This window comes from Pipistrellus kuhlii, unplaced genomic scaffold, assembly GCF_014108245.1.
Source record: "Pipistrellus kuhlii isolate mPipKuh1 unplaced genomic scaffold, mPipKuh1.p scaffold_m20_p_3, whole genome shotgun sequence".
NCBI classification, from domain to species: Eukaryota; Metazoa; Chordata; class Mammalia; order Chiroptera; family Vespertilionidae; genus Pipistrellus; species Pipistrellus kuhlii.
The window spans coordinates 130,390,783-130,462,871 of record NW_023425529.1 but is presented as its reverse complement, the minus strand read 5'-3'; the positions used below and the strand labels follow the sequence as shown (position 1 = coordinate 130,462,871).

At 37.4% G+C, this 72,089-nt stretch overlaps 1 long non-coding RNA gene across 1 annotated transcript; it reads left to right on the top strand.

Moving 5' to 3' along the window:
• Positions 1 to 32,932: 32,932 nt before the first annotated feature.
• Positions 32,933 to 49,334, top strand: LOC118729308. The gene is made up of 2 exons (XR_004991191.2): positions 32,933 to 33,002; positions 49,212 to 49,334. It is a non-coding gene; the product is annotated as an uncharacterized LOC118729308 (long non-coding RNA).
• Positions 49,335 to 72,089: the final 22,755 nt, after the last annotated feature.

The window sequence follows — 72,089 nt, the reverse complement described above, 5'->3', positions numbered from 1 at the left end:
GTGGTCCAGCCCAGTGTCCCTTCTGAGAGCTCACCACAGCTCTTGCCTCATACTATCAGCCCAGGGCACCAGCTTCTGTTTCACTTGCACAAACTTTCCTTTAAAACAGCATCTTTTTCAGTTACCTTAGAAGTCCAAGCTGCCTGACTGATCAGTTACTGGGCTGATGTGATGCTGCCTGCCACACTGTCTCTGCAACTTGGGCATCTTTGTGCTCCTTCTTGGCTCTTCCTCTGTCATGACTTTTGTGTGAGGAGCAATTTAAATCCATTCTGCTAAACCAATGGACTACCTCTCCCCTTGTCCTCCCACCCTCTTTTCCCACTCTGCTTTTCCCTGACCCCTCCTTGTCATGACATTACTGGTGTGTTACCATTATCACCTGGAACCTGTTTCTCACTTCAGTTCCAAGATCAGATAGATCTATATGTTCTGTTTATTCACTGGGATATATGGGTAATGGTCTCCTGCCTCAAAGGTGTTTCTGACTTAATTTGGAGTAAATAATTCTTTTAGTAATATTACTAATAACCCATTTATTGACCACATACAGTGTGCTAAGATACTGTTGTAAATTATTTAATCCTCATCATATAGAGACATAAATTCATCTAAGTTATTGCTATACTATCTTTCTGGCAGCAACAGTGGAACAAGTATACAAAATAATCATTTTAGAGTAAAATATGATGATTCCATTGTGCATCCTACATTAGCGTGGGGCAGTTCACAAAGTGCTTAGTGTTGAAAATGCACATCAGTTAGAGCTAACTGCCACAGAGACCCTTGTACTTGGAGGAAGCATATCTTAGGTAGGTGGAAAGAAACCCTTTCCCAACTTTTCTTCAGAGGCTGAGAGATATCTTTTTTATCTCTAAGTCACAAATGTGAGAATTACTGGTATGATAAAATTAGACTAAACAATTGAATAGGTTTACCTTGTGATATAATTGTCAAAGGAAAAAAAAAAAACCATTGCTTAGCATCAGGTGGATGCTTATTTGAAAGAACTGAGGGAACCAAGCAGTTTTTAATATAGTTGATGTGGGCCAGGAGTCAGCCTGTCTTGGGATTTCTGAGGCATTATAAAACCACTTTTTAGGAAATAGTATTAAATTAAAAGTATTTTTTCAAATGAAAAAATGGAATGGTATAAAAAAATACCAGCTTGTGGCCTAACTTTCAATATTAGGTATATTGTTTCTTAAAAAAATCATATAGAAAATAAAAATTTTATATGGTTAAATAGATACATCTATTCCCATTATGATTTCTACTAGAGGCCCTGTGAATGAATTTGTGCATGGATGGGGTCCAGCTGGCATATCCTGATCAGGGCCGATCAGGTCAGGCCAGCTGGGAGAAGGGGCCCCGGGCGGTTGTCTGGCTGGCCTCGCCCCCTGGTCAAACACCCAGTTGAACTCCTGGTCAAACTCCTGATTGAGGGGACAGTTTGCATATTAGCCTTTTATTATTTAAAATTTGTTGTGAGATGTTTAAAGGTGTCTCTTTTTAAAATATTGTATTAGAGCTCATTATAGTTTTCTTCTAATAACTTATAGGCTTATTCTAGAAATTCAAATATTTTATTTATCTGGAATTTGTTACTGTCTAAAGGCAGGTTGTTATCTACCATTTTATTTTATTTTATTTTATTTTATTTTATTTTATTTATCTTATTTTATTTTTTATTTTACTTTATTTTATTATTTTATTTTATTTTATTTTATTTTATTTTATTTTATTTTATTTTATTTTATTTTTATTTTATTTTATTTTACAAACTATGATAATTTGCCCCAGTGGTATTTATTGAATAGTTCAGATTTGATTTGAAATGATTCCATTATCATATGATCACTATTTACCTCCTAGAATGTGTACTGTTTCATTGATCACATTACATATTCCCATGACAGCACTGCATTGTTTTAATCATGATGGCTATATAATATACTCTATCTTCTACTACACTTTCCTCTTCCTCCTTGCTCTTGTTTTTCTCTTGATTCTCCTTTTAAAACACTGTCTTGAGTAGTCTTAATATTCTTGCATACTTATTATTTATATAACATTTAAAATCATTAAAAAATTCGTTAGGATTTTAAATGGGATGGCATTAAATTTATGTAATCATTTAAAAAAGATTAGCTTTATTAACATTGAACCTTCATATCTGTCACAAGGTTTATCTTTCCATTATTCAAGTTTTGTCTTTGTCCTTTAGTATCCTACGTAATAAAAGGCTAATATGCAAATTGACTGAATGTCGGAATGACCAATCACTATGAAGTACACTGACCACCAGAGGGCAGACCCTCAACACAGGAGCTTCCTGCTGGTGGTCAGGATGCTTCTATAGAGGGAGCACTGCTCAGCCAGAAGCCCTGAGCTGGGATCATGGCTGGCGAGTGCAGCAGCGGTGGTGGGAGCCTCTCTCACCTCCCTGGCAGTCGAACATCCCCCGAGGGCTCCTGGACTGCAAGAGGGCACCGGCCAGGCTGAGGGACACAAATTTCATGCACTGTGCCTCTAATAATTTTATAGTTTTATTATATGACATATATATTTCTTTATATATATTTTTAATAAAAACATATTAAATATATATTATGTTAATATATAACATCCTAAATATTTAAATTGATTATGAATGGGAATCTCATTTTTAAAAAATATTTTTAAATAATATTTTTATTTAGATATAAGGATTAGCAGAGGGAGAAGTAATCACATTCCACAAATAATTACAAAAGAATCTTGATTTTTAAAAATAGATTTTATTAATTTTTTAACAGAGAGGAAGGGAGAAAGATAGAGATCCAGGAACATCAATGAGAGAGAAACATCAACCAGGGGATGTGCCCGCAACCAATGTATTATACATGCCCTTGACCGGAATCAAACCTGGGACCTTTCAGTTCGCAGACCGATGCTCTTATCCACTGAGCCAAACCTGTTTTGGCACAAAAGAATGTTTTAAGTGTTTATCAATGATGGACTAAGTGAACTTTGCTAATATGTATTAGTGAGTACAATATGGCAATGAAAATAATGATATAGATCCACATTGACTGAGATAAAAAGGATGACCACAGCATATTGTTGAAAGAAAAACATATTACGGAAAAGCATTTGGCATGATATAATTAACGTAACACCATATGTACATAATTCAAATATGTATATATGTTTGAAAAAAGGTCAAAAATAATATTTTTCAAAGTATTAACAGAAATTATTCCTTAATGGCAAGTTTTTGGACCATTTTTATCTTTTTTGTACATTATTTAATTTTTCAATAGCATTTACCATATTTTATCAAAAACAGTAATGCAGTAAAATAAAAACAGAAAACACTAGAAATTTTATAAAGATTGAAAAAAACAAAACCCAACAACTTAAAATTAGTGCTTAGCATCATTTTTTCTTCCAAAGACATTCTTATGGATTTGGTATAGATGTTTTATGGGAAGTCTTGAATATAGTTTAAAATATTATTTGGTCTACTAAAATCTAGTCAGCCTGTAAAATTGTTAGTAGTTCTGTTTACTTAAGCTGCACCAATCACTCTGATAATGACACTGACAGAAACATCTTCACATCTGGACAGATTTCTACTGCTTTGCAATCACACATCAATGCTTGAGTTATTAATGCTCTGCTTCCCCAAAAGTAAAAACTAAATCATCTCATAGTTAATTGGTCATTTAAAAAATTCCGTGTGAGAACTTTAAAGTTATGAGGATTTAAATACAGCATTTTAAGTGAAAGAGATAAGTTGTGATGGCAAATTATTTTTCTACTTTTATATCTATATATATAAAAGCCTAAGCAACTGTTACGACTGGTTGCTATGACATGCACAAGGGGGCAGATGCTCAACACAGGAGCTGCCCCCGGGTGGTCAGTGCACTCCCACAGCCAATCTCCCATGGCCGGCCAACCTACTGCAGTCCCTCCAGCTGGCCCCAATGGGCCCCAATTGGGACTGGGCAAAATGGGCCCTGATCAGCCTCGATCGCTGGCCAGGCAAGGAGACCCCACCTGTGCATGATTTTGTGCACTGGGCCTCTAGTTTTCTATAATAATAAAAGCAAAATATGCTAATTAGACTGTACTTTCTTCCGGACCACCTTTAAGACTAAGATGGGGCTGCAAGGCAAGCCCGGGTCCAGGGTGCTAGAGGGAAAGCAGGTGCTGGCAGCCAGCAGAAGGAAGGCCTACTCTTTCATGAATTTCATGCATTGGGACTCTAGTGTTTTTTATATGTTAAGTGTGATAGGTCTGACAACTAAAAGTAGGAGTTAAGTTGAACTAAGCCTCACACCACACATTTAATATAATTTTATAGCTTACAATGATTTTATGAATTGATAGAAGAGTTAGTTATAAAATTGCTACATTTCCTTATAGACATCATGATCATCATCCATCTTATCACCACCAGAACACTGATTATTACTGTTTTATGGTGTGGCAAAACTAATGCTTTGCATGTTTATTACCAACTACTTATGAATTAGAGATTGCTATTAAGGGGATTTTGAGGCTCCAAGAAGCTAAGGAATCTGTTAGTTGTTACACAGGCTCAGGAGAAGCTAGGATTTGCCAAGGTCAAACTGCTTACAAAGTTCAAACACCAAGCACCATGAGCCTACTAGCAGTCTCCCAAGATTTAATGTCCAATGTTTATTTTTCCTTCTACTTTACCTTTCTTATTATATTATGTAGTTTCTTCTAATTATCCCCAAAAGAGGTGACTAAAGCAGAGTTTAGAGGTTGTGAAATCATTTCATATTATAGAGAAGGTAACCAAGGATCAGGAAAGTTAAGTGACTAACCTAGTGACTTGTCTAAATTTTGTTTCATTGGCAAAAATTTATCCAACATTCACTTCATCCCAGACATTGTTTTATGTGCTTTGTAGGTATTAACTTAATCTTGATGATAACTCTGTGAGGTAGGTATGACTATTATAATCCCCATTTAATAGGTGAGTGAACTGAGGCATTATAAAGTTGAGCACAGAGCCACTGCCACCTAGCCAGCAGGTGGTAAAGACAGGATAGGAATGCAGATAGTTGGTTGTCTTTGCCCTTAATCCTATTGCCATGTTGCCTAGAACAAGAATCCAGAGCTCTTGGTATCCATTTTTTTTTTCTCCCATATTGACCAATTATTTCAATTTTTGATCAGAAAGGAAGTTCTCTGGGATCTGGCACTGATAACTAGTTTTATACATTTTAGAAAAATAAACTTAAGGAATACCATTAAAAATAATTGCAGTCTACACGAGGAGCTGTGTATATTTTTAAAACAATACTCTGAAACTGTTTATTGTTATATGAGATTTTCTTATTGATGATGGCCTTTTCACCCAATAACTGCTGATCTTCCATAATGCTAATATATACCCAATGTTGACACTTGCTAGACTGCCTTTGCATGCATAAATACTAGACATACTGAAATTTGATTTTGGCTTGTCTTTTACTTAGAATAAAGAGATCTAAAAATCAATCCTTACAGCTGTTTTTCATTTTCTATAAATAAAGGTCAAATATATCAGGGCAAGGTTAGTATTAAAGGTAATCTATGATGTCAGGGTAAAATGGATTAGTAAGCAGTTTTTAAAAAAAAATTCTGATTTTATTTAGGATACATAAACTGTGTGTATTTTATTTTTCACCATCTTGTAACAGACCTGTGTGAAATTAATAGTAGTTTTTCCTGTGTTTAATTTCATTTCTCTTGTAAAGAGCTTGTAGTTCCAAGCTCTGAGATCAAGTTTAACACTAGCTACATGACTTTGAGCAATATATTTTTTCTACAAACTTTTCCTTATCTATACAGCAGATATCTTATTCCCAATTCATGGAGTTATGAGAATTGAATAGATAATATACTTAATCTATTTTTAAATAAAAATACAATTTATTCAAAGTGTCATCAAATGCTATTAATTCTGCCTGATTTATCCTCCAGTGGTGAGGCAGGATGTGGCAGTGGGTCACATGCTCAGTTAGGGTTTACTCTAGTGGATTCTAATCTAATTCTAACTTTTGCTGTTTGAATCAGGACAGAGACCTGGGATTCAGATTCCTGAACAATCAAAAGAGAACTTTAAGGTCCTTATCAGGTCAGAAGTTCAATGTTCATGAGGTTCTGTACCACATGTGATCTAGTGATCTGAACACAGGCTGGGATCACAAGTTGTAGAGCTGAAATTTTTGACATTGATAAGGTATAGGATGGAAATTATGTAACTTTATATCTAGTTTTTTTTTTTTTCTTTTAAAACTATAAATTGGTATAACTATGCAAAGGCTCTCATTCAAATTCAGTTTTCAATCTTTTAAAAATAAAACACCAATGGAATCTTTTTAAAAGTAAAATTATGTGTTGAGCCCAATATGTAAAATAAATACATCAGATATACAAAAGAAGTAAAAATGCCAATCTTTCTTAAAAATAAAATCTTAGCAATTGAGCTCAGTGTCTTCCCCTCTAAACCAACAATTTTTATTCCTTATTACCTAGTTGCTTAAGGCATAATACTTGTGAATTATATTGGACTTTTGTTTTTACCTATTATAATGTGCTATTGATCACCACGATAATATTAGTTTAGGAATAACTCTTGGTTTTTTTTCCCATCAATGGGAGCGAGTGGTGGCTGCTGGCCCCAATTGCCTTGAGGGTGCTGGCCTTGCTGGAGCAGGCCCCAATTGCTCCATGCTGTCAGTGGGTGCAAGTGGGGCCGGCACCAAGAGTGCATGGGAGCAGCAGTGGCGGGAGCAGGGCTGCTGGCAAATAGGGAACCCGGGGCTGTGGCAGGAGAGGCTGGAGAGGGGCATGGAGAATGGGCTGAGACTCATTCCTGTGCCCACCGCAGCCTCACGGCCCACAGTTCCTTTCAAAGTGCATGAATTCATGCACTGGGCCCCTAGTATTACAATAGTTGTCAAGTTGGTCTTCCTGCTGACTGTCCTTCACCACCTACTTCATCACATTCCTGTTAAGTGATCTTTATGATATGCAAACTTGAATGTACCCATTTCTTCTCCCTCCTAAACTGCCACAGGGACCCCTAGGTCACTTTGATAAAATATGAGGACTCTGATTAAAAAAAAAAAAAAAAAAAAGACTTGGAGTCACAGTCTTCTGCATACGTTTTATATCATTTTCATAGAGTGAAATTGGGAAGGAACATCGGAAATGCCCTCTAGGTTAAATTTCTACCATTGAGCAATCCACTTTGCAATGTTGCTTTCTTCAGATAAATTTTAGTTTGCCAATGCTTTCCCTACTCTTGAAACTGAAGTCTAAGTTTATAAATTTATGGGAGCTTATATATTTCCCAGCCATATACTAGTAATAGGTTGTGTCATTAGGTAGTCTGTTGAAGTCATATAATTACTGTAACTTTATAATAGCTTTATAAAAATACATTTAAGATCAGCCAGGGAAAATCCATGTGCAAGTTTTCTTTCTAAAAATGTTCTTGGTTATGCTGGCACATTATTTTTCCAGATGAATTTTACATTTATTCTGTCAAAAAATTCTGTTGAAGTTTTCAATGGAAAAATCTTAAATTTGTAGATTAAGAAAATTGACATTTATACAGTATTAAACCATCTCAATAATTAGCTATCGTTCTCCATTTTTCTGCATATAGATCTACATATTTTTATTTACATATATGCTTAATTTATTCCTAAACACTTTATACATTTTGATGCAATTGTAAGTGTGACTTAAAAATTGCATATTTCTAACTGAATATTGCTATTTAGAAAATATACTGTCTTTTTGTTTTGTTAATCCTCAGCTGAGGATATTTTTTCTATTAATTTTTAGAGAAAGTAGAAGGGAGAGAGGGAGGGAAAAAGAGAGAGAGAGACATTGATATGAAAGAGACACACATTGACTGGTTGCCTCCCACACACATCCCAACTGGTCTGAGGATTGAACTTGCAACTCAGATATGTGCTCTTGACTGGGAATTGAACCAGAGATTCTTTGGTTCATGGGAGGATTATCTACCACTGAGCACACTGGCCAGGGTGGAAATATACTGTCTTTAAGTGAATTCCTTTATTGGATCATTTTGTAGAATTCTATTATTAGTTCAAATACAGTGGGTCCTTGATTTTATATCAAAGCCTTGTTGATTTTTTAAAAAAATTCTCCCTCTTCAACATTAATTATAATTGTTAGACAGTGAAATATGTTTTTTTTAAGAGTTTCTTCACTCATTTTATTTTCTCAGTTAAAATCCATGAATGTATGATCATAAATATATTTTTTATGAACTTTCTGAATGTGGGACTTAACATTTAGCCCTCTTAATTTTCTCTTTTTTGAGTTTAGCGTACTCAGAGGAGAGTTTGATGCCTCTTTCATAGAGCAAAAATGCCAAATACCATGATTGTTACTATAACAGTGAATCTGATCTTTTCCTCTCAATGTTTTTCAAACTCCCAATGGATGTGGTTTATACAACATAGCTAAGCTTTTAATGTTTTGGCTGGATATTTTTAAAATATCCCCTTTCCTTAGTCATAAAGATACTTGTTCTACATACAATGAGTTGAATTTTATCATTGGTATATATCCAGTTAAATTATTTCTATAAATAGCACAATCTCAGTTATTCATCAATGTCAGGAAATAAGCTATTTGGGTAAGCAAATTTTCTGAGGACATTATTTTTTCAAGGGTCATAACTTGAAATTTATTTTAGATTGACATATTTTCAAAAGATATGCAATACTTTATATATTTTCTAATGGTGGTGGCTAGGTTCTTTAAAAACACTGTATTGGAGGAATTTAACCATTAAATGTGAAAGAGGATGAGAGAGAACTGATATTGGAACTAAATCTATTAAGGCTTTCTTATAAATATTTTTTCACAATAACTGTGTGTTTAAACAATAAGTGAACATGCTTACTAAACTAGCACAGAATAATTAAATGAGAATATCAATGATATTTTAGAAATGCTAAGTAATAATGGGTAGTTTGTACTAATTTTTACTTACTATCCCTTTGTTATTGGTCTATCCTCTCCCCTTTAATAAGAATTTAAACAACAATTAATCTTATTTTGTTGCAGATTATATGCATCCTAGGTGGCACCACTAATTTTCATAACTAGATGGTATGGGTTGAATTTTTGACCCTCCTCCCCCAAATTCAGGAAGGATTTTTGCAGAGGTAATCACGATAAAATGAGATAATTAAGGTGGGCCCTATTTCACTATAACCAGCATAATAAAAATGAGCAATGTGAAGACACACACACACACACACACACACACACACACCACAGAATGCCAAATTAACATTTAGATAGAGATTGGGGTAATGCATCTACAAGTCAAGGAATGCCAAATATTGCTAGTAAACTACCGGAAGATGTGAGAGGTATGGAATGGATTTTTCCTTACAGTTTGTCTCTTGAATATAAAAAGGGCATAGGTATGTGTTAGTATATGGCCACCCTTCTATTTCCATCTTTCATCCACCTATTTATTTATCCATCCATCCATCCATCCATCCATCCATCAATCCATCCAATATTTATTGTCTACCATGTGGCAGGCTCTGAGGAATATGTATATATATAGTAAGTAAAGCAGACATTGACTTTATCCCTGTAAAACTTACATTGCAGCAATTACATACAGTGTTCATGAAATTTTCCAGGATTACATTAGCTTAGTTCATTAAAACTTCAAACAAAAAGACACAAATCCCTCTTAAGCACATCTATAATACATGCCTTCCATCACAGCAACCTAACTGCAATTGTAATGCTTGAGTTTACTCATCATGTTTTATTTTCCTTACAGCTTTCATCATGCATGTTTGCTAAATCCTCTATTTGCTATGATTCTGTCATTGACTCTTCCTTCATTTTCTCTTGTAATATCCTATATAAAAAGATGAATATGCAAATTGATAGAACGATGGAATGACTGGTCGCTATGACATTCATTGACCACTAGGGGAAGACACTCAAAACAGGAGTTTCCCCCTGATGGTCAGTGTGCTCCCACAGGGGGAGCGCCGCTCAGCCAGAAGCCAGGCTCACAGCTGGTGAGCACAGCAATGGTGGTGGAAGCCTCTCCCACCTCCATGGCAGTGCTAAGGATGTTCAATTGCTGCCATAGGTCCAGAGGAGGCCTAAGCTGACAATTGGACATCCTCCGAGGGCTGCGAGAGGGTACAGGACTGGCTAAGGGACCCCCCTGATTGCATGAATTTCAGGCACTGGGCCTCTAATCCATAATAATGTTCTTTATAAGACATATTAGAGGCCTGGTATATAAAATTCATGCATGGATTAGAGGGCCCTTAGGCTTTTCCAGCAATCAGGGAAGATCAAGTTCCCCATCTCCCTGCCTCCTCCTTTTCTTGCCACCGATGTGCTGCCACTGCATAATTCCCTGCCTCCCCTCCTCCCTGCCTCCTGCTTCCCCTTCCCTTTCTGCCTGCATCCACCACCACCCACCCCCAGTTCCCTGTCCCAGCCCAGGGCCCAGCTCCAATCAGACAATCAGGGCCTGCTGGCTGGGGGTGGTGGTGGGGGGACTGGGAGGTTGGATCCAGCCCTTGGCCCCCCTAGTTTCCACCCATCCTCGGTTTCCCATCTTAGCCCAGGGGACTAGCCTTGATGGAGCAATTGGGCCTGTCAGTTAAGGGGAGGGACCAGAAGGTTGGCTGACAGGCCCCATCAGTAATCGGGGCCTGTGGACTGGGGGTAGCTCATGTGTTGAGTGTCTGGCCCCTGGTGGTCAGTTCGTATCATAGCAACTGGTTGTTCCAGTCATTTCATCGTAATGGGTCGCTTAGGCTTTTATATAGACTAGAAGCCCGGTGCATGAAACTTGTGCACTGGAGGGGTGTCCCTCAGCCCAGCCTGCACCCTCTCCAATCTGGGACCCTTCAGATATCCGGCAGTCAGACATCCCTCTCACAATACGGGCTGCTGGCTCCTAACTGCTCGCCTGTCTGCCTGCCTGATTGCTCCTAACCGCTTCTGCCTGCCAGCCTGATCACTTTCTACCTGCTCTCCTGCCAGCAAGATCATCCCTAACTATTCTCCCCTGATGGCCAGATCACTCCCAACTGCCTTCCCCTGCTGGCCTGATCACCCACAATTGTTCTCCCTTGCTGGCCATCTTGTGGTGGCCATCTTGTGATGATGTGAGGGTGAGATGCCACCTAGGCTTTTATTAGTATAGATGTCTTTGAAAGAAAATTACATTGATTCTAGAAAAGGACTATCAAGCTAAGGTGTAATATGCCAGTGCTAGTGGTTGAAAAGGAAATCATTCATTCATTCATTCATTCAGCAAATATTTATATATTAACCATTTCTGCTCAATGGTAGCAGTGGTGAAAATGCCCAAATAACAGATATGAAACATAGAAATGACTGAGTATTGATTTTAGCAGTGGTGCTAAAACTTAGTTTCTGGAAAAGAAAAAACCTACATTGGTCTGCCTTTAGGTCATTTGTTTCTTTCTCATAAAAAAGGTGGAGTGAAACATGTGCAGCTGCAGGACCTTTTGGGTAGCTGCCTTTCTACAAATTTAATTAATGAATCAAAGGCGAGTACTGTCTCTCTCAGGTGTTTTCTTGCCCTCAGAATCACCTCTCTCACTGCTCTCATCAGTGACCTTTGACTTACCAGCAATCCTGTATTATTGCAGCCTCAATTGACAGAATAGTGTCTCCTCTTTAGTTTGAACTAGGTGTTCTTGTAGAGAGCAAAGGAATCTCTCTTTCTTTTCCAGTGAGCTGGCTAGGCCAATATTTCCTGGACTTGCCTGGTGAGAGATGCTGGGTACCTTCATTTTTAATAAATACACCAGATGATTTCTATAACTAGGCACATTATAACTATGGCATTTTGAAGGAAGTTAGTACCTCAATTGACTTATACCTTGCTCAATACAGGCTTAAATTTTCTAAAACTTCAAAACCAAACAGACAGGTTATAAACAGGGAAAGTCACAGAGGAAAATCTAAAGAATCTAGGTATTAGTTTCTATTTGTTAGTAGGTCAGGACAAATTCCTTAACTGTTTTTGGGTCTTATTTGTAAAATGACGAGGTTGAAATAGGTTCACTCATTTGTTCATTTCGTTAGTCATTTATCAAAGAGGCCCAGTACACAAAACTCATTTTTCAGGGGTTAGGGAGGCCCGGCTGAAACCCTCTCTCAATCTGGGACCCTTGAGTAGGGTCCCTAGGCCTGGCTGACAATCAGGGCCTATCGGGGCTTGCCTTCCCCCAGCTGCCGGCAGCTGGCCCCACCCTCACCACTGCTACTGCTTGCCATCTGGGCAGCGCTGCCCCTCTCCTCCTGCCACTTATTGCCTCCCTCTGTGGTGACAGGTGTGAGATGTGATTGTTTGGTTGGCCTGGGCCTCCCTCTGTGGGGTGATTGCTGGTCAGCCCTGCATACCTGCCATAGCACCGCTGGCTGGTGGCCTGTGCCCTCTCTGTAGAACAATCATTATCGATAATGGGGTCCCCAGATCAATCGCCCCACAGAGGGAGGCCTCACCCACCTGCTGCAGCACTGAATGCCCTTATCCCGGGCCTCCCTCTGTGGGGCCATGGTGGGGCCCCCTGGCCAATCACACCTCACCCGCCTTGGCGGACCTCGTGCCAGTGCATGTCATAGTGTGGTCATCTGGAAGGTTGTCCAGACAATTGTTCTGCTGCTCAGTTGTTTAGTTGATTTGCATATTATGCTTTTATATATATAGACTAGAATCCCAGTGCACAAAATTTGTGCAAGGGGAGGTGTCCCTCATCCCCAGCCTGCACCCTCTACGATCTGGGACCCCATTAGGATCTGGCCTAAACGGGAAGTTGGACATCCCTCTTACAATCCAGGACTGCTGGCTCGTAATGCTCACCTGCCTGCCTGCCTGATTGCCCCTAACTTCTTCTGCTTGCCAGCCTGATCACCCCCTAACCACTCCCCTGTCAGCTTGATTGATGCCTAATTGCTCCCCTGCCAGCCTGGTCATCCCTAACTGCCTTGGTCTCCCCCTCCTCCCCAACTGCTCCCCCCTTTAGGATTAGGTCCTCCCCAACTGCTCTCCCCTGCAGGCCTGTTCCCCCCAGCTGCCCTTCCCTGTGGCCTGGTTGCCCCCAACTTCCCTCCTCTGATGGCCTGGTCACCCCTAACTGCCCTCCCCTGCAGGCTTGATTGCCCCCAACTGCCCTCACTTGCAGGCCTGGTCCCTCCCAACTGCCCCCGCCCCCCTGCTGGCCATCTTCTGGCGGCCATTTGTGTCCATATGAGGCAGCAATCTTGTGTCTTGGAGTGATGGTTAATTTGCATATTATTCTTTTATTAGATAGGATAGAGGTTTGGTGCATGGGTAGGGGCTTGCTGGTTTGCCCATAAAGATGTCCTAGATCAGGGTGGGGATTCCCTTGAGGTGTGGGGCTGCCTGGGCGAGAAGACTGTAGTGGTTTGCAGGCTGGCCACATCCCCGGGTGACCCAAGTGGAGGCCCTGGTATCTGGGATTTATTTATCTTATATAATTAAAACTTTTAGCCTTGAGCAGAGCCAAGTCTCCTGCTTGTTCCATGGCCACAGCCATTTTTACACTTGATCTTAGCCAAAAGGCCGAGAAGCAATCACAGCCATTTTTATTGGGATTTATATGTCTTCTATAATTGGAACTTTGTAGCCTTGAGTGGAGTCTAGGGCTGGCCAGGGTATGCAGAAAGCTTGGCTTCTTCCATTGCCAGGAAAACCCAAGCCTCCTGCTCTCTCTGTGGCTGCAGCCATCTTTGTTGGGTTAATTTGCATATGCACTCCTGATTGGCTTGTGGGCATGGTTTGTGGGTATAGCAAAGTGATGGTTAATTTGCATATTACTTTTTTATTTGATAGGATGTGTCAAGATCCTAGTATGTTAGCTATTGTTCTAGTTCGTGGAGAAATAGTAAGGAATGAGTCATTCATTGACTACCTGGTTTCAAAATTGGCTTATTTCAAATTTGTCCAATATTATCACCCATTCACATTGGGTACATGATGGAAAATATTATCATGTGCCTTTTTAAAAATCTCATGGTATATATAAGATAATTACTAAAATTTCATGGCATATCAAAATATATATTATATTTTTGCTGATCTGTCAAAAAGTAGATATAATTTGATTTACAATATTAAAAACCCACCTCAATATTAGTAATTGCCTACCCTTTTTGGATTCAAAGTGACTTTTTAAAAATCAGATGCCTATAATTATATATAAGGATTTCTGGTATCAAGAATTAACCAATCAAACCCAACCTTATTATGCAACATACCACTAAGATACAACCCTATTATGTGATCTATATATTTATAGTTCGAGACAGAGTATTCACACTGGATGTTTATTGGGTTGGCTATTGTCATTTTTTTATTTGACAATCCAAGGGACAAGAGGTGAGTGCTCCTGACTAAATAGTCAGGTATTGCATGTTATAAAAATTCTTGGGGCACTCTGGTTGAAAATTTCTGACTTATCATATAATCACTATAGTGCCTTTATTTCCCCCTAGACTCTAGGGCCTAGAGGAACCTTGGAATTTCAGTCATGTTCTGGTTGTTAAATAAAATTCTGAAATTTGTTCCATTGAAAGAAATGTTTTCCTAATGGAGCTATGACAAACTTCATCCTAAAGGTCTTCCTTAATGGACTTATTCTAATTCCAAACAACTCCTCCTTGGCTTTGAGAATGTAATGAGTTAGGAACTGAATATTAGATAACTCCATTCTGAAGCCAAGATGGGTATGCTTTTTTTTTTTTTTTTTTTTTAATTGGAAATTGTAAGATGAAGTTTCCAAATAACTTAGTCAAAGATCCTGCATTTTTTTCAAGTGAGGCCACAAAGTGCTCAGAGTTCTGAGTTCAGGGTTTTTAGGTTAAATCATTGGTAGGGTTGAAGCCAGAATTACTATTAGCTTTATTTCATTCACTTCAGTATGTGCTTCTCATTCAACATGACTTCCTACATGGAATCCCATCAAAAGTTTAGAAAATTTGTTTTCCAGATAAAATCTGCAGCAAGATCACACTAGAGTGGTCTCCAGGTCTGACTTTCCTTTGATGTCTTCTAAGGTTACAATGCAGACTTTTTGAGACATCGGACTAATTTCAGAAAGTCCGATAAATTCAAGACCCTACATTTTAAACAATTAAATTATGTACGGACTGAAAAGACCTTGAGGTGAGAGAGCAACGCTTTTCCTATAGCTTTTCCTAAGCTGTCTTTGGATCCGGATTTATTGCTATTTTGGGGGAAACTTTAAATTCATGACTCAACTGAATTATGAAGAGCAGTGGTTTTAGGTGTTTCGCTCCCACAGAGCCTTGTCTTTAAGGTCAAGAGGATAATTTAAAATTGGAATGATGATCTGTTAGGAGGGGTTGGAATCTATTTTGAGGGCTAATTATCCTTTGTTGGAATGCTGGCTTATCCTTAGGCCTTTTAGCCATATGCTGTTGTTTCATTTGCTAAAGACTAAGAGAAGCAAATCTTGAAAAATTGTAAAATGTAGCAAATAGTAAAATAAAAAATAATCCAATTTTATGTTATCTTAATAAAGGACAGATTTGTTTGAAATAAAATGAAAAACTTGCTGCCACAAGTGAACAGCTTGATTGAGAACTCCCTGGATGTGAGATTCTTACTCAAAGTCCTGAGAGAAGAGAGAAAGCACCTTGAACTTTATGGTGAGCTCAGGTAGAAATCAAGCACTTTCTCATCCTGCCGTCCTTCAACATTCCAGCTGCAATCAGAGCTACCATACCAGGAGAAGAAAAGCATTTTTCTAAAATATATTATCTTTCAAAAGTCACTTTACTACTCTGATCCTTATTTTGTTATCCACTAAAGGAAGATAATGACACACACAACATTAAGATTGAATGGGTGGTTATAAGAGAATGGTCTTGCACAATCCTGGCACAGAGTAGGTGGTCAAATAATATTTCCTGAATCTATGGCCATATACAATAGAACCTATAAGGGCATATTTCTTAAACACAGAAAATAAGGTTTGAATTTACAGGTTATTTAGACTTAAAATGTGTCTTGTTAGGACCAAAAAAAATATTGCTGAAAATATGTTGGGTCCATCTTTGACAATACAGAAGTATATCAACTGAGCCTTGGCAGGCTTGGATTAGAGGTACTCAGAGGCTAGTCTATGGAATGATTTGAGGTTCCCACCTGTAGAAATGAAAATGCATAAATGTCATAACTCTTCTTGTATGTTACTGGGCAGGCAACTCCTGTTCCATACCTCACTCTGCCTCCTGCTATCTGATATGTTGTCACCTTCTCAATTATCTAATCCTTTGCTTTGATTCATTCCTTTACAGTGTGTTTGTCCTCTTGTAAAAGCTACCTGTCTCTAACAGGGTTGGTGATAGACCTCATATCAGATTTCGAGGACTGCAAGATTTGATTCCTCCTTCTCCTCAGTATTTTATAATGATTTGACATTGGTGAAAAAACAGGCAGCTGCTGTTTTATTACAGATGTTACTGCACTGCAATAGGTCTCTGAGGTTAACACAGCAAACAATTGTCCTTTTGTCTTAGCAGTGTTTCCATTTTCATACTTTTTTTTGTACTAAAGATCACAAAAAAAAAAATCAGGAGAAATTACTGAAGAGTGAATCATAAGGCTAGTTATGGTTTTTAGTAATTTTTCTTGCCCCCTCACTATGTTGCAACTATACAAGGTAAATCTATGAAGGTAAATAATTGATGTTAAAAGCAAGAAGTTGGCCCTAGCAGTTTTGGTTCAGTGATAGAGTATAGGTCTTCGGACTGAAGGGCCCCAGGTTTGATTCTGGTCAAGGGTATGTACCTTGGTTGTTGGCACATCCCCTGTTGGGAGTGTGCAGGAGGCAGCTGATTGATTTTTCTCTCTCATTGGTGTTTCTAATTCTCTATCCCTCTCCTTTCCTCTCTGAAATTAATAAAGATATATATATATATATATATATATATATATATATATATATATATTTTTTTTTTTTTTTTTTAAGCAAGAAGTTGAAGTAGCTCAGTGGTTGAGCATCAACCTATTAACCAGGAGGTCACAATTAGATTCCCTGTCAAAGCTCATGTCCAGGTCATGGGCTCAATCCCCAGTTGAGCCCAGCTGGAGGAGGCAGCTGATCAATGATTTTCTCTCATCATTGATATTTTATCTCTTTTCCTTCCTATCTGAAATAAATAAAAATATATTAAAAGAGAAGTTGAAGTAAATTTTTCTTTTCATATCAAATTAAGAATTTTATATTTTAGAGTTCTTGATAATTTATATACTTCTATCAAATTTTAAAATTACTTATTTTCTGTTTCCTGTAAAATTGATATAATAAAAGTTTGTACTTCATCAGGTTTTTCTAAAGCTTAAAGAAATTAATGCATATATCGCTGAAACCGGTTTGGCTCAGTGGTAGAGTGTCGGTCTGCGGACTGAAGGGTCCCAGGTTCTATTCCGGTCAGGGGCATGTGCATTGTTTGCGGGCACATCCCCAGTAGGGGGTGTGCAAGAGGCAGCTGGTCGGTCTTTCTCTCTCATCGACTTTTCTAGCTCTCTATCTCTCTCCCTTCCTCTCTGTAAAAAATCAATAAAAATATATTAAAAAAAGAAATTAATGCATATATAATACTTAAAACCTGTCACAAGAACTTCAGTAAATGCTAGATATTTCTATTTAAACAAAAGAGAGATGAACAGATATATGCACACAGGTATTGTGTGTTTTGAGCTCTTTATTTGGCCAATGAAAAGTGTTGAAAGACCAGTGAACAGTCATCCCGAACTTCTTGTCTTTGTATTAAATATTCATGGTATTATTATTTTGGTAGTGTCACTACAATTTAGTTCCTGAAACTCAAAAGGTATCATGAAATGTAAAATAAGTTTATGTGGCTAGGATAACTGTTATTTTTAGGTTTTAAGTTTGGATTTTTGTTTATTGAACAAAGAGAAAAAAACTCACAGCATCAGAGATATGTATAATTATTTAGAAAGTAAATCAATTGTTCCCAACAGGACTGAACTCACAGCAGTGTTGGTAAGATCTTTACTTTATTTCAGTGATCTTCAAATCTTTTGGATCATGCATCCTAATCAATAAAATTATAATTTATGCCTGTACAACACTTAAACAAACACACAAAACATACACACACACACACACACACACACACACACACAACACACACAACACACATACACACACACGCTTATTTATTAGATTCATGTATGAGTGTGCGATCTCCTTTCATCCTAATTGGATCATCTGGTATAACTCCTGCATGAGTGCCTTGTTTTACAGACTACCTCTCTGACTAATGGTTCTGGTTTATCTAGATGAAGCATATTTTCCACTTTTTGTGTGTGTCTTTACTTCTTTCTTCTTAAACAGCAACATGTTGTGGCCCATTGACAGATGTTCTATAGGTAATTAGAGCCAACATTAGTAGTCAGATATAATGGTCCTGACTTCAGGAGGGAGGTCTGGTCTGAAGACTGATGGAGAATGGTGATAGGTACTAGCTAAAAACATGGAAATCATGACTTGCCCCAAAGAAAGGTGTGTACAGTGAAAATATATCTTTCAGGAACTTAAATTTAAAGGTAGATAAATAAGCAGAGCCCATAAAAAAGTCTTAGAGATAGGAGAAGACATACAAGGAAATTTGCATGTGTGTCAAAGCCAAGGAAATAAAGTTTTCAAGTGAAAGCATATACAAAAATGCATGAATGATGCAGTACAATGAGGGTGGCAAAGCATTCATTTGATTTGGCATCTAAGAAATCACTTATCTTTTAAGTGAGGGGAAGCAGGGCAGTGGAGTGGTAGGCTGAGAATAAAGTGAGAAGGCAGCAAACATAGGCTGGTAGTTCAAGAAATTTGCAAGAGATCAGAAGAGATGGGAGGAGGGGGGAGAGAAAAAGGAATTGAGAGAGAGGGAGAGAAAGGCATAGAAGATTCTATCATCTATTATCTATCTATCTATCTATCTATCTATCTATCTATCTATCTATCTATCATCTACCTATCTATCTATCCAGCTATCATCATCATATATCTATGTTTCTATCTTAAGGACTGGTTGAGTCTGTGTGTTTACTCTATTACTTGCTCTGTATGAATAGTCTTTCTCTTCCTGGTAATATTTGGCAGGGTCCATCCCTGATATCTTCTCCTTAGGAGGTATTAACTTCACCTGAGTACCTACAGCCCTTTTTGTGAATACATACACACAGATCTACTATACAACTTAGCACTTTGCAACTTATTTTTGTGTCTGTCTCTCTGAATAGATTTGGAATTTAAGTAAAGACACCATGTCTTCTTCACCTTTAAATACCTAGTGCCTACCAGAGTTCCTGGCAAGCATTCAATTGCTCAGACTTGCTCCTTAAATGTGTGAATGAACATAAGAAAGGCAGATGGATAAGCAAGGAGTTCTGTGGGAAGATTAGTCTTGCAGAAGCACTGGGGTGGTGCAGGGGGTGGTCAGGATAAGGCTGGAGGCAGGATAAGCCTGAGGGTACTGGGACAACCCAGTCAAAAGGGCTTGGTCCCCTAAATCAGAGAATAAAAGGAGTTATTTTAAGAAACACTTTAATGGGAGTCAGGCCAAAGTTTAGATAAAAAAGAAAAAGTGAAAGATAACAGATGTCTAATCTTTAAAACAAGAAGAATAATGAGGAAAACAAAATCTCGATTGTGGTGTTTGGGGAAAGGAAAGAGCACAGTGATGGGAGGTGAGTGTGAGTTTGGGTTGGTTGGGTGGTCTCTTGAGACGTCTTTTATTTTTGTCTCTAAGTCCTGTTCTTGGATCTTCCCCAGAAGCATGCTGTCTCCTGTTTTTGTGTGTATTTGTGTCAAGCAGCCACCTCTCTTCTAGTCATTTCCTTTTGAAAGAAAAAGAAAAACAACAACAACAAAGCAAAAGAACATCTCTTCCATAAAGACTCTCAGGAATGATCCTCCATTCACATCAAAAACATGTCAGAACAAAGCAGAACTTCCAGCAACCAAGATTTAACAAGCATGTACAACTTGACCGAACTGGGAACATCTGCCTTAGGAATACTTAGTGTTTCTAAGAACATACCATTTGTTGGTCAGAAATGATAAATTATGTGGAGCATCAAATGTAAGAGTCTTTGTTTATATATTTATTTTTAAACAAATATCCGCACTTGGGTCTTTATAAACATTTCTCTGTAGTAGAAGACAAATTCTTAGGTGAGGTTAATTTCATTTTTTTTTATTAGCACTTGGATTTACAGATATCTTTTGATAAGTGTTAGAAAGTATTCTGAGGCCTCTATTAATCTTAAAAATAAAAAAAGATGGAAAAAAAGGCACGATGAAGACAAGAGCAGCTGATTATTTGGAAGGACATGTTAGCTATTGTTCAGCATTCATCACCATCCATTTTTTGAACCTATCCCCTGTCTGAATCTTTTGAAGGCCACCTTCACTTTTTTTTTCTTCCCTGACTACAACAATAAAATCAGTCATCCCCTCAGCAATAAGCATGTGAAATGACTTCTTTTGTAGAACCAATCCTTTGTGTGTAAATAATTTGTTAGCCCCCTCCTCTCTCCAAGCATTGTGTTGGAAAAAAAAAATCCAACATAAATTGATTGTATAGATAGGCTGATTGTAAAGCAAGATTAAAACGAAAACACAAGGAGTCTGCAATAAAACCTACTAACTTAAATCATTCACATTTGTGTACAAGCATTCATATTTAGCAACAGTCCCAAGGCTGAGATTAAAGCTGTTTGGTAGGTTACTTCAAGGCCTTTTTATTGCTAAATCTTATTATGTCTCTAAAATGTAGAAATTAATCACTTGTCATCAAAGCTGCAGTGGATTATTGACTTCTAAATGTCTCTACAAATTGATTCATGACAGAATGAAACAGGAGACTGAACCAGCACTGAAATTCTTTTCCATGTGATAAAAAAGGTCTATTAAAAGCATTTCAACAAATGCTGCCTATTAGGTAATCATCACAAAGTACTTTCCTATCAAAATGAGGTGCTTCTGGAATAGTTTTGATGAGATACATTTTTCCCCCCCAACACTGATATAGTAACATAAAATTATTCTGAAACCCCAGGAAGCTGAATTGGAAAGCCATTTAGTTTTTATATAATGCACAACTGATTTGCGTACTAACACAATGTAAAAATGGTTAGGAAAAATCCACTTCATTTGTGTGTGTGCATGTGTGTCAAACAAACTCTAAAGATTATTCAGGTTAAGAATTTTGGAGGACATTTATAATCTACAATAGTGAAATGAAAATAATTTTTCGCATAAATATCCCTTTCATGATCTCACTAAATCATTCTGCCTCTTTATCCTTGTTAGCATAAATCAGTGGTCCTGAAGGGCATCAGTTTTACTCCTCATGTGACCTTAGACAATATTTGGAGACATTTTTGTTTGTTACGACTGATGTGTATTTGGGGGAGCTACTGGCATGCAGTGGAAAGAGGCTAGGGATGCTGCTCAATGTCCTATTGATGGCCAGGACAACTCCCTCCCCCCCCCACCCCCACCTCCCAGCAAAGAATTATCCAGCCACAAATGTCAATAGTGCCAAAGTTGAGAAACCTCCACTTAAAATAGGAATATTTCAAGAAAACATTCCTTGAATGGGGGCAAGGAGAGGTTTTAAGTAGAAATCAGAACAGCTTTCTTTAACTAAGTTTGTCTTCCTTAGTCCACTAGTCTTTTCTTCTTGGTAAGCATTTAACTGCTAATGATGGTTTCCTTTTGCTTCAGAATTTTCTCACAGGGAGCGTCTTCCTACAGCCCACTCCTTGCCATGTCTGCACTCTACACACCTGTCTCCCCTCCAGCTCTATTCAGCTCTTTATCATTTTAGCTCTGTAGAGACTCAAAGGTCAATAGAAGGAACAGTCATTGAGCTAATCGCTGACCAAAATGCATTTTGATTTTCAATTAACACTCAAGGATAGGGATTACTATTTGTGATGACTATCACTATTTTTGATTAAGAGGAGAGAAAACAGTGTGGAGTAGAAGACTTCTATTTTGGGTTTCTGCCTCAGAAGACTTAACTCAAATACTCAAAACAATTTAAAAACTTTTCATGAAACTAAATAACTAGTGCTGCTATTTGAAAATAATGTTTTGGACAGCATGCAAGTTCAAAAAATGGTCCCTCCACCAGACCATGAGTTCCACGAAGCCAAGAACATTTTCTTTGCATCTCAGTGCTTAGATCTCTGATTTTTATTTTAACCTTTAAAGTTCAAATGTAATGTAATCACAAGCACACAGTTCAATACATAAAATCTTTGGTGTAGAGTGTAGACCATGGCATCATTCACATATCTTCCGTGCAGTGATATAGTCACAGGATATTGAAAAGCACTTGTCCCCATCCCCCTTACATGCTATGACATTCCGGGAATATATCTCACTCTTTTCCTGGCCTGCCTATTCCCTTTGGGAGGCATTCTGTCATTGTTCCTTTTACTTGTTTATTTTTCTCTCTATTTTGAAGCCAAAAATAGAAGTCTCCTGCTCTGCACTGTTCTCTCAAGCAGTGCTTGTTTCTCTCGACATCAGTTCCTCTAGGACCTCCAATGATTGGGTTAGAGCCCTTTCTTTGAGCTCTTGTGACCCTAACCATGATGTAGCAGACCTGTCTGTTTGTCTAGATTTCCCTTTAGACAGTCAGCTCCTCAAAGGCAAAGATTTTGTCTCAATCATCATTACATTCCCCTGGACTTAATATAAAATCTAGAACTGGCACAGAACTGTCATCCACTCAATGTATGTGCAGTGAATAGAGGATATGTAGAGTTTGTCACATGGATTAAGTTAAAAATCTTTTCCATCAGTACAGGTAGCACAGTTGACATGCTATAAATTGACTAAGAGATGTTCTCCATAAAGGCCCACAGGAATGTGGTACTGCCAAGGTGTGCCACAGAGTCCCCAAACCAAGGAGCCCAGGCAAGGGCAGCTGCCTGCATCCTAGACTCTCTCTCTTCTTTTCCTAAACTGAAGAGAAAGGCGAGGAAAAGGCTACCGATGATACACATGACTGCCCTGAATTCTGCTTCATATTTCAGGAAGAGAGAAATTGCATTTGTTCTTTAGGGGCCTGAGGGAATAGAATTAATGCCAGTGGGTAGAAAATGCACTGGTTATTTCAGAAAAATTGGTTTTGGAGAGTTTGAGCCTGGGGACAGGGCATTCAGCCCCTGTCTCTGTCCATGCAGACTGGATGAGACATGAGTGAAGATGCTGGAGAGAGGATGTGTGCATTCAACAGAATGCTGAACTGGCTGCCCTGTAAGGTCCCTTAGGACTGTAAAGTGTGATATGCACCTGGAGTCCACGGGTTGAAGAACAGTCACAGGTCTGACAATCCCATAGTGAAACCTTCTTAGGTGCCAGCAAGGAGATTTATAAGCCTCATCCTGGTAAACAGGTGGGACCCCTGGCTAGTGCCAGAAACCCTGCTCCGGCCCCTCCCACAGGAGGAAGTCCCACCCCTCCTGTCTATATGAGCTCTCCACACTTGAAGGGATTCCTGTCACCGGGGGGGAGACCTGGAAACTACTGCTTATCATCAGCTTTACTGTTCTTGCAAGAGATGCATGACTGTTAAAGGAAATCTTTACCTAGGTATTCACAGTAGCATTCATTCCCATTTCACTCCCTCTCCCTTTCCCTGCCTCTCTCTCCTCTCTTCACCTCTTTCCTCTTTGAGTCTCATCTCTCACTTCTAGTGAATATCCAGTACAATGTGTAAAACAGTGGAGAGATGTAATACCACGAATGTACTGTCTCTATAGAAGATTCAAATATAAGCAATTAATTGTTAAACTGAGAGGCAAGGGATTTAAAACGGAACCTATGGAGATTACTCTGCTATAAGAAGAGGGTTTTAGACTCTGGACCTGATTTCTCAAAGAGTCTCAATTCAGGTATAACAGCTTCCGGTAGAGATTCACCTGCACGGTACGAGACAGTGCTTATCATTGCTTCATGCATAATTATCCTACTACACCCCCCTTCAGTCGTCTGAGAAATCTCTCCGGAGATCTTTTTGGGAACGTGGTGGCAGTGATCTTGAACCCTTAGCCCCTTTGCAGTCTGACTGCTTCCAACCATTTCAGTGTGTATTTTATCTGTGTATTTATGCCACGGAGCTTTCTCTAGTTCTAGTTTTTTTTTTTTTTTTTCTTTTCTTCAAAACTCCGAGATCATTTCTGGCACTCATATAATGTTTACAGGGAACTAGTTAAAACTTAACTGATATTTGGGGAAAAACCTTGTTAGCAGAGATTGTTTATATAAAACTACATCTAATAAAGAATCTCCAGCCTTTTTGAAGACAGAGAACTTGAAAGTCAGCTCTTGGGCCGAATTCATATATCTCTGTCTCTCTCCGTTGTTCTTGGCAACACCTCACATGTAACCCAAGACCCAGCTAAAGTTCCGTTCAGAAGGCAGTCACGATTCAGCGATCTTATCCTGCAGAATGCCTCCTCTTGGCGTTTACATCATATAATTTGGTAAGCGGTTTACACATTTACTCCTGTGATTTTCGAGGGGCTTTTATGATCTGCCAAGTGGACAAATGTCAACAGGCTTTCAGGATTGACATACCAGGATTTCTGTCTCTTGTGGACAGATTACTGTAGCTCATAATAGCACACATGTAAACAGGCCCAGCGATGTTAATGGAAGATGAGGTTCCCACCAGTGGTGGCTTGATGAGGAAATCCCAGCGGAGTGGCCTCTGTCACTCCTCGGCTTCGGCGCAGTAAGTTTCCCCTTTCGCACAACTCTATGGGACAGGCTCCCTGAGCACGCTCTGCCTGTGTGCAGCCAGAGCATGCATGGCCAGGTGTCAGCACCCAGGAGCCTGGCGGCGCACACTGCGGGTCTCACCCAAAACTCCGGCTTTGTTTTCTCCTGGCATCACGCGCTGGGCCTGACCCCAGGAGCTCCAGTCTGCCCATGTCATCAGAGGGGATGCCCTCCTTGTGGGTGAGAAAACTCAGTCCCAGGGCAGCAGGAACACAGTTTTCAACTACAGAAGGAACTGAGTTGAAAGCCACTGCCAAGATGTTGGAATTTCCAGCTTATTGTTCTTTGCAAAAGGAGAAGTAATGATGAGTCATGGAACTTGTGCTTTTTTAGTTTCCATGTTGGAAAATATTTGAGTCTTGATCCTGGTCTTTTTTATTACGTTTTTACATTACCTGTGATGAGAATCAAAAGGAAAAGGAAGACAGGAGGAAAGACTTGTTTGTCCTGTTCCTCACTCCTTGGTCACTAGGAGATGGGACCACATGCCCTGCAGGGACCATGGCTATTTTGGGGGAACTGAAGAAAAGAGCTGGAGAGGGAATGCAGGCTCACCTCCCTGCATAGGGACACCCTGAGAACTAACTTGGATTGTTTTTTAATACCTCCACAGTTGTCCCAAGTGAGAAGGACCAGGACAGCCTGATTAGCTTATTCCCTTCCATATTGGCTTTGTCTCCCAGGTCAAGGCCAGACCAGAAATAAACAATTCTCAAGAGTGAGTCAAATGTAGTCTTCCTAAAATTTCCATTTGCTGAAGATTCACATACAATATTTATATCTTCTACTTACCGGCTTTTTAATCTTAAGGAAATGACTTAATGCTTATTTAAAAGGGGGACACATATAATACTAGTACTAACTCTATCCTATAAACTTATTGTGAGGTTGAACTAAGAAACACGGATCAAAAGCCTTGCACAGTGCCTGGCACACAGGAGACACTAAAACAACCTGAATGTTCGGTGCCCATCCAAGTAACCCTGAAGTATTGGTTCCTGACTGTGTGGACCACCAGCAACTCACATTGCTTCTTTCAGATCACATCCTACGCCCTGCTGGACTGGCCCCAGACACATCACACAGGCTGATTGAATTGAATTGGAACTTTCAGTTCTGCCTTGAATTGGTTCCCCTGTGTAAACAGTCTGTGTGATATCAATCCTCTGCTCCAGGGAGAAAGAGGCTGTTTGGGCATGGGTATTCTTTTCCTAAATGCAGAATGAAACGGGATCAGCAGGATGTTTCAGTGAAATATCTCATTTGAACTTTCCTATTCATTTGCTCTTTTATGCACTCGCAGCCAGGGGTTCCCAGCTGATCCGTTCCACTGCTCTCATGTACAGAGTGTAAAGACAGCAAAGAGGGGATTCCTGTAGATTCTTAACTTGTTAACAAAGGCTGCTATGACTGTGGCAAGCCCCCGAGCTGACAGCCAGTTTCAGTCCTTTGTAGGGGTTAAGAGAGAGAGAGAGAGAAGGCGGGGAATGAGGAGTAGGAAGCTTTCATCGAGATACTGACTCTGAAAAGCACCAGGGTGTGGAAAAGGGCCAGGAGGAGGGGAACCGCGAGTCCTGGAAACACCACCAGCAACCGTCCGGGGTTGGAATCTGTTGACTTGTTCTTGCTTCAGTCTCCTGTCGACCAGATGTTCTATTGACTCCCGTGACTGGGAGCACTCCACCAAGCATCAGGAGACCTCAGGACCAGGCTGAGGACCATCAGCTGTGTGGTAGTGGGCGTACCTTGTAACTTCTAGTGGCTATTTATTGTTTTTAATGTGTAAAAGTCACACATAGTATTAAAAAGTGTTGCTTTGAGGTTCAATCACAGAGGGTCTCATATACATAAAGTGCTATGAAATATATGGTAGCATCACCAATTATTTTCCTCATTCAGAATCTGTAATGTGAATATCGTCATCCTTTGTTTGTTATGAAGAACATTCTGGGTCTGGGATAATGGTAGGGGACATGGAGAGGATGTAAATGAAGATATATGGAAACAATGAAGATATGTATAGTACTTTTATCTTAAAAATAGGCACTAAAGCTGGCTTGGTTATTACTCTCCTGAGTTAATTCTAAAAAGCACATGTAAGATGGACACAGCCAAATATATTCCAGCCTGTATATCTTTCTAACAATAAGTCCCAAAGATGAAACTGGGTCACAGAGCTAACAAAATGGAAACTTAGTTGTTCTCTTAGTCTTTCAGTTTACCTCCTGCAGCAGCACAGAGCTGCTTACCTAACCTTTGTATTCATATTTGAAAGGTTTTCACTCAGGATGGCATATTTTTTTTTTTTTTTTTTTTTTTTTTTTTTTTTTTGTAAATTAAACCAGTATCTGTGCAATTCACCTGTTCTTATTGTGGTTATTGTGGACCTGCTTAAAATGCTTGAGCCTGCCGAAACCTGTTTGGCTCAGTGGATAGGGCGTTGGCCTGTGGAATGAAAGGTCCTGGGTTCGATTCTGGTCAAGGGCATGTACCTTGGTTGTGGGCACATCCCCAGTGGGGGGTGTGCAAGAGGCAGCTGACTGATGTTTCTTTCTCATCAATGTTTCTAACTCTCTATCCCTCTCCCTTCCTCTCTGTAAAAAATGAATAAAATATATTAAAAAAATAAAATAAAATGCTTGAGCCTTCTTTTCTCTTTACCCTGAGGTCATTTTATAGTAGCAAATCCCAATCCCCATTCCCAAACCAAAGAATCTTTGATAAGTGTAGGTAACTGGGAAAGGTGAAAGGTAAACCAACAGTAAAATGAGTTAATTTTCAAAATGCACTTCTTTTTTTGTATACCCCAGGACTTTCAGTTGGCAATCTCTAGGCTGTTTTATAGCTTGCTTTAATTTATCTAACTAATGACATGAAAGATATAAAATTGGTAAAACTATAGTGTTTGGCTTGCTTAAATTAAGTTTATGAGTTTTGCTTAAGCCTGCCAAACAAGTTAAATATTTCATGGCTTTCACAGGCTACAGTTCTAATATTTATAACTCTTGTGTACAGATTTCAAAAAATTATAATTACAACTCCCAGGATCCCAGATATAGCAGATGTTCAATATTTTCTACAATGTTGGCAGAAATGCTTCTCATGATCTTTTTGATCCCCAACCCATGTATTGTATCTGTTGGAACAAGCTGTTGATAAGAAAGTCTACTGTCATTCTTTTATTTTAACGACCTTGGGAAAAAAACTGCAATGTGAAATAGGAAGAGAGATGGGAAAGGTGCTTTTTATCCTCCTAAAAATATATTACTGCATGGAAATAATGAATTACATAAAAGTGCAAATTGCCATGAGTCACATTTTATTTACTTTATGATCACAATATTTTTCTGTATAATTTCCATCTTTCTATAATTAAAAATGCAAATCTGTTGTGTGTTTTTTTGTTTTTTGTTTTTTGTTTTTTTGTGACTGACTTTCTTTGACCACTTTAATAAAACATCTATCTCATTAGCCCTTTAGGAAAATAAAAACCCCCTCTGTCAATCACTTCTTAAAGCTCAGGATCTTTGTATAAGGAAATTGTGCTATCAGCTCTGATCATTGTTAACCCTGGTATACAAATGTATTAATCCAATTTTTTGATATAATAGATGGACTCAGAGAAAATGGGCAGAGAAATTAATTTTGTGTTTGGAAGTTTCCGGCTTATGGACTCTACAATGCCTTCTGGCAGGAGGTAGCTTTGGAGGGCTCTGAGATATTCAACTTCCCAATTTGCCTAAGGCCTGCCTTGGGTAGAAGAAAGACATGCTAATTCTAAAATGAAATAGAACTGATCTATCCCTCACTCAACTTATGCACACAATTAATAGCAAAAAGAGACATTAAAAATACAACTTATATCTTAGTTGATTTTCTTAGTGTTTATATTTAAATATTTGAAAGTTTTCAAATGTCACACTCTCTAACATTTGCCCATAAATCTATAAAATATATTTAAAAATACATTTTTTTTCATGAAAAAGTAATGAACCTCAAATTTACAGACTCACAGGTGACTTCTCTGCCTCACTCTTAAGCTATAAAAATGCTCTGTGATAAAATAAAATGTGACTTCCAGTAGAACTTCTAGCCTGAGGAGATGCTGGAGGAGTGTGCCGGAGAGAGCACAACTACCAGAAATAGATGTATGAGAAGTTGGACTTTTAGAAACTAGGAATTGTAAAATGTACCCACTTGACTAACGAGGCTATTTTGGAATGTTAGCTTGTTTTCTGGAAACCTTAGGTAACAAGGTTTTACATCATAGCCTTCTGGTTGCTATGATATAAAGGTACCTGGGTGCTCACTCTGGAGATGCAAAAGCCCAAAGTATAAATACAGCCAGGCCCCTGAAGGATTCTCATGCTATATTTGTTGAGGGCACATGGAAACATTTTTAGTAAGAGACCTAAACCAAACTTTAAGGACTTGGATGGCTCCATCAGCTTTTTTCACCTCTTCCCACTCCAAGGGTGCTTTCTGGGTTCTTAATTCCTTCCTCCCTGGAGTTCTTTAAGTGATGCTGAAGTGACAACGTGGAAGAGTGCCCATCATCAGCTCTGTATCCAGATTGCTGCTGAGAATGGGGAAATTAAAGAAGTTCTTTTTAGATGCTGTCAATTTTTCTTAGAGTTCCCCTGAGGCATGCTCAAAGCCAGAATGAGAACCTGCATTAGAACTCCAGCTGCTTTGTAGGAGGAAGTGTAGGAAGAGGGCAAGGGCTGCAGGCCTCGGGGTGGGTGCATGCAAAACTCTGTGGAGGTTATGTAAAGGATTTTAGAGAATTCATCTATAAAACAGAAACCATAAGTCTACAGAGCTGTAGGATTCCACTGAGTGAACAAAGTGTCAGGAAACTAGCAGACATTTAACACTTGCTTCCCAGAATTCCATTCTCTGCATCATTTATGGACCACAAGAGACATTTGGAAGATGGAAATGAAACTGCCGCCATTTTCTTTTGGATTGGAAGATCTGTACAGGGCTTAAGGTGCTGTAACAACTCATGCATGCTCTCACTTAACCTGCTGACTCACCTGGTTGGTGTCAGACAGTGTTTGGGTTCCTGGAATCTTCTCCTCTAGGTTCTCTAATTTCTGGGCTAGGTGTGTGTTTAGCTCTCTGGGGAAGAGTATGCAGTTTACCTGCAAGACACCTTTATCCTTGAAACTGGAGTCCTGGAGACAGTGAGACACTGATGTAGGTTCTGGTCCCTCTTTGCAGATTTCCCTCATTCTTGCAGGTTGCACCTCATCCTTGCTTCCCTTCTTCACGACTGTCTTTTCTTCCCAGCTGCTTGCCCTGCTAACTTTAGACTTCAGCATGAAACCCCAAAACGACAGCCTCAGTGTACAGTTCAACCAGTTCCCACAATTGAGTAAGAACCAAATGGATAAATTCCTATAATAACTTCCTTAGTATGTATCTATTTCCGAGTGGTTCTGCTTCTGTTTGAATTTTCACTCTTATTCCTCTCAAAATGCTTAACATAGTCCTCTGCTCATAGCAAACATCTCACTCGTTTTACTTCATTCTCAATCATTTGGTGAAAATCAACTCTGCTGGATGCTGGGGACACAGAGATGAATAAAGCAAGATCTGGGCCTACAAATCACACACAATCTGTTGGAAAGATTAAAGTTCCTCTATTAATGGGATTGACTCCTGGAAGTAATGTTCTGCTCTTTTTAGCAATAAAATCTGGGCTGGTGGAGGAGCTTGCCTGGCCACATTCTGGCCATGGGGCAATTTTGACATAGAGGGAATCCTAAATGGTCACAATGATTTCCCAGGTATTAAAACACTTCCACTTCAAAATGTCTTTCCAATGAATGCATTGCAATGAACTTCACAAGGACATGGTGTAGTGGGCTTGGGCAGGTGTTATCATACTATTTTATAGATAAATAAACTGGAGTCTGGAGTAGGATTTGAATCTAAAATTTCTGAATCCTAGGTCTCTCTACTGTGACACAGGTTTTCTCCTTGGCAATTCCAGATTGAAATCTTGCTTCACAAAATGAAAAGCCCAGAGGCCTGAAAGACTTATGGATTACCCTATAAAGTGTGTGGTTATCTGAAGGATCACCTACCATGTTTTCTGAGTTGAGTAATGCTTAGAGCAAAGTCCAGGCCCTGGAGAGATTCTGTGTTTAAATTCTTAAGTGTATTTCTTTTGGATGCCACCTAGTATTCAAAATAATAGCCTATTTCTCAAAACCAGCACCCTACTTTCTCATTAGGCATACCTATGTATAGTTTCCATAACAAAATCCACTTAGTAGCCCACAGAGCCTTGTCACATTGGATTTATCTTGCTGCCAGCTTCCAGAAATCTGTAAATGCTACTATCTCTCTTTTTGGATTAAATCTGATTCACTTTCTCAAAGTTGAAATAATTCATACAATATTTTTAGGCTAGAGAATCTGAAGCAAAGACCATTTCTGTTGAAGAAAAAAGACAGACACATCCCTAGGGAATGTTAAGAGCTCTGTCTTACCTCCAAATAAAGAGTGTACATTTTCACACATTTTGGAAAAATCAGCATTAGGCATGTGCATGCTAGTTTTAGTAGATGATTGTTCAAATTATGTATCACTTTACACCAACTGCTCTGAGAACAAAATAGCACCCTCAGTTGTGGAATTGATTTGCAAACTTGCAACGCCCAAGACGATTTGCTTGTAGTATTCTCTTATTTAATTTAGCATGAAGTAGTACCTTAGAAATAGCAGGTGCTTAAAAACTATCCAAAGACAATTTAATGCTTATCTAATGCCTAGAAAGTAGTTATCTCTGGTGGAGGCCAATGTTATAGAATTGTGTGAAAGAGGCTGGCATGGTATGAAATATTTCATTATTCTTCATAGGATGCCTTTGTCATTGTCTCCAAAATGTATATATATATTTTAAGTTAACTCTTTCTCTTTTTGTTTTATTTCCTTAAAATCATTTTAGAGTAAAGGTTGCTAAGCATATAAAGAAATCTTAGAGAATTTCTCTCAAGTTACTAAAACATAATGCAAAATCATAAATGGTTAGGGCCAGAATGCATTTTTGTGTGTCTTTGTTTACTTAGCACACAAAAACATATGTTTTCTTTTGTGCATTAGTGAAGTTTCTGCACTGCTATACCTTGCAGGTGAAAAGCCTAGAAAAGCAAAACAAAGCAAAACAAAATACAAGAGCAGAAGATTTGAAACATTAGGAAATACTGCAGTTATATGCTCTTGTCTATTGATCTTAATCCTTAATCTTTACTCTTATTCTGAGTGGTTTATCTTTATCCACTGGATTTGGAAAAGCAGTAAACTACTCACTGCTTTCTTAAAGTACGGTTTGACTGAATATCTCTGAGGGATAACCTCAGAAATACAAGAAACTTCCAATGCAATCTTCTATCCAGATGGTTAGTATGGGGACCATGGTTGTTAGAGGTAAGATCTGCCCTGTGATGGTGCTGTTGGCAAAGTGATTGTGTTGATAGCAGAGAAGGCACAGGAGAGCCTTTTGGTCTCAGGTGATGGCTTTTAGACGTGCTCCTATCAGACTTAGTTTGTAGATCTCAGTTTGTGTACTGAGTTTTATTTACCTTACAAGCAAAGTTATTTTCCATATCTAAAAAGACTAAAAAAAAGATGAGGATTAAAATGCTAAAGAGCCAAAACTGTTTGGCTCAGTGGGTAGAGCATCAGTCAGCATGAGGACGGAAAGGTCCCACGTTTTATTCTGGTCAAGGGCATGTACCTTGGTTGTGGACAAATCCCCAGTAGGGAGTGTGCAAGAGGCAGCTGATCAATGTTTCTCTCTCATTGATGTTTCTAACCCTCTATCCCTCTCCCTTCCTCTCTGAAAAAATCATAAAATATATTAAAAAAAATAAAATAAAATGCTAAAGAAAAAGCACAGACCACATTAGTTGTCAGGGTACTTAAAAACAACAACAAAACACTTCCTTTTACGAAAAGGTGAGTTTTCAGCCGAAACCAGTTTGGCTCAGTGGATAGAGCATCGGTCTGTGGACTGAAAGGTCCCAGGTTCGATTCTGGTCAAGGGAATGTACATTGGTTGCAGGCACTGGGGAGTGGGGGGTGTGCAAGAGGCAGCTGGTCGATGTTTCTCTCTCATTGATGTTTTTAACTTTCTATCCCTCTCCTTTCCTCTCTGTAAAAATCAATAAAATATATATATAAAAAAAAAAAAGGAAAAGAAAAGGTGAGTTTTCAGATTTTCCTTCTTCAATGAGTTCTGAGTACCTGTGAGTCAGAGTAGTGGAGACTTACTCTTCACTATGTCCCTTTTATACCTTTTGAATTTTGTACCATCTGCATTCATTAGCTAATAATTAAAAAAAAATCTGAAAGGAGAGTTTACAACAGTATGACTCTAATAAGTAAAATTTAAAGTTGTGTATTAATGTATTTATTTTTATCAACAGTGCATGGCTTTTACTGAGTCAATCCTATCCAATTTATTGAACAACTATGTACTACGCACAAAGCTCTGGATCAGGCCTGGTGGGGTTTACAAAAACCTTCAAGGTGTTTAACATTCTGTCCTAGCTGATGTGAACAGAAGTTATTCCAAAAGCCTCTCTTTTTGCTTGGTCGAGGGTCTTAATGAGAGCTCACTGTTTAACACTGCTATCTATATAGAAGCCGTTCTTTCTTCTTTCTTTTCTTTCTTTTTAACTATGTGGTTATACTTAGGGAAGTGGTTGCACACAGCGGTTATAACTGGGGAAAGTTCTGTCTTTCATCCATCCACTCAATAAGCAGAGTGCCGGGCCCTTTGCATGCAGAGTGCCTGCCTTCAAGGAGTTACCATCTAGCTGGGATTTAGATTCAGCTCCGAACTTCCCTTGTCTCCTGATGTCTGAGAAAAGGTAGTTGGGCTACTTAAAAAAATAAAACAAATTGTGGCTTAGGAGATTTAATATTCTTCAGGGTTTAGTATCTGCATAAATAGGGATATTTAAATATGCATTGTATCATTTAGGCACATCATCCCTTCCTACAGAAACGAGTCATTTATAAGATAAATACATAAAACACAATAAGACAACTGAGCTACTTTTGGCTCTACATATAGCTTTGGAATGATCACACTTCTTTCCACAGGTAAGTGATGAGTTATGAAATATGACTTATTAATAAGGTCTGTTGCCTAAAAGCAGGAAACAGAAATATTTTTATCACTGGCAGTGGATAAACATGAATTCTTTAATTTTAAAAAAGCTAAGAAAAAATTTCAGTGCTGCAATATATTAGCATCAAGAAAAAAGAAGCTTTTATATTAAGAAATATCTGATTAAGAAGATAGAACTATTAGAAGCAGGACACATTCTCCTTCAAGGGAGACAGTGCTTGGAATTCTGATTTATTTGTGTGAAAAAGATATATCTTTTTTTTTTTTTTTTTTTTTTTTTTTTTATGTCTGTAGGAAGAAAGACTGGCTGTAAGGGTGAAAAACAATTCAATCCTAAAATATCCCTCAGGTTCTAATAGTTTACCATGTCTTCACCTTTAAGAAAGAAATCATATGAAAGCAAAATTAAAAAAAAATCCATGCATTTATAGATTTTTAATGATATATTGAATATGTACATTATTGCCACAATACTTACACTATTAGTAATCCTTGGAAATTAGAATATTTCTTAATAATCTTACTGTAAAACTTAGGATTACAATGGTATCTGCTGCTTTTCTTAGTTGTAGACTAAAAGACATAATTCTATGTCTCCAGCAAGTAGGCCTTATATGGCAGGATAGACAAATTGAATCTTAAAAGATTTTATCTTCACTGCATTTTTCTTCTTGTAGCTGCTCTATTCCAAAAGCTAATATAAAGCTTTTGGAACTTGAATTGTTTTATGTTGTATATTTGTCTTTGTTTTTTATAAATTTAATAGTCCGTAAGTTTATCCTCAAACACTAAACCACTACATAGTAGAGATGAAATCTGATTTGAACCATTCAGCTCTGTATTGCCAGTGATGTTATCAGAGGAGCTACAAGAAGAATTTCTCTAAATGGTCATATAAATCTCACAAATGTGAAGCTGGTGCTCTGATTTGTATTCCATGTAATGGGAAGACTTGTTTGAATGAAGGGATTGTTTTGATGTTAGGCTGATATTAGATCATTGACACTTAACCCAGTGACTTTAGCCTAAAGGAACTCTTTGGTGGAAATGCACTTGGTGTTTTCAGCTTACTTTGCTTCTGACCGAAATTCTTATCACCACCAAGCCCATAATTAGATACAAAACAAGCACATCAACAGGAAACACAAGGCAAGTCTCCATAGGATGACAGGAAAGAGAACAAGGACTGAAAAGATGATGCTCAAAAAACACAAAATTCATATTAACAGTGAAAAGATGCTACAGTACTTGTTCAACCTGGCCTGGCTCTCCGCAGGGCACCAGCAGTCTGGCTGGCACCCACAGCAGGGAGTCTTGGTGAAAATAGCTATTTCCAATGGGTGCATATTGTCAGTTTCACAAACAGGACTTCCTGTGGGAAATACCAATGCCAAGAATCTGTATTTTTGCTTAGATTGGGGGCTTTTCTTACAACTACCCTCCAGCAGATTTTCACAATTTGTTATTGGTTCCACTCCTTTCAAAGGTACTCTGGAGCAGTATGCCACTACCTATATTCTGTGTATACAAACCCCTACACAGAGATCTTGCGAAATGCCTGTTCTGGCTTTACAGAAGGAATTGGCATTTTCAACAAGGACTGGTGGGTCTGGACTCCAGCTCTGGGGTGATGTTGATCTTGCTGGTCTGTGGACCATGTTAGAATCACAAGGCTTGACTGAAAGTTATCAAACTGTGGTCGCCATACTAGCAGCATCAGACTTACCTGATAGTTTGTAAATGCATTTCTTTCCTCTTCTACCCTAGACCTACTGAATCAGAAATTCTGAGGGTGGACCTTGGCTGTCTGTGTTTTAGCAAATGCTTCAAGATGATTCCAATTCACCCTGAAGTTTTGAACCATGTCTATATATTATAACTAGAGGCTCGGTGCATGAATTCATGCAAATTTAAAGAAAATTAATTAGAAGAAATATTTTAATATTGCTATTTGCCTTTTCTCTATACTGGAAGTGTCAACTAAATCCACGATTGACAATGATAGATGAAAACACATGTGTGTGATTGGCGCCAGTGAGAGCTTTATATGTATTGTGCATGCACAAGTCAACTTAGCCTTTTATAGATATAGAATAAACTTGCTTAATTAGACCTGCTTTATGATTTAGCTAAGCTTTTTCCACCCCAGTAAAGCATCCCAACTTCTCTTCCAGGTAATTGTCTGCAACACAGCAGTATATATCAAGATGAAGCAGATTATTATTGTAAATCATGCAGGTAGAACAAAGGGTAAATTATTTAACTGCAACAGTGTTTGACTATATTCTGTGCAATGAGAAAACCTGAAGTCATTTTCAAGGTTCAGTTTCTAAACTTTCTAAATCTCCATTTTTCATCTAATGAAAAGAAAATAGGATTCCACCAAATCTCCTATCTACCTACTCCAGAACTGTGAGGATCAAATGAGATGACGCACATGAAAACACTTTACAGACATTTGATTAAATGTAAAATGTTTCCACCTGCTTATAAAGCAAGTCATGTTCCTAGCCTGCAGAAACCATAAGGAGGCTAGTCACTAGGGAGAGGAGGAAGCTAGGCATTGCTACATGACATCATTACCCAGACAGTCGAACACTTAGCATATTAGCCATATATATATATATATTGTATATATATATATATATATATATATATAGATAGATAGATATAGATGATATAGATATAGATATAGATATATCATAGATAGATAGATACTAGTAAGGTGGGAGCTTTAAAAATAGTGAGGTTTAAGCCTCAATCCAAGTTAGGAAAGCAAGACAGTATTATTATGATCATCATTATCTCCATCTTACACACGAGGAAAAGAAGGGGAGGTGAAGTACTTGTCCAAGTTTGCGGTTGCTAAGTGGTGGGGCTGGAACTAAAATCTAAGACTTGTCACCCAGAGTCCTGCTCTTTCAGCTCCCCTCTCCTGTCTGCTGAGGACATTTTCAGGATGGACTCCCAAAGTGGAGGCTGATATTGTTTGTACTGTTCTGCCTACTGTCTGGGCTGAAGAGCCCATCAATCTAGCTTCTTTCAAGAGAGCTCTATTCTATGAGGCCCTTTCCATCACTTGGCATTTCTCCCAATCAGTATACACTTAATTTTTTTTTAAAAGCCACCTGGTTTTGTTTCTTGTTCGTGGGTATGCCTTTTTGTTAAGTGGGTGAGGGATATGTAATCTATCTCATGCATAATTTGTTTAAGACAAGTCATTAAAAATGCACTAAAGTTTAATATGCTGTATGTGTTCCTGCTTAGAGTTCTTTTCCCCATGCAAATGATTTTGAAAGTTTTAAAAATAGTATTTAAGGTTTTATTGCATGCCATTGTTTGCAATACCTTGTTTTAAAGCTCTAAAATTAACATTTCTATCCTATCAATTTTATCTTCTGTTTGCCTGTTATTGATTTTTTTTTTTTTCCTTTACCTTCTGTGTGTCTAATGGAAACTGAGCTAATGGGTCTCTGCTTTGTTTATTCCTTGCTTATGCAGCAGCATTGTTTTGATGTGGTCAGCATAGCTCTAGGAATAGGGCTGTGAGCAGCAGCATGGGGAGTTCACCCACACACTCCATTTTATTTGTGTAGATTCAGATCTAAAGGAATCCTCGCCGCTGCTCTCTCTTCCACGGTCACTGTTCCTTTCTGTCTGTTTCATTTAATTGTGTTTTGGGGAGGCAGCCTCGTTTTCCCTCAAGGATATCCTTGTGAGATAATCACAGAATATACAGAACTGCCCAGAGTGACTGGGAAGATTACCCTGCCACCTGTGAGAAGCTCCACCCTGATTCACGAGGCCATCCTGACTTCCTACTAAACTAATCCACCACTGGCCTGGGCTCTTTAACCAGGGAGATCCTTGAGGGGGGAGTGATGGCAGAAGGCTGATGACCATAGTTGGTGTCCTAACCCACAAGGGATATGGAACAAGCACATCTTTTATTTATCCCTTAATACATGTGAGATGTATTTATTGAGGTTTCTTTCTAGGGGTGGGAAAAGGCAGAGTTTTTAAAAAGTGAACATTGTCAGAAGCCATCAGACAGATGATTGCCCCTTTTGTCAAATTTCAATTATCTTTGATAATAAGCATCAAGCATAGAATGAGGGAAAAGTAAAAGGCAAAAAGGAGTGAACCCTTTCCCCCAGACAAATGAATTATTACATTATCATTTGTTATTGAGTTTAATTATCTGGTCTACTATAGATGGATTAAAACTCAAGATAATCACAAAATTTTACATATTCAGTGGTTTCTCTCTCTTTATGTACCAGATCTTCTAACCAGATTCACCAGCAAAACAGCAGATCTGGCCTCTTATGCAAATATTAATGAGCAGTGAAATGGCCGAAGGGCAGGAAGCAAGAGAGAAGAAAGGGGCTTTGATAAACCACAAGTGGATAATTATTCTCTAGATAATTAAAAGCTGACACTGCAAGGGATACAACTCAAAATACTGATATGACAGAAAAAAAAATAACTTTTTTTTTTCACTTGTGAAATTCTCTTCTAAACTTTTCAGAAATTTCACTTATGCAATTCTCTTTTGAAAGGTGCAGAACTAATCAGAATGAGGCCCTTTTATCAAGCGAATTGCAACTCCCAAGCATCAGCTTCTTGCTGTTCTCCTGAGCACCTCACGTGCTAGTAAGAGGCACCCACAGCCAAGGCGGCAGTGGGAACTTGAGCGTTCTCTCTAAACACTTGTTGGGCAGCTTTAAACAAGTCACTGTATCAACAAGCTCTCTATTTTCTTTTATGTTTAGGCAGAATTATGTTGGCTGCTCACCCAGCAAATGTGTTTTAAAGATTAATGAAAGAGTGCTTGCAGAGTAACTTTGAACTCTTTATGTCAAAATGATACACCATTCTTGTTATACCATTAAAATTAATAAAGAAATATTGAACTCAACTTTATCTAAACACAGAGCACCGCCAACCCGAAGACTGTGTTTACAATACCTAAGTATTTGGTTTCATTAGGTGATGAGGGTAAGGGATTGGGAGGGTTGAGCATAGCTTCTGGCTGGTATTTTCTTTCAGAAGTGTATTGCATAGACCGCATCTTGAGGATTTTCTCCTGATTGGATTTTAAAAATGTTTATTTATTTATTTTTTTCCTCCACAGATTCCATCACCCTTATTCCTGGCTGCTCAGAATTGAGAGGAGATGCTTTTGCCCATCAACTATCCTGGGCCTACTCTTTTGGGAATTACGGTAATCAATGATGAGTGGGAACAATGGCTTAACGTGGGCTCCCTGAAGGTTTATTACATTTAGGAAATAAGAGACCAAGAGAAAAAATAGATTAAATGATTCTGATCAAGGGTGAATAATGTTTATTAGTGCTAAATATAATTTGACTCTGTTGGTGGCTTTTCAAAAAATGTCAAATATAGCTCTTTCATGTTTGGCTCAGTGGATAGAGTGTCAGCCTGTGGACTCAAGGGTCATGGGTTCAATTCCGGTCAAGGGCACATGCCTCGGTTGCGGGCTCAGTCTCCAGTAAGGGGTATGCAGGAAGCAGCCAATCAATGATTTCCTCATCATTGATATTTCTATCACTCTCTTCCTTTCCCTTCTTCTCTGAAATCAATAAAAATATATTTTAAAAAAGTCAAATATAAAAAATATATAACTTAACTTCATTTTACATGTTAGTAAATACTAGTGCATGTATACTGAGGACTTACAACATAAACAGCAATGACCAAGTCCTGGATAAGCCGCAAAATGTGGAAAAAGCATATCTTCAGAAAGATTGCAGTCTCAAGGAATAGATAAATCACCTGAAATTTATAAAGCTCAAAAAAAAATTATTGCAATGATTTCTTCAGTAACTAAATCTCAACTTAAAACTATGGCAAAAAGAGATTTTAAACTCAACAGATATATAATGTGTAAATCTTTGCTAATTAATGTTTGCTTTCTTATTTGTAAATATTTTTAAGTCTGATTTATTCCAAATGTTGTATAAACTTCACCAATTAAATGTACATGCTGAATATCAGACCATATTAAGGTAGCTCTAAGGTGCAGCTAGCTCAGAAAGTGAATGAGACAAGTATTTAAAAGTTCTTCATAATTTGAAAGAGCCTTTTAGGTCAGGAAATGAGGACTATAACATCTGGTTAAAACTAAAAGAGAATTTTAACTAATTGTTCAAGCTGGACAATAGCCAAAACCCTGGAGTTAGCACACCTGGATAATATCCACATAATGTTTCTAGATAAATATCTTCTGGTAAGGGAGCAAATAATGAACTTTTTAAAGGCTAACTAGAGGAAAGAAGAAATTTTAGGAAACAAATTTATAGAATGATGTTGTATGATCATGTTTGAAACTTTATAAGGCAAACCAGATTATACACGGGGGGGTGGGGGTGGAGCACTGTGTTGTTTTAAAAAAAATGTCTGATAAGTCCTATTTACACAAACAGACTCAGGTTTTCTTTATATCTGGCATATAGTTGCCATCTCATGAAGTAGATTTAGATGTAGGTTTACCTTTCATTTCAATTTTGATAAATATTTCAATTCCCCTAAAAAGCAAAGAGAGTACATTTGAGTGGGTCACAGTTAGTGAAGACAAAAGAGAAACGGGGAATTTCAGGCTTTAGATTAGAAGTAAGAAAAATGAAAATCCTTAGGAAAGTGTTCACTAACCCTTTGGCATTCTTGTTGCTCAGCCAACCGGGGGGAAAAAAGAAAAAAAGAAAAAAGAAAAAGAGAGTTGGCCAAAGTATTTAAAAATAAGTCACTGAGTGATTGGATTAAAAATATAACAACTTTCATGGTTCAGTGACTGCACAAATAGACTTACTCTTGTGGTATTATTGGGAGGGTCAACATTGCTAATGCATGTATAGAAATATGTATAGAAATAATTTAAAAAATCATGACCAGTTGCTAAGACCATCTCTTATTTACAACTAGAGGCCTGGTGTATGAAATTTTTGCACTGTGGGGGCAGCCCAGCCTGAGCCCTCACTGTCCGGGAGCCCTGTATTAATTGCCCCACAGAGGTAGGCCCCACCTACCTACTGCAGGCTGCTGGTCTGTGGCCTGGCCTCCCTCTTTGGGGCGATCATGGGGCAATGAGAAGGCTCCCCGACCAATCGCATCACACCCACCTTGGCTGGCCTGGTGCCAGTGTGTGTCACCTGGATAGATGGTTGTTCTGCTGTTTGGTCAATTTGCACATTATGTTTTTATTGTTATACACGGACTGCTCAGATGGAATATCCTGGCTTCATATTGGACATTTGGGGACGGAATCAGCATTTTGGTATACAGCTGTGAACTGGAGAAGACTGATACTAGGAACAGTAAACCGAAGACCACAGTTGCCACCACTAAAATCACAGTATTGATGAAGGGAGGTATGACAGCCCTCGTTATAGGCACTAACTTTATCATCTGTATAAGACACTCAAGCAGTAGAATTATTGACCCAACACATACTGGGTTTTAAAGAACCAGTATGAAACTTTAAATTTCTAAATATAAATTAAAAAGCAATATCTTGTAAGTTTAAAAGGTGAAAGAACCAGGTAATTCTAAGTACCAGATATAATTAATTAATCTCAACTAAATATTGGAATAAATATGAAGGGGAAAATTCCTAATCAACCTCTGGATAATAGCAGGATGATGACTATAAGCATTTAAAAAAAGATAAATAATGATAAGAAAATCTGATTACTTTCTTGATAGAATTCTGGAAGATTAAGTCAGTGAAATTGCTATATTATACTTTGATTTTGGTTTTACAGATCATGAAATTATATTTGCAAATTTTATGCAAATTTACTAAGAGATTAATGTTGCCATGTTCTATAGACTTAGGACAAAGGAAATCCTGTTAACACCATTGGTTAAAAAAGGTATAAAAATATTCCAAGGTCATGAGTTCTGTGTCTGGAAGAGCTGGATAGTTTTCTTTCTTTTTTTTATAGCCACACATTTATCAACTTTTGGGGTACATATGTTCTCTGAAAGGTCAGAGAACAAGAATAGGTCAGAGAAGTCAGCACAGCTACTGACAAAGGTGTCTGTGGTATTGTCATTATATCATTCATTCTTTCAATGAGTAACTTTTTGAGCACTTACTATACTGTTCAGGCACTGATATGTAGGTTATATCAGTGAATAAAACAGATGGAATTCTTTCTGTGAGGAGTTTATATAAATTATGGTGGCTAGAGGTAAATAATAAACATGATAAACATGCAAATTATATAGTGTATTAAAAGGTGATACAGAAAAAAGAAAAATCAGAGCAAAATAAGTGTTATTGAGTTTATGGAGGAGGATACAGTGTTAAGGAGAGTGATCAGGGTAAATATAATTGGGAAAATGACATCCAAACAAAGACTTGAATGTCATGAGGGAGTTAGCCATAACAGAGAGTAAACTATTCCAGGCAGGAAGCAATGGATGTCCTAAGGAAGGAATGTGGATCTGGGGAACTCAGTAGTAGATGAGGTCAGAGAGTGAATAGGGACCCAATCATGTTAAGTCTTTTTGGCTATTGTAAGCATTTTAGCTTTTACTCTGAGTGACAGAGGGAGTCATTGTATATATTTGAAGAGAGGAGTGAAATGATCTGACATTATTTAAAAGGATCATTTGGACAACTGTCGAAAATAGAGTCTAAGTGGACAAGGAGAGAAGCAGCATGACCTCTTATGAGGCTGTTATTACCATATAGGGTCAACTTTACAGACTATAATTATTTTAGGAATGCAGCTGTGAATTTTATAGCCTAAATTCTATGAATACAAATATTTTTGTTTCAGTATATATTTAAAATAAAATTATTTCCAAGGGTCTTTTATTGAAATAGTATTTGATCTTCAAATTTTTAAGACCATAAATCAAAAACATACTTTAATTAGTGTAATGCTTTTTGTGTGCAATATTTTACAGCTTTTTATGTACTTTCACAGGCAAAAAGTTATTTAAACTATGTAAAGACCCTGTGAGGCTGGAGAGATGATTATATCATCTCATTTAAGGTAAAGATTGTTAATCCATCTAGTCAGTGGCAGAACCAGGATGGGAGACACTTTTACTCCAAGGTTAAAGCTCTTTCCATTCTACCACATTCCATCAGACAAGTCTTGGAATCTATAATAATAAGAGCATAATGTGCTAATTATACCAAATGCTCTTCCAGATGAAGCTGGGACTATGAGGGAAGCCTGGGTCCCAGGTGCCAGAGGGAAGCTGATGCCGGCAGCTGGGGGAAGGAAGGCCTACTCTTGCAGAATTTCATGCATCGGGCCTCTAGTTTGTTATAATAGAATAAGACCTACATTAAAATTACTATTAATAACACACACAATGAAGAAAATTTTCAGAGAGTAGTAAATTGGAAGGAAAGGGCTAGTGCACAAGCAATTAACAAGAAAAAAATAATAAAAATCAATTCTGATAACTTTGATATTTTATTTCCTGACCTCTTACTTTCATCTAAAAGTCACTTATTCAAATACTACTAGAAATTGGAGCTCACTCAAGGTCAAAACTTATGGTGGTATGGCTACAAGCCAAAGCTAACTTCTGTCAAAATTATCTTTAAAAGAGGCTAGGCTGAAGGTGACTTTTAAGTCAAATATAAAGGTATTTCAAAAACCTTGGGTCAAATACATCTCCTAAAAAACTAAATGATGTGAGATGTGTCAAAAGTTAGCAAGATCTGTGAAACTCCATTTAAGGAGTTAAACTACCATAAATCATGATGCTTGCCAACCTTTAATAAGCTTTAACACTCTTTTTTCAATTCAGGTTGAAAACAGCATAATTGTTACTTTAAATTTCACTGCCAATGGTTATCCTTTTCCTACCTTATTTGCATCTAAAACCTTCTGAGCAACCCTTTTTAAAACTTGCTGAATATGAGGTATTTTATGACATATGATTTCAAATGTTCTAACAAGGTTGATCTTGAGTAAGGGTTTGAACTTTGCCCTACATCTTTAGAATTCAAACCCCATCATGCGACATTGACCAGTCTTAGAAGCCACACTTTCTGTAGTAGACCCAGTTGGTTGGGCCCAGCTATGATTCTATAGAGTTTATTGTTTCTTCGTGTTTCCTTTGCTTGAGAGGGAAGATTAAGTTGGTCTGGTAAAAAGGCAAAAATCTCTCCATGAATAAAGTGGATTAATCAACCTCAATGGAATATACAATAATGTTTAATAAGCTCTTTCAATGTGTCAGGCACTGAATTGGGTGCTTTAATATTTTGTTTATTTCTTGTCAATTCTGTGAAGTAAATGTAAAATATATTTATAGTTTTACGATATATAAATTGAGTTTTAGGTAATTTAAGTAACTTTTCTAAGAAAGAGTCCAGCTAAAGATTAACTCTAAATCTCACAATATATATTTTTTCTAACTCCAGACTTTATACATATCCTCTGAGTCCCACTACTACCACATCCTTCACATCGAATACAGATGTGAATGCCATTGGGGGTCTGGAGGCCTCATGTCCACACATGTTATGGCTACAGATTAAATTTGTTCACTCACCAGGTAAATATTTATTGGATTGAGGACATCTCAGTCAATATAAATTATGATAAAAATTGAAGTTAATTAGCTGAGATGGATGTACATCCTAGAGCCAAATATTATTGAATGACATCTACTGTATATAAGTGTTCTTTGTACAAAACTGAAGACTCCATTTGCTGTCAAGAGTGACGGCATAGCTAAATGTCAGAATCCAAGTTCAGAAAACCATTTTACAGATTCTAGTTTGGTTAAGTATGATTACTAAAATGAAATAATATTAGAACAGGCATAAAGCCACAAGAGAAAGTAGAGAGGTTCTGATGTATTCATCCAAGTAAAATATTGATGATTTCTGAACAGAATGCTGACAGACTATAGGTGAAATCTAATTAGAAAATTAATGTCAGATATATTACCCAAAGATGATCTCTCCATATTGATTTAAATCACATCACAAAAAAAATAAAAATAAAAAAAAATCCCTTCTTAGTCTCATTGTTCTTTCAGATATACTGACCAGATTCAGAGCATTATCTGACAGTCCACTCCATTCTCTTTTTCAATGTCCTTGGGAATATATTCTAAATCAAATTTGTCTTTCCTTCCCTGAGTCCAAAAGTTTGTTCCCTCAGATCACTATGCCTTTTTCAAATTAAAAAGAAAAATGCACATTTACAGTGTTTTGAAAATACACCATCACTTATTGAGATCAGTCACTATCATGTGCTTAGGTCATCAGTAAGAAGCTTGTAGAAGCTGCACTAAGTGAATTTATGAGGAATATTATAAAATAAAACCTTCCCAATTTTATTTTATCCTTTTTGTTTAATATTTGAGGTTAATTTTTTGAATAAAAGAAGTTACACTTGCCCACAAATTGTAAGATGAAGGCAACCTTTTCTAAGTTTGCATGTTAAAATTTGAAGGCATAATGAGAAAAAAATTGAAATGGGACCAAATAATCTTATGCCTCTCTCCCTCTCTTCTTCCCTGAATTTTCTTTCTCTTCATCTATTTCCCCTCCTCCTCTTTGTTCTTCCATTTATTGCCTCCTTTTTGAAAAAGGCAATAACCTGAATAGGTACAGCAGAGTAAACAGGCATGGTCCCTTAATATCCTAGAGCAAAAAAGACATCCATACTGATATATACATATGTAATGATGCATACAGATACCAAGCAATGCTCTGCATACTATTTCTGGATTCGAAATAAGTTGTTTTAACTAAATACAAGTTAGTGTTTATCATTGTTATTTTTATTAATTTATTTACACAACAAAGGGTTAAGTCCTTTGTTATTCAATTAATCAAATGTTTGGAAGTTAGTTTCCTTATATGTAAAATACTGGGGTTGGACAAGTGATGGCTGAAGTTCTTTTCAGTTCTAAAATACTGTGATTATTAAACATTCCATGAAACACAAGGTTTGGTGTCAATACATGTTGCTTTTTATTATTATTATAAATCTATACTTCAACTGATGTAAGAATTAAACTTTAACCCCAAATCTTAGGGTTTTCTATTTCTGTTTCCTTGGTAAGACAAAGCATGAAATTTCTCAGCTTTAGGTCTCCCAAAATTTAAAAAATGTATAAATCATCCAGTTCCTGGTGGATATTTAATAATAGCATTGATTGATGATAATTAGTCTGTGCTGTTTTCTTCCATTGAAGATTGCTCATGGAGAGGTGGGAATTTGGCTTAAATGATAGGACTGCTTGACCTGATGTTAGATCTAGGGTAGTATAGGGCCATTTTGCATTCACCACAGAAAAACAGAAAGCAGAAACAGGCTTATAACAAAAAAAGAGAAGGTTTCCTCAAAAGAGATTTTAAGAGACATAGTTTTGTTAGTTCTCCTTCTATACTATATGTTTATGGATTCCCTCCAACCTCTAAGCAAACAGTAAATAGTATATAGCATGGATGACAAAACCAAACCTTGCCTGTTTCAACAAAGACTCAGGATACTTTGCAAAGGTTTCAGATTTACCAAAACAAAAATGACATTTCATTAAGCATTTTTTTTCCTCTTAATTGTTAAGCACATGTATCCATGAAATTTATTTTTTGTTCACTTATACTAATTTATATAAATTTACTTTATAGGACCCTTTTAAAATCTAAGAAGCCTTGCAAGTTCATTTTTCCAGTACAAATGAAATACTTTCTCTTAGAAACTGAAACACAATATTTTCCCAATAAATTAATTCTACACTTAGAAGGTTCCACTGAAAACATATGATGGTTTTAATAGTTCAATTCAATGACAAGTGAATGTTCCAATGTTAAAATACAGCTTATATTCATTAGGTGTGTGACTGAATTTCCTGTTTAATTTTAGTCTAATGAAATAAATACTTTAATATAGCTCTCTCTCAATGTTTTCTAATCCTAATATTTTCTGAATGAACAGGGCAACAGTCCAAGTTCTGGGTTCTCACACAGGGTCAGAAGGCTGGAGTTACTTAGCAGACCGTCCATCTCATTCTGTGAACAAAGGAAGTTGTGTGAAATTCTTTGGTAATAACAGAAATGGGATGAAGAACAACTGTAAGAGGAGTGCAGTGTTTTCTCTGGAGATGGGGTAGTTCACTATACGACCCAAGAGGAGGCTACAATGGGTACAGTGATCTCTTTGGGGAAGTTGAGAGTGAGAGGCCTCACTAGGCTATCAGGGCAAAGTGATAAGACACCTTCGCAGTTACCCACAGATCAGAAAACTCCCCTCTGACATTTCATTTTACCTTGGCAAATAACGGCAATGAAAAATAGCCCAGACACATTATAGGATATGCCCTTACGCATGATATTTTGTATCAGATATATCAGTCACATTGCAAAGGACTTAGATCAACTTAAAAAAATAAAACCCAATAGAATGATTACAGCCGCTGCCTAGAATGACAAGTATTATCAACAAAAATTAATCAGGCGCATCTTTTAGTGAACTCAATTAATAATGTGCAACAACAGGGTCTCTTTTCTTAAGATGAAAATTAATTAGTGGAGGGAAGGTCACTTGGAGATGCTGACATCACTCATCAGAATGCTCTGGCAGCTCTAATTATTTGTCTTCCAGGCTTGGGTGATCAGAAATTATTGCAATACCTGAGCAACATTTTGAAAAAGCTTTGTGCATGGCTCTTTTAATTAGACCTGGTATTTGATTAATGCAGTGGAAGCGTTTAGATCAGCCTCTTATCATTGAGTGACTTAGAAGTTTTAGGGAATTATACTGTGTGAGACAGGGTCACCGAAGAGGTTTTAAGTCTATATATTTTTATTATTAAAAGTTATAATGTTAAATTAGATTTATCTCTCCTACAAGCACTTTGTTCATTGTCAAGCAGAGTAATGTATTGGATAGAATTTTATTAATTCATATTTCAAGCATTTTTTTACCTCTCAACTAAAATAAACTATGATTGGAGTTTTAGAATTGAACAATTTAATTTGAAAATCTTTAAGGACTTAGTGTAGGACAACATCTCAAAAGATGAATATAATTATTATGTCAAAATTCAATTAGGCTCTTTTTATATACAGACATTGCAGGCTCATAATGTTTCCCAGACAAACTTTCTTGGGAAACTAGACCTGGAAAAACATTATGAATTTGACAATGTTGATATAAATATGCTTATTTCATGAGTTGAATAATTGCCTTTGCAAAATTTTGAGGATTAAAAAAAAGCTGTGATAAAACTTGACTATATTAAATATGCAATAATTTATACAGATTTTAGTTTTTTAATGCAATTTACAGGGTATTCACATCAACAAAACATTTTTTAATTGATCACATAATGCATTAAATGTCATCTATGGTTTGGCTATAGGCTTTTTTAAAGACCACAGGTTGAAATATATGTATTATAGTTAGAGTGAATTTCATCGCAACTTTTTATCTAGGGGGTTATATTCAAATCTTTAAAACTATAATTTATAAAACATACCTAGCATGATGATTCATTTACCTGAAATTATCTAGCTAAATATTCCCTTTTATCAGAGAATTGGGGGAGAGGGATTAAAGCTCAACTTGTTGACCCCTTTACAGAGACCTGAAGGTGACTTGCATGCAGGCCAACAGCCTTGGCATGGAGGTCTCAGGTCAAGATAATTCCTGTGAGAGAGACTTTGCAGAGAGTGGACTGTGCTTTCAGAACTCTTATAACAATGGAAGGTGATAGTTCAGACTTTTTGAGAAAGCATTTCCTTACATTCTGTGTCTGGTGTTTATCCCCTTTGTATTTATTGCCCCTAGCCTTCTTTTCTTTCATCCCTTATTACCATGCAAATCTCTGGATGTATGTGATCCCTTTGGGTGTCAGATAGACTATCTGGAGAGCAGAGCTCTCTCCACCTGCCCCATTCCAGCCATCATCTCATCGAACCCCAAATGCCAAAAGCTCTTCTTGCTAGAGGAGAGAACTTCAAGAAGAAAATGTTTGCAAGGGGCTGGAAGGGTTATTCTTATTGAGCAAAGAAGGAGTGAGAAGCCCTATCTGATTTGACTCAGTGGAAAAGCATCAGTCTTCAGACTGAAGGGTCCCAGGTTCAATTCCAGTCAAGGGCATGTACCTTGGATGCGGGCACCTACCCAGTAGGACATGTGCAGAGGGAGTTGATGGATGTTTCTCTCTCATCATGTTTCTAACTCTCTATACCTCCCTCTTCCTCGCTGTAAAAAAAAAAATCAATAAAATATGTATTTAAAAAATAAAAAAAGGAGTAAGTATTGAATAGGTAATGGACCCCAAATTCAAGCCTTGCAATTCTGCTGACATTTATCCACTGACCTAATAGTATGGAATATATATATTCAAAAGCAGAGCTTTAAAAATATAATTGTTGACCCAATTAGAGAATCAGCATGAGGTAGTAACAGATGTTTGATCAGAGAAACTTGGGATGAATCTTGGATTTGCCATTCAATATCTGAGTGATCATGGGTGAATTATGTATCTCTCTGGACCTCAGTGCCTTCACCTGCAAATGGAAAAAATAGCACTAATCTCATAGCCAACTGGGAAGATTAAGTGAGTTAATATGTTAAAAAATGCTTACTGTAGTGATCAAAATATTGTAGAGGTTCAATAAATGCCAATTCCATTCAAAATCTTAAGGCACTGATGTTTTGATCGTCTTTGAGCTGTTTGTAAAAGAATATAACTGTTTTTCATTTTTATAGATCAACTTAAAACAGAATGGACTTTACTTTTAAGATAATAAAAATATCTTTAAACTCAAAAACTTGATGCTATTTATATATCTTAAATACATTGCCCAAATGATCTACATTGGACTGATCTGGGATGTAGCATTGATTCAGATATTAATGAACAATAAAGTTACTTGTATTACATTCACTGGTAAAATATTTTGGGTACTTATTTCTACCAATGAATTATGCATGCAAAGACAGAATGGGGTGCACTGATTTATTCTCCCTCTTTTATGCCTTGATTTTTCAGGCTGTGTGCAAAGCAGTGTGTATTTTTTTTCTGTCCTGCACTCCCACCAACTATATTATGCTCCTGGGGATCTTTAAGAGGAGGAGAGACACAGCCCTGCTCACGGATGGCAGGTCAGCCTATAAAGCCAAGGTGGGGAGATGGCATTTGGGAGGAAAGATTTTAAATTTAGCGTCAGGTGTGGAATTGGTACATCTCCACTCAGACATCCATTCCATTCACCCTTCTACTGTTTAAGAAATATGCAAACAAAAATCTTAAAAATTTAAAACAGAACCTGAATAACTTTTAAAATTTAACAAATATTTCTGCAGCACTTACTATGTGCCAGGCATTATTTTAGGTCGTTAATGAGAAAGGAGACCCCAAATCAAAAACAGCATTCAGTTTCCGGAAGGCAGCAGAGAGCAATAAAGAAAAAAACACACACCTTACACACATATATTTGACTGCCTTACATATTAATTGATATTACATGGAAAGTATCACCTGAAAAATGAGAAACAACAAGTTGTTACTTGCCATGAGAGGAAGATTTTTCTTTTAAAAATTTGAATCTTATCTTTTTATTTTTATTTTTAAACTAGTGTCCTGGTACATGGATTTGTGCACATTGAAAGGAAATTAATTAGAAGGAATATTTTAATTTTGCTATTCACTCTTTCTGTATAATAGAAGTGTCAACTAAATTCACGTTGTTACCCGGCACCCACAGTGACCATTTCGGGGCTTGTCTTGGCAATGGGCCACATTTTGTGCCACGGGGGGGTCTTGGCAGCATTGGCTGTGATTTGGTGGGGTGTCACTTTGGAGTGATGGCAGGGCCTGTGTCCCACTTGGGGGAAGCCAAGTGTTGGTTGGTCAGTACCAGGTCCGTGGTGCTGTTTATTTTTAAATGGCCAGTGCCCATCATGGCAGCTTCTGCATTGAGCATCTGCCCCCTGGTGGTCAGTGTGCATCATAGCTACCAGTTGGAGGGAAGAATGGACACTTAGCCATATATATATATATATATATATATATATATATATATATATATATATATATATATAAACTCACTTTCAATATTATAGTGTGTTAGTTTCAAGTGTATAGCACAGTGGTTAGACAATCATATACTGTACTTTACAAAGTATTTCCCTGATATTTCCATGAATGCCCCTTTCAGATTTTCTGCTTAGGGGACTATATCCTATGGTGAAAGGGTGATTGTGTTATGGGTTGACTACAGCCAGTTCTGATGCTGTTGTGCATGTTTGTAGAATCCCCAGATATGCGGGGACTGTCTCTGGCATTCCTCCCTTCCTACCCACTGCATCCCAGAGCTGCGGATGGGGCGGGGTGGGCTGTGCACAGCTCCGTGGTGGAGAATTAGGGCCATCGGATCAGGAGTCCAGAGATGTGGCCTCAAACCCTGCTCCTGCCACTAACCCACTGAGAGCTTTTTAAGGTCACATCTAGCTCTCTGACTCTAGGAATAGGTCCCTATTAAATTGGGAATTTACCAACATCAGCAACTATAAATCTAATTCATGTTAGTATGTCTGGTGACAAAGGAAGAAAGGGTGAGAGATACAATTTTTTCCTGTGGTATTAGAGTCCTCCTTTCTCTCTTCACGCTGCATATTTGAGGTAGAACCAGCGTCTTAGTCAAAAGGCAGGCAATTCTCTGCATTATGACAACTAATCCATTTTATTGTTAGAGAAATTAACAATATTAATTGCAATTAACAATGCAAAGAGATCATCAGCCTATGATCCCAATGAAGTGATTGAATAATTTTAAAACATTCTTTAAAGTAATTTTCCTAAAATTTGACCTCCACTTCTTAAAAGTGGTGAACATACTTTGTGAGCTAACATTTAGTCATTTCATAGTAGGTATTATTTCTGATACTTGTTAATTGTAGGAAAACCTATCTAGTACTCTTAACTGGTAGCAGGTGATTGGCTACTAAGGGTATGACCTGAAAGTTTTCGAGGATCATTGTCAAAGGTAGAAAAGTTTTAAAAATATTACATACAAAATCAAAATATCATAGAAAAGATAAGAAACTTTTCTTAACAAGAATCTAAAGTGAGAATTTTCAGAGGACTGTTTTAGGGATATCCATGTTGAGTAGTTACCTTTACATGCTGCACTTATTGGCTAGTTTTGGGATTTTGACAAGCTGCTTCACCCCTGAACCTCAGTTGCCTTATTTAGAAACTGAGTTTGGGTTGAGACCAGCCACCTGTGCTCTGCAACTTGCTAGAGGCAAAATCCTGAAAATACAACTCAAGTAACCTGAAGCCTTGCCAAACCCTCCAATTGAAGAGGAAGAACCTAACGTACCTAAACTTTAAACTGACCGCAGATTTTTCTACATCTATTTTTTTTTCCTGTAGGCAAATTGGAAGGCCTTTTGAAATTTAGTAGCGACTCAAACATGTCCTGAACAGGTAAATAAATTATTTCTTCCATTTCTTTCCGACTCACTTGAAAGACAATTAGGAAGAAATTTCCCTCTAGGATTATTTACCAAACAGACCTACCTTTATGCACCTAACTTGCCTGTGAAGTTCTAAATACATTATTTAAAGTTGGGTAGAGCTGAGGTGTTTCCAGTTTTGAAGTAAAATATGGTACTTTTGAAAAGATTCTATTATCAGTTGCCTGCTGGAATTTATATTAATTTATGGCATTTGTGGCAAATTATAATAAACAAGCCCTTTACCTCTTAGCATCATACATCTTATTGTCTACATGATCTGATGAGTAACTGATTAAATTAGCACAACCTTTCCCTGCATTGAGACACACGGCATTATTGGCAATAGTATATATCATCTCTTAACAAATTCCTCTGTGCTTTTTCTTAAGCCTGTTAGTCGGATTCTATTCAATCAATAGAAAACGTTCAGAAGAAAAACACTGCTAGTAAATTCTTATTCCTCCACAGGACACTTCATAGTTTAACTTGTCAGAAATATTTCCATGTATACACAATAAAGCCTCTCTGCCTGACAAATATAAGGATGCTGGAGTGTTTCTTGTCAAGTGCATCACCTTACGCTGTAGTGCTAACAATGGGCATCAGATCACCTTGCCAAGTGTTTTGTATCTGAGAAACAAAGGAAACTACACGTGTATATTAAAACTGATTAGCATTGTACCCTAAAGCAATTAAATAAATATTAGAAGAAACTCCCACAGCCCTTTGTTTTGCTATAAGGGACTCAGCTGCGCTCCTTCTAACCCTAACTACATCACTTCAAATTACCAGTAAATTAACAGAGGAACACTTTCAACCTCAGAGCAGATTTGATCCAAATAGTCTTTAAATGCCATTTCTGTTCCTATTAACCTAAAGATCGGCATAGCAGATATTTTCTCGAGGCTGCCCAGCAGTCCAGGGCATTAACGGCAAGTTGTGACAGCACTTTTCATGATGATTTATGATTCCGTGTTTAACTTGATTATGCCAATGCTGACTCTGAATACTATTTCAATTAGTGCACAGAAGGTCATATCACAAATATTCCTCTATAATCTATTCCCATTAACACTAATATACAGAGTAACCAAATCTTTTCACCCTTGTTGATTCACATCATCCATAGCCCTAACTGCAGGCTTGTTTACCAGTTTACTCCTGTGGACACTTCCGAAATGGTAATTTCCACTCCTTTGAGTATCATTAATAGCTGTACCATGACATAGGGAATAAAGCATCCCTCTGCCGGCATTTGTGCATTAATAATTATCAAAGTCTTAGATTTATTAAACAGGAGGTATGCTTTCTAAAATGCCTGTCTGAAGCACTATTTCATGACCAATTACTAAATAAATACACAAAAGATTTTTTAGGGAAATGAAACTGGCTTCCGCCTAAAATCAATTTTAGCAACAACTTTCTCTCATTATTGCTCCCTTAACGACTTCAGGGAATTGTGTCTCTCTATATATGTAACCAATCATAATCCAGTTTTCCTTTTTTGACTAATTTCTACGTCTAATCATTGGGGAAAACAGAGAATATTGGGTCGTCAGGTCTTTCTTTTCTACCTGCAAACTGCTTATTAAACAGTCCCTGTGGTACAAAATTAAGACTACAAAGCAGAATGGAGTTTTACCGAGAAAAAAAAAAAAAGTTTTCAATTTGTCCAGAGGTTAAAGTGAAACTAACTGCTAGAGACAAAATCCACACATCATTTAAACAATTAGTGAGGAATGTTCAAAGACCTCGTGTTCAAAGTGCACACAATTTGTATTTTAAGTTGTATGTGGAGGGAATCTAGACTTAAAGTTAATTAACAATAAACCGAGAGGGCTTCATCACAGACATTTAACTGTGCACGGGAGGCTGGCGTCCAGCGGGGAGCGTGGTGGGGAGTGGGAGCGGGGGGCTGGAATGTTACACTGCTCAGTGGGCCCCCAATAAATGCCTTATTAACAACCATGATGTCAGCCTTGCAAAATATTAAAGGGGCTTTGTCTCTGCGGATTGCTTTTTTCTCATTTTTAGTGACCTGAGGAAAAAAAATTTTAATAATAAGTTATTTACAAAAAGAAAGGAAAATAGCAACAGTAGAGTAATTTTTCACCACCCACTATTGCCAACTCCCTGGCAATCTTGTTTTCAGGGATTCTCCAGGATTCAAAAATCATAGTCCTATTCCTCTCACAACTGATTTTGCTATTTCATGAGATAGTCCGTATACGCTTAGTACTCTTTGAAGCAAGAATCAGCTTTCCTTTTCGGTGGCAGAGACTACATTTACACGATGATGGCATTTTTAAAAAGTCAAAACAGCCAATAAAATTTATAAATATATCAATTTACATGGCCTTATTTTTTTCAGTGTTTTCATACAATTGTGTCACATTCCACTTCAGCAAAATGTAGACAACTAGCCGATATTGATTTTGTACAAATCTATCCCTTCATCTCCACACACCAACACATTTCCTTCTGTTCAAAGTCTCTTTCCTCCCAGCCACCTTCCTTTTAGATGGGATTCCTAGATCATCTTTCAGGCCCATGTCTCATATCCCAAAGGAGTTGATCATCTCCTACTAATACTTGCTAGACAATTAACTGACAAGATAGTACCCAGTGCTGACTCAACATGTGACCCATCTATAAACCTAAAAATAGAAAGTGGAGAATATAAAAACAAATCTACTGGTAAAATGACATGAGAAGGGGTTACAATTTGTGAATGAAGGTGCTGTTAAATAATTTCTTTTTTAAAATATATTTTATTGATTTTTTACAGAGAAGAAGGGAGAGGGATAGAGAGTTAGAAACATTGATGAGAAACATCAAACAGCTGCCTCCTGCACACCCTCTACTGGGGATGGGGATGTGCCCATAACCAAGGTACAGGCCCTTGACCGGAACTGAACCTGGGACCTTTCAGTCTTAAGGCCGAGGCTCTATCCACTGAGCCAAACCAGTTTCGGCTAAATAATTCCTTTCACACAGTAGACAAGTTATCTATTTTATTTGTAAAGCTTTTGCCGCTCAATGGGGTGCTGGAGAACACATCCCCTATACGTTTGGCCCCTGCTACAGAAACTACAAGGTCTAGGAAGATGCAGGCCCATCTGTGAGATGTACATGTCTAGTCTTACATAGTGAGGATCCCTAAAGCCAAAGGGAAAATTAATTCCAAGCTCATAAGTTTTCAACTGCTTATTATTTTCTTGTCACAAAGTAAACATCCCAAACCAGAGAAATTGGAAAAAAACAAAAAACAAAACACCTATTACTTATGATACTATACATTAATGTGCTTGGCACATAATAGATGCTCAAGGAAAAGTAATTTTCTTTTTCCCATCCCCTCTCTATTGGTTTTTACTTTCCCTCTCTCACTCCCCCTACCCTGAACGCAACTTTCAAAGGTGAATTGGCTGGATGTTGGTTATTCCAGGAGATGTGTGTTCTATACCCCCACACTCTTCCACTGCCTAAACCTCTGCTCTTACCATGGTTTGATGACAAAACAGTTGGGACAAATAGCTGTTTGCAAATATTTTAAAATACATGCAGGATTAACTTTCCATTCCAATACTGGAAAGTTAATTAAAAGCTTATTTAGGAGCAGAAGGAAAATCCAGAAGGGGGAAGGAGGGAAGAAGAATTTCATGCTAGTACAGCAAAATGGGAGAAGCATCTAATTTCTCTTAGTTGCCTGAAGACACACTTAAGGGGGCTTAAGTATGGACTGACAAAGATGAATGAACCTCCTTACTGTTGTCTGAATAGGACAGTTAGAGTTAAGGATCAGTGAGCATTTATTCTTATAATAAAAGCTTTCTCTAGTTTCCCACATAAATGTACTTCTTTGATAATAGAATAAGTGATGCTTTGCCTATACGTCTGAGTGATTAGGGAATAGTTATAAATTTTTACATGCATATATCTATATTTTTACGTGGATATAGCCTTCCTTTCACAGGTGGTTCATAAAAGGGCTGTAGTAGAAAAGATCCACTTCAAATGCAAGGTTGAGCTGTTATGTCTAGATGGAGAGCGATCACAGAGATTAGCCCCTTGCCCTGAGTAATTTATAAAAAGCAAATGAGGGACTGGTGGCCATGAAAATAAATATAATTAACCCACTTAGAAAAACCTTCACCCTTGTTACAGAGGGTTTCTGCTTGATCAGGCTGACTAGAGTAACACGCAAATAAATTAAGAAAAAGATTCCAAGATTTTCAAGTTTCTTTCTAATTTCTTCATAAATAATTGGACTGTAGAAGAAAAGGCCCATTTTTCAAACTCTGAATAAGCACCTCATGTATATGAGTCAGTTCATAATTTTTGCACAGATGTCACACTCCACAGGATATAAAAACAAACTAAAGATAGCCGGCCATATAATGTGTAGATATATCATCGTTACAGATGCTCAGTAGAGCTTGTGCATTTTTTTCCCCAAAAACAAATCTCAAATCTACATATCTTGAAGATATAAATTTCTCGTTTGTTATTCTTAGACATGAATAGAGATATTTTTTTAAGTGAATTTTTAAAAAGTTCCAGGTCCATGAAGCTGGCATCAAATAGATACAGCTGGAAAAGCATCCCACCCCTACACAAAGAAGATACAACAAAGACTGTGTTTTTCTGACACTGCCTCTGAGAGCCTGCTTAGTGAGAAGGAGCTGAGTCCTCGCCAATTAACCCAGGCTTTTGGCTCAGCCATTCAGTGTTCTGCGCCCTTACAGAGAGCCTACGAATGTTACCAACTTGTGCCTTTTACTGAAAATCTTCCTTTCAGGCCTGGAACACACAACAATGCACTACTTAGGACTGGGTGGAAGAGGGAAAATCTTCCCTAGGTCGTTCTTCCAGTTTGTGCCCACAAGTGCCTCCTGAGAACAGAACCCCTCTCTCAGCGGGTTGGATAAGATTAGGGTGGTTGTCTGCAGATCCTGGGAACAGATGCTTTGTAAAAAGGAGAATATAAAATATTGATCATACTCCCTTCCCCAAGAAACACCCTAAGAAACACTCAAGTGGGAGTTCATTTTGGTGGCAGAATATTGTTGTTATGAGAGGGGAGAGGTCTGATAGCCTAACTTTGAGTCCTGACTCTGAAGATATGACCTTTGTTGTGTTATTTAACTTGCAATGCCTCAGTTTTTGTATCTGCGAGATCAGAACCAGAATAGTAGTTACTTTAAGTTACAGTGAGGATTACATAAATCCTCATGTAAAGTGCGTGGCAAGTAGATCTTAACCTTTGTTTTTGTTGTATGTGTTTCATGGAAGGAATCGCTGTGGAGGATTCAGCCACGCTCTTCTGTTGAATGTTGGCAGAAATGGTATTTGAAGAACTGATCTCTGGTCTCTAAATATGTCCTTTTCGATAATGGCTTTATAAGGGATAACAATAGGGCACGTTTATGCTACTGTAAAGTTTGCTGAAGGCAATTTTTCTCCTCATCTTTAGGTACCCTCTCAACTTTTCCTTTCTCCTTTCCTCTTTCTTTGAATAAAACTACCAAGTGTCTACATCTGCAATGTAAATGTACCTCAGAAACTGCACTATGGAGAAAGCTCTGATAAGATAGTAAAAATGATCGATGGTGTGTGGGTAAGAGGCCAAGGCGTGCCATAGGAAGGCAGATCAAGAAGACTGAAATTATTCTAGAGTCTGGCAAAGAAACAAGCTTTATCCTCTAAAAATGGAGTGGACAGGGTTCTGGATTTGGACAACACCTGAGCTGGAAGGGGTGTGGCATGGGGACCCGAGGACCTGTGTTTCAGTCAATCGTCAGCATTCTGGCAGTGTAACCTTATACAGGTCATTTATCCCTGGTCATATTTAATCTTCTCATGTACAAAACCCTAATTCCTACCTCACAAACGTGTTGTAAGAACATAAGAAATGATTTGATTCTGCACGAAAATCTTTGAAGATTATGAATACCACCCATATGGCAGTTCTTAATAAGGTAATAATGGATATTAAAGGTCTCCAGAACTTTGGAAGAATGATAAAGATGAACAAAAATGAGAAAGCAGCCTTTAAAAGCTTGAAAATATGTAAATTTAGAAGCAGTCACCTAACCTCACTGGCTTCAGAACCTTTTTTCCTATAAGGTCTGTAGGAAAGAAAAGGAAGAAATAAGAAAAAAGTACTACTCCAAATCAAAGGAAGTAAACCTGGAGCGCTCATTCTTCTAAGGGTGACATAAATCCAAAGAAAATATGAGTAAAGTTTGGCAACAACAACAATAATATAGCATTGGCAATAATAATATCTAACATTTTCACTATCTCATTTGCTTAGTAAACTAAACCAGAATTTTTTGGTAATGATTCTAATATTAGAATAAAAAAATTAATCCTTAGTTATGAAAAATCTTTGCAAACACCTTGTTTCACATTAATTTGATGGAGTGACAGGGAGAGTTACAGAATGAACACCTTTAGAACAATGATTTTTCTTCTGGACAATTAATGTTTGAAAGTTGAATCCAGGGTCGAAGTGACAAAGGGATGGGTGATAAACAATTTAAGAGGCAGGAAGAGAGACAGATACCGTGTTTCCTTGAAAATAAGACATCCTCCGAAAATAAAACCTAGCGCATGGAAAGATAAGACATCCCCTGAAAATAAGACCTAGCGCAACTTTGGGAGAAAAAATTAATATAAGACACTGTCTTATTTTCGGGGAAATAGGGTAGCTCTTAGGTAGCTATTATGTGCCAGTATTGTGCAGAGTACATCATGTATGCATGTGTATTGTAAGGGATAAAAAGAGATTTCTTAGGTCTTTGGAGTTCAGTTTACAACAGGAAAGTAACAAACAGAAATTGAAGACAATTAAAATTTGCTAACAAGTCTTAAGCTACTTCTATAATATAGAATATTGGGCTGAATAGACTAAAAACCTATTTTGGTTATTCTTTTGTACTTTTATCCCACTCTGCAGTTCTCACAGAGTCAGAGAATACATGAGCCTCTTTGCCGTTTATTTGGCAACATATTTTCCCTGATGTTGAGGAGAATTTGGGCTTATTGTGTTATTATAAACTGACCAGGAGTAACATTATGAAAACATGGATGTGTTAAATAATAATGTAGTTGAGTATAAAAAGGCATTGAATTATTCCTATATTTTCTTTCTGTTTCTCTCCTCCCCTCCACTTCTCTTCTCATCTCCATCTCGCCCTCTCTTTCTTTCATTCCCTTCCTTGGAGTTCTTATGTTCCCAGGAATTGAAAACTAGAGAAAATAATTTCAACGTCATTCCCTTTACTACGTTTATCACATTATTATTAGAAAATTTGATCTTTTACAACTATTTAGAAATTATTTTTTATTATAATTATAAGTATAATATAAACATACCTTTTCTAATTGGGAAAAGTTAAAAAATAGCCAAACTACACTGGGAAGCAATGAAATTATGAATGCAAAGTCTGTCCTTGTGCAGAATTCTCCTTGTTACAGATCCTGGAAAGACAAGCATTGCCAAGGTTGGAGCGGGAGCTCATTCTGAAGTGAAGTTAGTTTCTAATCAACTTAACACTACAAGACATAGATTCTTATTTAAATTAAAAATTCCCCATGTGTGACCGACCATTTCCCCAACACAAGCATTGCCCACTCCGTTTTTGGTAGACTCAGGTTAGACATACTTTTTTTTTTCTTTCTAAATAGTATAACATGTTTGGACATATATTGTAAATTAAAATTAATAATAGTTTGCTATTCATTATAAACTTTGAATTTGGAGGAGCAATGCTAGATTTCTTTTTGCCTGAACTGACTGTGCCCTTATTGAATACTTCCCATGCAAAGTGACAACGCTTATGGTGCCGACAGCTAGAGAGCCTCCGTGGCGCTGCACCAGTCTACAGTAAATGAAAAGCTCCTTCAGTCTGAATTTTAGTTGTGTATTGTTATTTGTCTTAGAATCCATTTATTAGGCCAGAGATAATGTGACAGTTGACTCTTACAGTAACACAGTACTCATTAGCTAGCTTGACAGGGAGGTGCCAACATCCGCTGGAGATTGTATTTTATTAATCTTCATGGCTCATTTGGAAGCCTGGCTGGCTATCTTGTAATGTGTCCTCATGCTGACTGGGACAGGGATGTGTAGCTAAGCTTATGACTGAAGAATATAAACTTGCATGATAAGGTCTTTCGCTTTCTTTGACCTGAAATGCAGCAAACTAGTACAGCCTAAGTGGGATGCTGTAGTGTCCAGTGGAAATTTCCTCCCTAAGAATCTGTAACATTACTTCTAAGATGCTAAGAACAATTTGAATTTAAATATGCTCAGTGGTGGATATATGCTTGGTGGATATATATATATACAACATCTGAGGATAGATTGAATTAAGTTTAAGGTAAATGTTGGAAGGCCTTGAAATAGTATAGTTTGTCGTCATGTCTGTGTTTCCTCAATTTGTGTGTGTGTGTGGTAATAAAAGTCTTCAGAGTTGAAACAGTTCTTCAAACTTAATAAATTTGCATATATCATAGTCTTTGGGTCTTTGAAAAATTTCAGCTTGCTTTTGAAAAAATTAAACCAATATCATGACTCATAGCTTCTAATGTTCTTATTCTGTTGACTTTTTGTTTCAGTTTTATTTTATTTTTATTTTTTTAATTATTATTATTTTTTAATATATTTTATTGATTTTTCTTACAGAGAGGAAAGGAGAGAGATAGAGAGCTAGAAACGTCAATGAGAGAGAAACATTGACCAGCTGCCTCTTGCACACCCCCTACCGGGGATGTGCCCGCAACCAATGTACATGCCCTTGACCGGAATCGAACCTGGGACCTTTCAGTTAGCAGACTGACGCTCTATCACTGAGCCAAACCGGTTTCGGCTGTTTCAGTTTGATTTTAGTTACGAGTATATTTGTTTGTGATTTTATTGGGTTCTTTACCAATCATACAAAAGTCTCTTATAAGGTAGTTCCTTATTTTGAAAATAAATATTTTGCAAGAAGGTTGAAACATTTCCAAATCACTACACTTTGATGACATTCTAGACAAATAAGCTATTATTTGATGTTTAAACCTCTACATATAGTGTCCTAAGCCTGTATTTCTAAAAGAATTTTCACTTATCTCTCAGCAATTCAAGGTTGTTTTACTCCATATTAACTGAAAATAGATTCGATTTGGATGTTTTCTTTGGCACTCCTCTAATAAGGCTAATCAAGATGAGATTCCAACCCTTAAAAAAAATGAAATCAACATGTGGTTTAATTCTCACTACTAATACTACCCTGAAAGACTGTTAAGCTTCTGATAGAAAACAATAAAAAACAAGGAAATTCACTGTTAAAACGGCAACATACCATATGTCCTTTAATACCTAATTACAACAGGGGCACAATAAGAAAGTCATTAAACCTGCACCCTATTGTGCATAGGTATCTGAGGACATATGGTGCTTTTCAACCATTAGTATGAATTTGATTGCATCTGTGATTTTCTGTTAAAACTTTGACTGTATTTTTTAGAAGAAAATGTTGGTAGACATATTGGTCATTGAGAGGAATTGCCAACAATGAGAAATGGGACCATTTTTAACACTCCAGAGATAGGTGATTATAAATTGCATAAGGCCTACTAATAACCCATGTATTATCTCCTGACTCTCAATGTCTTTTGATGCCTATTTTCCTCATTGAAAATCTCTCATTCAAGCAAATTATGTTTACTTTTCAGATAGAGGAATTTTACCTGAGATCTTGCAAAATATGGATTTCTCACTTAATATTCTCTACAATATTACAAATTTACATGATTACATATAATAAATTATAGGTGATGGAAGGGACCACCATGTTTATACATTCTTTCTTTTATAGAAAATAATTAATATCCAAAATTGGTGATATTTCCTCTAGGGCATAGTTTTAAATTTCTATCTATCTACCTACCGAATTACCTACCTACCTATCTATAAACACACACACACACACACACACACACACACACACACACACATTTTAAAAGAAAATATCAGGTATGAAGAATTAAGGATTAGTAGAATGAAGGCACCAGGTCTCAGTCTTCACTTCTATTTCTCAAATACCTAACTTATAGTAGCATAGTCATATCACAACAGCATAGTCACACTTACAGTAGCACAGTCACACAGGTGCCTGACACATTTATGTGCATTATATGTATTACTGGATTTGAATCTGATTCAAATTTTTTGTTTGTGTTTCATTCATTCAACTGTTTATTCTTTCACATGTCAAACATTTATTGAGCAACTGTTATTTGCTGTGAGTTATTTTAAGTGCTTAACAGTGTAAAAAACAGGGAAGACCTTACCAACCATATATTCTAGTGGAGAGAAACAATGAGACAAATATAAACATCACTTTTTAAATGATGATAAATGCTATGAAGAAAAACAAAGCAGTGGGGGGTAAGAGTGTACCAGGGAGTATGGGTAAGCATTTTGTGGCTTCTCTGCTCATAAGCCATGTGATGATTAGAGTGAAGGATGAGGGACAGCTGGGAGTCTTGGGCTTCATGTGACCCATGTGAACAGAGTTAAAGTGTTGAGATTCATCCTGATGATCTCTAGGCAGACAGAGGGTAGGAAGATGGTGGTGCTGGGTATTGAGGGGCTAAGGGAAAGGGTCTTGCCATGTCTCTGGAGTTTTGGGTCCCATCTCTCACTTTTGGAAGAGAGTGCCCGCCTCTGGAGATCCTGAAGGACCTGGGCTTTCACTCCTCTCCTAGACTTGAGGATGTGGAACCGGCTTGGGGACTCTTCTGTCTATCATGGATTGTTTAAAGCTGTTAGTGACCCAGAACTAGATTAGAGACTTCCCATAGAGTACAAAAATCTTGAGGATATTTACTACTACTTAGGTTTATTGCTAAGTATATTTTTAATATAACTGACAAATCTTTATTTAACTTGGAAAAATTCTGAAAAGTAAAGTTTTATGTTTAATGATGTTTTAGCAATTGAGAATGCTGCCATGTGTTAAAAAATTATTCTGGAACATTACAATGAATTGTTCAGGCTGGAAATATTACATATTGCCTTTGTTGCAAAATACTAGTTTTGCCCCTATTTATACACATTGGCCTAATTGGAACACACGTTTTTTTCCAAAGGAATTCTACCATTTGGTTTAAGGAACTTGACTCAGCTTGCTGCAGGCTAGTGACTGAAATCAGATTAGGTTCTGGTCCTAAACCCAGAACAACTGGAATTCAACTCCATGAGTTTAAGCAATTACTACAGTAAGTAAGTAATATGCAAAGAAGTGAAGCTGTAACAAAAGATTCCCGAAGATGGAGGTTTAACTATTATGCAATTAACAAGAAGTCTTTTGACCCTAAGTTTAAGTACTTTTTATAAACTTTGCAAACTTAAGATTTTTAGCAGAGGGCAAGGAGGTGGTGGGAAACTTGTCTTAAAACCTGACTTCAGAGGGTAAAGAGAGGCTTGTACGTTGGTGAGGGTTCACTTTCCATCCTGATGTATTCTTAACATAGTGGCCTAACTAGTGATTTTTAAATATAATTTCACTTCTCTGGAGTGTCATCTCATCAAAAGCATTAAAGGACAAACTTTTGGGGCATAACGACAAGTTTAAAATACTCATCTGATCACTAAAACATAGGTAAATTACTGTTTTAAGGTTTTTAAGTGACCAACTTTTGACAAGCATTAAAGGGGTTGTATTTTATTAAACTTTTGATGTGATTATAAATTGAGAAGTCTTCTAATTTGTGTAACTGCAAATAGGTCATTTCTTTTGCTTTCCTTTTTGTAATCTTTAATGTTGAAAGTATTACAGATGTACCCATCTTCCCTTGATTCCTTCTATCCTGCACATGCTCCCTCCCAGGCATTCACCACACTATTGTCTGTGTCCATGGTTTATGCATATATGCAAACAAGTTCTTTGGTTAATTTCTTTCCACCCACCCATCCACCACCACCTTCTCTCTGAGATTTCACAGTCTTCTGTTTAAGCTTGAGTGATTTTCTAAAACTGGTAATCACATCAAGGGCCAGTAACACCAATATGCCATTGAGGCTGTGAAAATGGACTGAAATTATTTCTCTCAGATTGAAAAAGTTCAATGAGTGGAGTAAAAATTAATAAAAGAGTTAAGTTTTAATCTCAAAGGCCTGAATTTGCAACTGAACAGTTAGAGAGACTGACCCAGCCTCCTTTTCCCTAATTTTCTATCTATAGCTTTGTGAATACTTCCTAGGGCAGGCATCAGTTGCTTGGGGAAAGTATTCAGTGATCTAGTATAAAAACTACAAAAATATTAACATAATTAACTTAACTGAAGCATTTACATGTAATCTACCTTGCAGTGGTCACTGAATTGCCCACAGTAATTCCTTAGCACTTATGAACATGCCACTTGAGTTATCATAGACTAGAGGCTCAGTGCACAAAATTCATGCACAGGGTAGTGGTGTCCCTCAGCCCTGCCTGCACTCTCTCCAATCTGGGACCCCTAGAGGGATGTCTGACTGCTCTGGTGGGATCGGGCCTAAACAGGCAGTTGGACATTTGTCTCACAATCCAGGACTGCTGGCTCCCAACTGCTCACCTGCCTGCCTGATTGTCTCTAATCACTTCTGCCTGCCAGCCTGACCACCCCTAACTACTCCCATGCCAGCCTGATTGATGTCTAACTGCTCCCTGCCAGCCTGTTTTCCCCCAACTTCCCTCCTCTGCTGGCCTGGTCCCTCCCAACTGCCCTCTCCTGATGGTCATCTTGTGGTGGCCATCTTGTGTCCACATGGGGGCAGGATCTTTGACCACATGGGGCAGCAATCTTATGTGTTGGAGTGATGGTCAATTTGCATATTACTCTTTTATTAGATAGAAAAATTTACCTGTCTTTGTTTTATCACCCCTTTCTATTATAGATACAGGCTGTCCCCTAACTTGACTGTGAGTACCTCAGCGATAGTCACTCTTGTAACTATATCTGGTCCATAGTAGGAACTCAATAAATGTTTGCTATTTGTATGGGTGAGGACAGATCTCTGTACACAGTAAGTGCTCAGTCAATGTTGCTGTGACTGATCTGTTTGGAAGTATAATTATTTATTGAGAAATTAAAATATTAATCTCTTCCCCCCCCCTCCTTTTCTATGTCAAGAATTTAACTAGAACATTTTCCCCCCTTGTTTCAAGATCATTGTTTTTCAGAGCAGAAAACTGAATTTGCTTGAAGATACTGCTAAACTTCTTCTCCTACAACCAATCCATATTTAATACTGGTTTTAGTTTTCAAAAGCCAAAGCTCTTCGAGGACACGATGACAGATTCCATCAGAGAAGACAAGAGGGAAAAAAACATGCTTGGAGAAATAGAGGTGGAAGTGGCTGCATCTGGGCCAGAGAGTGAGTCCTTAAGACTAAGAAAGAATATACCCTACCTCTTGGGCCCTCTGCAAGACACAGAACTCTGTGGGAAGATTCATGGTGCACCAGAGGAGCTGGGCTCTTGGCATTGGAGTTCCAGGCTCTATAAGAATTCCTGTGACCTAACGGCCAAGCATACCCCTCCAACTCCCAATCAGGGACCATTTATGCTGAGACAATAGCAGAGAGTGAGCAAGAATTTTGAAGATTTGAAAACATTCTTCACACAATGATTGTTTTTATTTGTTTGTTTAAATATATTTTTATTGATTTCACAGAGGAAGAGAGATGAAGAAACAAATAGAAACATCAATGATGAGAGAGAACCATTGATTGACTGTCTCCTGCCCACCTCTCATTGGGGATGCAGCCTAAAACCTGGGTATGTGCTGTGACTTCCTGGTAGGTCAGTGCTCAACTACTGAGCTGTGCCAGTTGGGACACACAATAATTGTTTGCTGAAGATTTGTGGGATCTCCAGGACAAGTGGGTGATGAAGAAGATCCTAGAGTAAAAAGGAAAAGTGCTTTTAAAAAGCTTATCTAAAACGTGGCCCTGAGCCCGGCCAGGCATGGCTTCATGGTTGAACATACTAGTAAACCTATGAATCAGAAAGTCATGTTTGATTCCTAGTCAGGGCACATGCCCAGGTTGTGGGCTTGATCCCCAGTATGGGGCATGCGGGAGGAGGCTAATCAATGACTTTCTCTCATCATTGATGTTTCTATCTCTCTCTCCTTCTCCCTTCCTCTCTGAAATCAATAAAAAATATTAAAAAAAGAAAACCTGGGCCTGAGACAATAGTTACCCAGACCAAGTGAAGGAGGAAGATAGGTGCCATGACAATGGAATCAAAATAAAAGTCTCATAGGGAGATTTAGGAATTTAAGTCCAAATCCTTCCCAGACTTTCTCATTCCCTCTTCTCTCCAATATGTCTCTATAATTCCTCATCGGGGCATTGTCTGACCACCACAAATGGAACCTAACCTGCTCTTCAAGCCTTACCTTCAATTATACTCTTTCCACATTTGACCAAATCCAAGTTTGCATATTCTCCAACATGTTTCCATGTGAGCTAGGATCTTTGAGTGACCACACTGGAATTGTACTGCTTTGTACCTTGATGCCACCATGACAAATCTGAATCAAGTGTCTGAACTGCTTGAATAGTTTTATTTCTTATTTTAAAAAGGAGTAAGTATAGATGTGATGAAAATAATAATCTTTGCTTTCATTTTTGAGATTATTAGTAATTCTGAAAATTTTAGTAGCATGTTAGACATTTGGTTGAGTGGTTAAAAATAGAAAGGAACACTGGGAAGAAGCTGGGATAAATGAGCTTCTGGACTGGCCTGTCATGCACTGCCTGATGAACTCCTTGCTTCTGCCTTTTCTCATGCATACCTGTTCTCATTCTGAAGCATGAGCCCTTCCAAAGGAGACAGCAGCTGATGCCCAAATAAGATGAGAAATAACAGAACATGGGAAAAAATGGTTAAAATAATCTGAACTGTTATAATCCTCATGGCGCATGATGGATACTGCCCAAGCTAGGTACTGTCCACCAGGGCCTCCTGAAAGTCAGAATCTGGAATGGTTTTTGTGGCCTTGTCTACCTGAGAAGAGAAAATTTTAAAACCTCTCTTCTCACCTCTTACTAAACCTCTTTCAAACCTTTTACTATAAATAGAAGAATAAGACATACTGTTCTTCCTAATATACAAAAATAAAGGGTATGCTTTATTTTTCTATTTTGATCCTTAGTGGATTGAGGTCTAAGTGTGAAGCTTAGGATGATTGGGCCTCATTGTCCTTTGTGACTTTAAAAAACAACATAGTTTATTGTTTCTATTACAAACACGGAAATATTTAAATTAAGTACTTGATTTCTCTTCAATTCTTCAGGTTTTTTTTTTTAAACATGCATTATTCAGTATGCGGTAGGAAATAAATTCTATATCACCTATAGAGTGTTGTCCTTTAAACAACATTTGCTTAGGTCAAAGAGCTACTTTAAAAAATTATACTTTCCAAATGCAGAATTTAAAAATTCAGTTTCAGTGTACTTGTGATTGTTATTATGCTTGTTAGAACTAAGTTTTAAAAACCATAATTTAATACAGGGTGTAACAGGTCACTCTGCAGACATGCTTATCAATGATACAGAGGAAAGTGAAAGATAAAAGATAAAATCAAAAATATTTAGCATACATAATATGCTACTCTTTAATTTTAAAATGAATTTTGGGAAAAGTGGTTGGAGTCTAGGAATATGGGTTTGTTTCTTTTTTTAAAAAAAATATATATTTTATTGATTTTTTACAGAGAGGAAGAGAGAGGAGATAGAGAGCTAGAAACATCAATGAGAGAGAGACATTGACCAGCTGCCTCCTGCACACCCCCCACTGGGGATGTGCCCGCAACCAATGTACATGCCCTTGACCAGAATCGAACCTAGGACCTTTCAGTCCACAGACCGACGCTCTATCCACTGAGCCAAACCGGTTTCAGTGGATTTGTTTCTTGACCTCATATAACAGCCAAATAACTGGCTCATAACCTTATTTCTCTTAGCCTCAGTTTCATTTTATGCTAATTAAAAGATTAAAACTAAGGTAATTTCAGTAATAGGGTTTGTTGTCATCCGTACTACTAACCAACATATTTTTTTTTGAGGCCAAAACATTATTTTAAGGGGCACTTTTGCCTAGTGGTTTGATATGACATAGATGAACTTTAGTTCAGTATCATGTAGAATATTAAATATTTTCTCCTCAGAAGTAAAAGCTTAATTGTTGAAGGCAATGGAGTTTTATCAAATGGAAAAGATGAGAGAGGTAGATTGTAATCATTGTTTTTTTTTTTTTTTCCTGTACTCCTAATCTATACTGGAGTAATAAAAGGTAGGTTATAAAGCATTTTAATTTATGAATAGTAAGATGAATATATATTACCAAAGACAATACAATCATATAAAGGTTTGCAATAATTTTTGATACATTTGAGTTGAGCAAAGTTGACAATGAAAGAGGCTAAGGTGGTTGAAGGTGTTGCTGGTCACTTTCATTCTTTGGGTCATTTAAATATTATGCTAATAAAAGGAAAATGGAATAAAGCATCATTCTGTTAATAAACTTAACATTAGACCTTAGTAGAAATATATAATAAATAAATACAATGTCAAGTTAGAAAAAATGTTGTAGTTTCATGTTGTTGGTTTGCAAATTGAATTTTTACATAAAATTTACACTAAATGGAACCTCATTATATAGTGATGAGGTCCAGTATGATCCAAATCATTAAAATCACTGTACTGCTTAATGATTCACTAAGTGGTACTGCAGTGCCATAAATTTAGCACTAGTTTCATGATTCAAAACACCAGGCTGAGACACCAGCAAATCGTATGTGGATCATTAAATTTACAATGAATGTCAGAGATGAAATAAGGGGGAAAAAACACTTTGAGAGATAGGGATAATATGTGCTCTAAGGTGACATACATCAAGATAAATGATCTTATACCACTTGCGCTTGGATAATTATGGGGGGTAGTTTTTTTTTGTTATTCCTCATTTCATAATTTCCAGAGGGGCTGGAAGTCTAAACTCCTACGAATTAAAGCAGCTGTCACTTTTTGACTATCTTGTGATCTGTTTCATTTATATTTATAATATATACATTTATATATGCCATTACATTTTAAACTTAGCTGATTTTACCTAGACATTATGGCTCATCTAATTTCCTATAATATTAGTTCAAAATTATTTTTATGGTTGGATGAAATCTGGACTGGTATTACATGAAAGCTGTTAAGAAAATAAGGTTTAATTCTGAAATCCTTAATGATGTTTTAAACCACAGCCTCAATGAAATTTTAGCATTATCTTAGTATTTATTCACCAGTATTTGTTTATGTGACAATCTATGTATCAAAATGTTGGAAATGTAAAAATATAAAGATATGCTTGATCCTTACAATCCACAAGTTCTCCTGTTTACAGAACCACGGAATTCACATTTGAAAGCACGCTGCTTGCATATATGATTTGGAACATGAAAGGCAAACCTTTTTGGGGGAGCCACAGGTAAGTCTTCCCACAAGACTTTTATATAGAATAGGCAAGACATCATTTTAAAAAATATTCTGCTGGACATTCAAAAACGACACCATGTATACTGTGTCTAACACATTGTATTTGCCAACAGTGCTAATCTTTTGTTAAGAAAGTCCCAACATTTTTCACACGATGGAGGTTATAACATGCAGTTCTGAAGGTTTCAGACATGCCATACTAGCTTTGGCATCTAGGGCAATTTGTTAACCTGGGGGTATACAATAGCTTATTTTAGTCAATTATATTCATCACACCCTGCAGACTTTCAGACAAGAACTTTGCCCATACATTGTCTTTATCATGTAAGGTGTATAAATAGCCTCTGTGATCCATGGTTAAGAATTTTTTATTTTTTTGGCTTGACTTTTTATATCTATGAAAAGAATGGCATGAACAACAACAACAAAAACCCAAAGAAAGTCCAAAACAGAACAGCAAGCTTAGGGGTCCCATGGGGGTCACATCCTTTATTTAAATGATTTCGCTGTTGAAAAGTTCTCAAGGAAGAGCTGGGCGCTGGTGGACACATGGAAGGCACACCGCAAGCGCTGCTTTCACTTTCTAGTTTAGCAAAAAGAAGGATGGGCTTTTTCTTCAACAGACAAGGATAGTTTGATTCTGGCTGCTGGGTCCCAAGTGGAACATGGAGAAGGAGATTATTTATTCCTTCTTGTAAAAATAAAAATGCTTTTAAATCCTGCTTTTGTTTGGGGAAAAAGTTCAATGGAAAGATAAGAAAAGAGGAAATGTGTTTGGTGAAAAGCACTTAAGATTGATTAGTCTACTTAACCCTTGGGGTTTTTCCCCACTTACCTCAGGAATATGGAGTTTTATTCAAGTTGGCTAAATACTTCAGATAATTTCTTCTTCTTTTGGAAATAATATTATTATTAGTAACCATAAAAATGAATTTGTACAGCTTTCTCCTTTGCCCAACATTTCCAAGTCAAACATGAGACAACAAACAAATCAAACACCAAAAGACCAAAGGGAACTATAAAAAAGAAATGTGTTCACTTTGTCCTTGAAACTATGAAAACAATTTCTAGAATAAACAGGTTATGAAAACAGGATGGGATATTCTGTCAATCCATGCAGGACCTGTTATCTAGAAATTGCTTATAGCAGAGAGGTATAGATAGTTAGAAGAGAAGATAAAAGTGCTATTCTACTCTTCCATAATAAGCCTCAGGACAAGACTGTAAAATGTGGCAGTTTAGTAAGGTCCTGAGACAAAACAAATGGTATATAGCATTTCACTGTTTATCCTGAAATCCACTCTGGTCTAATGCTGGGCTCTGAAAGAATTTTCCCTCTTTCTTTTCTGCCTCTGAGATTTCTCCTAAATCTATGTAAGCAGTAAAATATTTTATAAACTTTCTTGACTTAGATGTCCTTAGTAATAAACCAATTTCCCTCTACAAGTACTGGGTGCAGGCAAGAGGGAGAGAGAATATCATTTTGGTAAAGAGAAAGATATAAGGGAATATTCTATTCATTTAGGCAGAGAAAGTGGATCCCTCCAACTGCCTATTCTTCAGGTCTGGGAATTTGTTGGGGGAAAAGATGAGAGGCTTAGAATAGGAAAGTTATCAGAAATGTGACCCAATATTTTCTCCTTATGCCCTCAAAGATCTGAGTGGATAGAAGGTGTGTTAACCAGGTTAAGATCCAAACAAAAGGTAGAGGAGCTTTTGTTCCAGTTTCTGGTTTTTGATTGGTGTGTGTGTGTGTGTGTGTGTGTGTGTGTGTGTGTGTGTGTGTGTGTGTTGGGGGGCTCTGAAGAGACACTGAGCAGAGTGCCCTTGCACTCACATGGGTGGCCCATGCACTATAAGGAAGCAGAGAATAGGGTTCAAGCAGATAGAAGGTTTAGTTTGCATCTCTGAACTCCCATTTGTAACAATGTGGCATGAGAGCCAGTGGA